We start from the raw sequence: 69,602 nt of genomic DNA on the forward strand, positions 1-69,602 counted from the left end.
CGCGGGCTCGGGGTGCGGGCAGCGGGGGGACAGCGAGGGGACGATCCCCCCGTGTCACCCGCGGTCTGTGCCTTCTCCGCCCGGGCTCTCCCGCGGTTTGCTTTGCTTTGCTTTGGCTCGGAAGTGCCGTTTTAATCCCATTTCCACGGGCGGGATACTTAAAATTGAAGTTTTGGAGAGTGCGGTGCTGCGGAGCGGGAGCGACTTCCAGAGCCCCCCGCACACCCCCAGCCTTGTGTCTGACTAGAATCTCACCATTCTGAGGCTAAAAATTTGTGTGAGCCTACAGGAATGCGAAAGGGGCTGGTCATGGACAGGACACACAAGCACAACACCTCCTTCTCTTGCTCAGATGCCTTTGAGATGTAAAGCTGATGGAGTCCAGGAGAGCGTCCACAGAAGGATGTGGAAGTGTCTCTGCTCTGCTTTTGCCTGTTGTCAGGGACAGGGCACTATGCTGGCCATTACAACTGTGCCTATGGAAATCTCTTCTCCTCTCCTCTGAGCCCATCACACCCTGTCCTGTCACAAAAGCTTCTTCAGTGTTTTGTGTAATACTTTGCTTCCGTCCCCAGGAATTGCCAGTGTGGTTGTGGGCCATCCCCTGGACACGGTCAAGGTAAAACACTTTGAAATGTGCTCTCCTGTCACCACTGACTCTCTCCCTCTCTAGTTGATGCTTCAAAGGACCTTCACTTACCCCAAGGGGGAATTTAGCCAGGGTAGAAATGTTCTCATAGACTTTCCTCCTCTCCAATGCTCATTTTGAATGAGAAACTAGAACTGGCTGATATGAGTGAGTTCTTCTGTGGAGGATCAATGCTGAAAATTAAACCTGGCCTTCCTTAATGTGTGGTTCACTGAACAGTTCTGCCAATGTTTTATTGAACTTTACCACAGACAACTATTCAAAGGGCAATGAGGGAACTGTATTTGTGTTGCTGCAGGCACATTTTTGTGTGTTTTCCTGATGCAGGCAATGCTGGAAGGACAGAGTGCTGAAATTCTTATCCCAGGGCTGTGATATAGTATTTACCATTCCTGCAAGACAATTATTCCTCAGAGGGAAGGGTTTAGAGAAGTAGGAAGATATTTTTCTGCATAGTGCAGACAAGCCCCTGCACACAGCAGTGCATCATGACTCAACCACATCGACCATCCCTACTGATGCAGAGATAGAGAGGAAGATCCTGTTCCTTGCTTGTTTTGTACAGGCATGTCTGGGCAGCTTTCATCACTTCAGCTGCTCTGCCCATGCTCAGCCTAGAGAATAGAAGGCTCCAAAGAGATCTTATTGTGGCCCTCCAGTACTTGAAGGGGGCCTAGAAGAAAGACACTTTTTAGCAGGGCCTGTTGTGATAGGACAAGGAGTAATGCTTTTAAACTGAAAGATAACGGGTTTAGATTACATATAAGGAAGAAGTTTTCTGCAATGAGGGTGGTAAAACACTGGCACAGGTTGCCCAGAAAGGTGAGGGGATGCCCCATCCCTGGAAACATTCAAAGGCAGGTTGGAGAGGGCTCTGAGTAACCTGGTCAGGTTGGAGATGTCCCTGCTCACTGTAGGGAGGTTGGACTAGATGGCCTTAAAGGGTCCCTTCCAACCCCAGCTATCCTATGATTCCCTGATTGTGTATGCCCTGATCCAGTTCCAGCCTGGCTGATGGCACCAGGCAGGGCTGCCAGTTGTGGCAAACCCAAACCCCACTGTTCCTGTTTGCACCTTAAAGCCCTTTGGAGGGTGATGGGGGTGAGGCAGGGTCCAGCACAGCCCACACCACATCCCTTCCCCAGCCATCCCAGCCATCCCCTTGCACACAGCTGGCTCTCCTGGGGTCAGCTGGCCAGCTCTCTCCTTCCTGAGCTTCGGAGGTGACACCAGCCCCAGGAGCACCGTGCACAGATGGGTGCAGACCCCAGCCAGGACGAGCCACAGGGCTGCTCACACACCCCAGCCACTGGCAGGCTCTGCCCAGGGCTGCCAAGGCAATGCCCATCTCAGGCTGGTGGTCAGGGTATCATGGCCAGGTTTGGGGGGGTTTGGCAACCAGGATCTTGCTGGGAAACACTGAGTTTCTGCATGCCAAGAAAGAGCAAGCCCATCCTTCAAGTGTTTATAAAGGCAACTGTCAGGCTGCCCACCCTGTTGCTGTGCCCTGGGAATACCAAGCAGGCAGACTTGCTATCTTTCCAAATTTAGGGGAAGGAAAGTGGAAAGGAGAGTTTTTACACAGCACCAAGCCAGCAGAAGTATTGCTCAGTAACATCTGTAGCCTCCAGGGGATGTGGGGGTTCCTTCTCCATCTGGGAGATGAGGCAGGACTAAATATGAGGCTAGGTGGGGTACTTGGTACCCACACCAGAGTTCCCATCAAGCAGGCTTCTTCCTTCAGCCTCCCCCTCCCAGCTTTGCAGCTTCCATCAAACCCCAGGAGCTCTGGTTTTCCCATAGCCTTGCAAAACTCTGAAAGTTCTGCCTCCACTTACTTTTCATCCTCCCCATTGCATTCATTTCCCCACAACTTTCTTCAGTTTCTGGGTGTCACCCAAGAGCCCTATCAAATCAAAACATAACAAAAAAAGAGAATTTTCCAGAGGAACATCTGTACTGGTAGCAGCTGACTTTATCAGAGATGCCAGCAGGAATTTCAGCATTGGTTGTTAACAGATTAGCTAAGGAGTTTGTGTGCAAGAAACAGACTGTGAGGACATTCAGTTGTCCTCAGTTACTCAAAAAATATATTAACTTGAACCTCTAAATACCTGGTTACTGTGTAAGAGAAAAAAAACAAGCCCATTGAGGTAAAAAGGCAATGTCTGGGCTGAGCATTCGGGTGAAGCGGGGAGGGAGTTCAGGGCTGGGCACTGCAGTCCCTCTGTCCTGGGGTGCAGCCCCTCCCCATTGTTCCCCCCAGCCCCCTTAACCCACAGAGTGCACAGTCTGCACCCCTGGCCCGGGCCTGCCTGTGTTGCACAACGTGTGCTGTGTGAGCTGTGGCAGCATCTTCATGTACCAGCTTGTTCCTGAGGGCTCAGTAAATATCCTGCTGCCTTTCCCGAGGCCTCTGGCCGTGCAGGAGCAGAGCAGTGATGCTGCACGTGTGCAAACAGCTGCATGGAGCCATGCCAGGGTGAGTGGTGAGCCTGGGGTGAGGGGTCACCCCAGACTTTGGCCCCTCCTGCTCGTGCCAGGGTCCCACTGTGGCCCCATCCAGCCTCTGGCAGGGCTCTGGGCCAAATGATTGTGCCATTCAACCTGCTATTTGGCATGCAAAAGGTCTCCCCAGGCGTGAACTCTGAAGGACACACACTTCTTTGGGCTTTAAATTCCCAGATAATTTCCTACTTCACCCTGGTGTCAGTCACTACCCTCACTCTGAGCCAGCAGAGGGGACTGGGCACTGTCCCTCCAGATTTCATCTCAGCATTGCAATTCTGATGGATATGGTCAGAAATGCTGTCCCCATTCCCTAAAACCATCCCTGACAGAGCATGTGTGAGTGTCTTCCTATGAAAAAAATGAGCTCTGGCCTCAACCAAGATGAGTTGCTGAAGCCCCAGGTCCTGTGAAGTGAACAGTGTTTCCATTTCCTTGCACACCTCTAAGGTCAAAAAATGCATCCTTCCATAGGATGTTTTTGGTGCAAATTTGTGAGCTGCTTGAATGAAAGATGATCTAAATATACATGTGTGTGTGAAGATATATAAATAGATATATGTATATGAGAAGGGGGAAGTATGTCAAATCCTACAGGCTTTGGCCATTTCTTACAGCTGTTGGAAGGCACACAACCAAACTGCTTTCCAGAAACAAGATGCCTTTGTTGGAAATTATATGAAAATGTATTTTTGAGTGAAGCATGGAGAATTCCCGAGATGATGCTGAATTATTTTGGCTCCATTTAGCATTTCAATGTCTTAAAATCCCCCTTGGATCAGAAGGGCCCCAGGGGTCTCCCAGGGGAGCTCACCTCTCCACTCTTCAGCAGCACATCCCAGCCTTCCCTGAGAGCCTCCAAACGGAGGAGACCACACCAGTCTCCATTTTCCACATAAATCAGACCCTTGGCAGTGACAGCCCTGCACACCAGCAGCCTGCTGTGCTGGGACAGGGTGGCTGGTCCAGGCTGGAGAGCAATTTGACAGTCATCGATTCCAGATGTTGCCAAGAGCTTCAGACCTTGGAGATCCCTCTTAGCCCAGATTCTGGCAAAGTTCAAGGGGGTTAATGCACATATATCTTATTTTATTGCTCTTTTCTCTTTATGACTAAGGAAGGACATGCTCTCAAAGCAAAGTGCACATTGTTTACGGAGCATGAGCTGTTGTTGGGCTGGAAACGGGGGATTTTAATGGCCTTTTATGAATGTCTTTTGCAGACTCGTTTGCAAGCTGGACAAGGATATGGAAATACACTCAAGTGTTTTCTCACTGTGTACAGAAATGAGTCTGTAAGTGCTTTATCTTACTTTAAATGCTGGTAGAAAGTGCAAGTCAATAAATAGATAAACACATAAAGCAATTACACAAAATCGCTGTTGGCACCAGCAGTTATATGAAGACCAATAAAGTTGGTGCCACTGAGCTGCAAATCCCTGCAGCCTTCTCCTGCTTACCTCTAAGGTAACCCTCTTGGTTACCCCTACAGGGAAAAGACAGATCCTTGGCATGGCATGATCAGGGTCTCCACATGGCTTTAACATCCACAGTGGCTCTTTCGCCTGATCCTGCTGGAAAAGGTCTCCCAAAGGGATCCTGCTGGAAAAGGTCTCCCAGAGGGATTCTGATGGCAAAGGTCTCCCAGAGGGATTCTGATGGCAAAGGTCTCCCAGAGGGATTCTGCTGACTCTGGTGAAGCCGGGACAGAAGCTGCCCATGAGAGGGATTTTTACGTGGGTTCCTATGCTTTCACCACGTCCTGTGTTCTGCACAGTCTTTATAAGTCTTTAGCAGCATGAACTAATTTCCTTTGCTCAGCATGTGCAAACAGTTGGTTCCAGGAGACATCTGCTACTTGGATATGCATTTCAGTCCTGTCTATGGCAGGAGTTGAAACAAGATGACCTTCAGGGTCCCTTCCAACCCAAGCCATTCCAGGATCCCACGATTCCCGGCCCGACAGACGAGTTGGGGCTTACACTGCTCAGTGCCGTTCACTCCCCTAACCCCTGCTCCCTTCCCTGGCTAGGTGACTGGCTTCTTCAAGGGCATGTCCTTCCCCATGGCCACCACAGGCCTGTACAGCTCGGTGGTGTTCGGGGTGTTCAGCAGCACGCAGCGGTTCCTGGGCCAGCTCCGCCACGGGGACGCGGCCGCCGCGCCCTCGCTCGCCGACATGACCGTGGCCAGCTCGGTGGCAGGGTTTGTCTCCGTGGCCATTGGCACTCCCGTGGACCTGGTAAAGATCAGGCTACAGATGCAAACACAGCCCTACAGCAAAGGTAGGAAGCAGGAGTTTCTCCTTCCTTCCTCTGCCAGTCCTTGGTGCTTTAGGACAGCTTTGCCCCAGGGCCTGGCTCCCTGCTGCCCTGTGCTGGCACAGTGGGGCTAAAAATTCACCCTTTCTTCTCCCCATCCTGTTCAGCTCATGGGGAGAGTTTTTATCCATGGCATTTCCAGGCAGTTGGGATCTCTGAAGAACATGGGACAGGTGTGCTCAGGACCAGGAGCTGCAGGAACTGCGAGTCCCTGGGCTGTGGGGTCCCCTGGAGATACCAGCAGCAGCACCACAGCTGCCAGCAGCAATGCCAGCTCCCCATCTCTGCATGCTCTCAGTCCCACATTTGTCTGCCCATAAACCCCTCTCTGGTTCTCCACCTCCTCTGTTCAACAGCAAAATTCTCCCATGTGCATTTGCAGACCACTGACTTATTTGGGGCAGGGTGCCAGGCAGCCCAGGCGTGGGCAGGATGGGTCAGGAGGGGGCACTGGCAGGATGGCAGGGGGTGGCTCTACCCCTGTCCACCAGCTGCAGGCAGAAGGAGCTACTTCTGCTCTAGACAGCAGCTGAATTCCATTGCAGGCTGGAGTGTTCATTTTTAAAACCTCCATGCAGCTTAGCAACCTAGTGCCCTTTACAAAAGCAACTTGGTCTGCATGGGAAGGGCCAGACTCTGAAGACATCAAGGCTTTCAGTGATGCCACTTGGCACCAGATGTGGTTAAAATCCATGAAAATCAGACACATAGCCTTAAAATATTTTAGAAATCTCACTGGGCACACACCTATTGGGAGGTATGCCACACATCTAAGAAAAATCTGACCTGAAGTGTCTAAACACCTTGTGAAAATGGACTTAAGTACTCTTTCCTAAAACTTTTTTCCCATACTACATATTGATCTCATGAGAAAAAAATGGGATGGCAGCAAGTTCTAACCAATGGCAGTGGGCTTTGGGGATGAGTTCTGTGGCAATGTATCTGTTCTAACTGTTGTGTCTTTTTTTTTCTTTGTAGCAGACGTTAAACTAAAGCCCACAGCTCCTGGATCTCCTGTGTACCGAGGCCCAATCCACTGCTTTTGGACAATCCTACAGAAAGAGGGGATAGCAGGAATCTACCGAGGCACAGTGGCAATGCTCCTGAGGGATGTTCCCGGGTACTGCGTCTACTTCATCCCTTATGCAGTTTTCTGTGACTGGGCAACTCCTGAGGGATGCATTTCTCCCAGTCCCTTCTCTGTCTGGCTGGCAGGGGGTGTAGCAGGTAAGCACCTTGACTTCCTCACAACACTGGCACAGCAAGGACAGGAAGGTTCTTGGAGTGATTCCGAGAGTGACTCAAGGGCCACCACATCCTCCTGAACGCCAGGAGGGGACGTGGGACTGAACGACCTTCCTCCCCAGGGCCAGGTCCTCTGGCACCACAGCTGCACTTCAGGGCTTGGCAAATTTTATGGAAGTGTTATCAGACCTTCATCAGGCTCAGTGTCAGTGAGGAGGAAAAAAAACCGGTGCCCTCATCTCCCTGGATGCCTCAGGGCAGCCTGGCTGTAACACTGCCAGTGACACGGCAGCCAAGATGCCACCAGAAGAGGACTTCAACCTGTTGGCTGCCCACCAGGAGGGTGTGCACCTCCCCACACGTAGCAGGAGCCAAGTTGGCTGTTACTGATCTTCTTCTTCTCCTTTTTAACGTGTGTACACCTGCCAGTAAGACTGGCTTGTCTGTCCCCTGCCACGCAGGAGGTCACCCCCACACCCACTCCCCATTTCTTGGCCCTTTCTAAATTGCAGAACCACAAAGGCAAGTCAATCCTTAGCTCAGGTAATGGTAACAAAATGCCTTCTCCATTTCTCCTCAAACAAAGAGGCCCCTGGCCCATCTGGACAGCTTTTCTAGAGTGCCCCAGCACTCATGTAGGTCCAAACAAACTCCTCTCTGTCCAACTGGGCCACAGATTGTGGTCATGTGCTGATCTTTCCAGAGGCAAACCACCCCACTCAGCAGCAGGCTAATCAATGCACACAGATGTTTCTTTAGAGCACTGACAAGGTATCTGAGCTGTGTGGAGCCCAGTCCTGGCAGCCCCAGATGGACCTACCTCTTATTGGCATTCTCAGCTCAAACTTTGCTTTACAATTATCAGAATTATCAGAAGACTCCGTTTTTCCTGAATTTGTCCCAAGTGGCAGCTCAGGCTCTTCCCACTGCGTGTCCATGTTCCACCAGAGGCACAGCAGAAGATGTGTTTTCACCTGGGGGAGCCCCTCCTGGGCTGCCTGTATCAGACTGGCAGCATAACCTCCAAAATTTCAGTGCATCTTCCAGAAACAGGGAACTTTGCTCCCAGAAATGCTGTTTCTGTGCCTGAGCAGGGTGAATGCCCTGAAATGAAAATTGCATGAATATGATGTTGTAGATGAGAGGTGAATTTTTGAGTTCACTGACCTGCAGCCGAGCAAATATAAAGAGGGAATGATTCAAATACTTCTGCATTTTTCTAGGAGCCATTTCCTGGGGATTATGCACTCCAATGGATGTTGTGAAAAGTCGACTTCAGGCAGATGGAGTTTATTTAAATCAGTACAAAGGGACCCTTGACTGCATCTTGCAGAGCTACCAGAACGAGGGCTTAAAAGTAAGTGATATTTGAAGTAAAATCTGGTTATTAGGCATTTAATTGTCAATTGGAAAATACAATGGCTGTTACGAACCTATCTGCAGGGTTGAGAGACAGCTAAAGCCAGTTACTGCTAAATTATTATAATGGCAGGAGGTAATTACAGTGCAGATCCTTTCTAAATCAAAATAGTGAGCAATGAGTGCCAATGAAGAAATGAATGACTGGGGGTCACACACCGCTGGTGTAATGAACCTCAAATAACACTTCATGTCAGCTCACTTAATCATGAATATGATTTGACTTATGAGAAATCAGAGGTAGGAAATCTCACCTCAGTGTTTGCTTCTGCAAAATGCAGAGGTCAAATGTTCCCCAATGACTTCAGTGCCAATGAACTGACTCTGGTGGGACTGTGCTGGCACTCTGGGGTGTGTGCTCACCTTGGGCAATGCTGTGGTGGAACTTTGGCTTTGCACTGCTCACCCTCATTTTGCACCAAGACAGAGCTGATTGAAAACATTCTTAAACCAGAATTGCTTTGGTTTCAAAGAGGAAGAAGGGCTGCATGCCAAAAAACTTATCTCCTTTTTCTGACTTTGTCTATTGGTGTAATAAAAGATATCTGTTCTACCAGCAAACTTTGCTTCAGTTAAATATGAACGGCAGAGAACAAGGATTTGCAAATTTATTGTGTTGCTGAGAGAAACATCTTCTGGCATTGAAATAAATCTGTATTTATCATCGGAACATCATGTGGGCTCTTAGCTCCAAAGTGTTGATTTTCACATTCTGAAAGAAGCTCAACAAGTTACAAAAAGAAAAACAACCTGCAAAATCACAAGTTGGTGTGATTTCAATATTTGCCAACATACCTCTGTGTTATGCCAGCTGTCACAGGAGCCTGTGGTCTGGTTCAGTTTTTGCCACTGGGTGAAGAAAGTCACACTGATGTGAAGCACAAGCACCTGGAGAGATGCTGAGGACTGTGCTTGGACAGCCCACAGAGGGACAGGGTACCCAGGCTCACATTCCATTTGGTGTGCACTTACACTGTAAGCACAGGGTGGCTGAAAAGGGCCTTTCCACGTGTTCTCCCTTCTCTCTCCATCCTCATCACCTCCTTGTCCTGCCTGAATATTAACAGCCACGGTGCTTGGGGGTTTTGGCTGGAGGTCTGAGCTGCTTGCAGATTTTGTGCTGTCACACCTGGCACCCACATCAAAGCCAACAACAGGATTGAGTAATGGCTGATGGCAAGACTGGATCCTGCTCTCGTGAGGAAAATCTTTTGAAATGTTGGGAGCCACACAGCTGACAAACAGCCAGCTCAGGGCTGGATGTTTTCATTCTGGGACAAAGGAACACCACTCACAGTGCTCCAAATAATTGCCTGATGCACACAAAGAAATGTAAATATAACACTTGTCTTTTTCCATAGCCAAATGTGTTCATTCCGAGGAGAGAAATTTATGCCTCTGGGCTTTTCATCCTAAATCTTCACTATTATTTAACTTGGTTCTCTTTTGTCACTTTATGGATAATTCCAAAAAATTGAATTTCCTCCCAGAAAATTCTCTTTCCTAGCAAAATAAAACATCCTAATAAAAAGAATAATATCCTACATATCCCAATACTGCAATTTCACATTGCAAGGTCCATCCTAAACTATGTGAACACATTTTGATCCTGCCTCAAACAAGTCAGCACTGTGCTCTGGACTTATTGGATACAAGATATGATGGTGTTTAGTAGAGCTCAGTAATTTCAGGGGAAAGACTGGCTAGACTCTTAAATCCATGGGCTTCTGGTTTTGGAGCCAAGATCTTCCACAGTTCCTTACAGTAGCTGTGGGAACTTTGCTGTTGTAAAGCCTGGAAAGGGGCTGGATTGCTGATGTTCCTTTTCATGTCCATTCTGTACTTGTGATGTTTAGATCAGTGACCAGGGTGATGAGCCTGGGTGGTGATTGGAGTGATTTGTGAGAAACAGGCCAACAGAGACACTCCCTGCAACCATCATTCTGTGACCAGGCTGTGCACACACCAGGGAATGGTGTTTGTGGTGAGGGGGGTTCAAAGGGAGATGAGTCAAGGCCAGGAGCCAGGAGTGACAAGACCCCTCTCCACTTTCCAAAGGCACTTTACTGTTCAAGATCTTAAAAGCTGCAGGGTCTTTCTCTCTTGTACATGCCAGCACCTTTTAAAAAGTCATATATTGAGCAGAATGAGGAAATCTGGCTGATGGTATTTATTATCCTGATGAGAGAAAGCACTGGGCTGTGTGTGGGTACCAAAGGTTGACCTTAGGAACACTCCTGTGAAAATATCAGCTTCTACTGAACATTTTTCCCAAAGGTGGTGGTGAGAGCTGGTTCTCAGCAAGGTACAGAGTGAGTCTAGTTTTCTGCTGATTGAGAAATTCCTTCTATGCTCAAAGGCGAAACCTGAAAACCAGTCCCTGTGGCTCAATACCCACACCAGCAGGGCTGGCCCACGGCCACACTGCTCCCTGTCTGCCTGCCAAACACCTTCTGTGCCCACAGACCCAGCCCCGGGGGTCAGAGAATTCCCTGCAGGAAAACAACAGCCTTCCTTAACCCTGGGTTTTGCATGACCCCCACATGCAAAGGGAAGGAAGGCCAGGCTGGACAAGGCTTGGAGCAATGAGGTCTAGTGGAAGGTGTCCCTGTCCATGGCAGGGGGTAGGAACAAGATAATCCAAACTAGTCTATGATTCTATCATTCTGTGACTGCACCAAGGTAGGACAACACTGGAAGATGTTTTAGACTTCTTGCTTTCTGTTCTACACCAGTGGCATTTTTTCACCCTTCACCACTTGTAGATCTTGCTGGTATGTACAGATGGGGGTCCGTGGGGAGCACAGAGAACAATGACACCAAACCAGGGACTTTTGCCATTGCGTTTCCACTCTCCAGTGCAGGCTTCAGCCAGGACCAGCAGTGAGAGTGCATCTTCCAAGCAAACCAAGATGTGGTGCTTCAGAATCCCACCGTGACTTCATTCAATGTTTTCTTCCCCTTCTTAAAATAGCCAGTTTGTTCCTATGCTCTAACCTTTCTCCATCCCCAACAGGTGTTTTTTAGGGGCCTCACGGTCAATACAGTGCGAGGATTCCCATCGAGTGCAGCCATGTTTCTTGGCTATGAACTTTCCCTCAAAGCAATGAAAAGAGGCCAAACTGAGACCAATCCCTAACTTCCAGGTCAGCACATAAAGACCCTCTAGCTTTGTTGAAATCACAGAATTAATCTTTGAATCGAACAGAGTTGCAATTGCATTGATCCTCTGACAGTCAGATGACACGTGGGTACCCACACCTGAATAGCCACTTCTCTAACTTGGGTCTGTGGGATTCAGGGCAGACAACAGATGTGCTGATGGATTTTAGTTTCAGTCCAGTTCCCCTGGAACTTCACTGCAATATGTTCTGATTTTTGTGATTGTTTTGATTAATGTCAATCAGAAATGAAAATCTGAAGGGAGATTTTTCTCTAACACTTTATATGTTTTGAAATATTCTCACCACAGTCCCTGAACAGTGTTCTTCCCTCCCTTGTTCCATCCACAAAGACCTGAAATTAAGCCCTTTTAAAGTGTCCTGACTATCAAGTCACTGTGTCACTCTTTCCCTCATTAACCTAGGGTTGCACAAAGGAGCAGCATTAAAAATATCTGATTAAAGAAACTTTTTTTAGCAGATTAAAAGAAAACTGATTAAAGAAACTTTTTTTACTCACAATTATTCTTGGCGGTCTTTGCTGTTTTCTGCAGTACTTCATAAATCTCCTTCTTTCTTATTTCAAAAGTGTTGCCAAGAAGAACCAGAAAGCCCCCTGCTTTCCTGAGCCAAATCAGCAGCGTGGTGTTGGTGTGGGCTCAGCTGCTCTGACTGAAGACTCCCATCCTGCACCTACAGCACCTGCTGGGACTGTGTCCGTGCAGGACTCCGAAAATGGCACCAGCTCAGTCAAACCCAAAGACCATTTTCTTATCAAATCTTTCACTCTGTTGACTAAGAACACCTCAATAATTGGTGGGCTTTTTCATCAGTGACATTTTTCCTGTTGAGCCAGGAAAAAACTCACCTCCCTTTCCCAAGGGATGTGTCTAAACCCAGCCCATCTGACATCACCGAGGGAGCATCTTTCATACAACACTGCAAATAATGCTCATCTTTTGTGTGAACAAGGAGAGGAGGAGGTGTGGTGGGTACACAGGTGCTTTTCCTGTAGGAAGGTCTGGATTCCTATCAAATCCTAGCTTGCTTTCAGGTTTAAAGAACTAGATGATTCCTCCTGTACAAACACACACTCGTGTTTTCCATCACAGTTTGCCACAATGCAACACATTATTATGAAAAAACGTGAAGGGCTTCAACAACTTCAGTCTGTTATCCCAGTTTATATATTAAATTGGAAAACAGGAGGATGTTACATTCAGAGAACTAAGCTCCTTTTTTTATTCAGGAAACAATAAATCAAGTCTGCATTTCATATAGAAGTCTGGCTATTGATTTACACAGCTTGCCTGGTGCAGGCCTCCAGGGACCTGCTGGAGTTATCTCAAAAGACCTTCTGAGCTCCCTGACACGGTGATCCAGCTTGGCAACTGCCAAATCCTGCAGACATCACTTCCCAGCCTTGAAGAGACCATCACCAAAGGAAGTCTCTTTAATACACAGAACACCTTCGGACCTCCAGCTCTTCACTGCACTCCCACCGAGAGCACTGGGGCAGACCCAGGTCTCTCTTTGGTCTACCTCAGCCTTTCAATCATTCCAAGATCTTTTACATCATGATTATTTCTGTTTGTGCTGTTGAATATCTCTGTGATTTATTTCCTAACCATGGAGTTTTTGATGCCAAAACCCAAGAAGAACCAGCTTTGCTGGGAGAAGAGGGCTCTGGTGGCACTGGCAAGAGAGGCTGAGGGGTAGCTGGCTCACATGCAGAGGGACACATGGCATGGGGGAACAATCAAGGACAGCACTGTCCTCCAGGAAATGTTCTAGAACGACAGCTCTTCCTCTGGAGAGGGACTCTGGGGGAAAAGCCCAATGATTGCAGTTTTAGCTGATGCCTTCAATAAGGGTTTCTGAAGACAATGTGGAGCAGCCCTCCAGCTTTCCTCCATGAAAGGAGGAGAAGGAAAGAGAAACTCCTACGTCCTCTTCCCTGGATGAATGGAGGAATTGGTGACCAGACTTGAAGGTTTCAGCAAAAAGTGCCTTAAACTTTGAGTCTGGAGCAGCACTCAGGAATGGAGTCACCTACTTTGGGCTTCTCATCACTGGGGCCCAAATTAAAAACAGTGTTGGTGCCCCCAGAACTGGCCTTAAAAAGTGGAAGAACCAGCAACAGCTGGTGTTGCTTCATCTCAGGGCTCGCAGGCAAGGAGGTTCACAGTGCCTTTGACCTTGGTGAGAACACAGGGAACTGTTTTTGATAAACAATATGGATAAAATTGATGAGCCTTCACACAAGTATTTGTTGCTGGCTGCGTTTAAGGATTCATCCTTTCCATGTTGTCTTTTTATGCACGCATGTAAAACATGTTTTTTAGATGGATAATATCATGTGTCTCCAGGGATAATACTTGGGGAGACTGTTTTTTCGATGCAAATAAATGGTGTTGTTTATGTGCCTGCATTATGTAAAAATGGCCCATGAATTAATTAAACTGATCAGGTTCATGACAAGCTGTGTATCTGCACGATCCTGCCCTGGTGGTGCCCACGTTCAGTCTGTTCAGTGCCCCCTGGGCATAAAGCCCTGATACCCACGTTGGAGTTGCATGGTGATCTTTCCTGTTATTATTCATCCAATTAAACCAGTTTTGAGATGGGTGCCCAGGATTTACTTGGACAAAGCTCTTGTGTAACACACACCTGCCAGAAGGAGCTGCCAGGGAGAGCTGTGGGGAACCTGGTGTGGAAAGGGAGCAGAGGACAGAAAGCTATTTGATATATTATAAATATATATGATATAGTATAAAAAACATGAAGAGCAAGTGGGAATTGAATATAAAGCTTTGGCCACTTGATGGCACCCTCATCCCTCATCAGGGCATGGCATGTGCTGCTCACTGGAGCTGCCAGGCCTCCTCTCTGTGTCTTGCTCTGTTCGACCCCAAGCCCAGGTTTGCTGGCAGACCAGCACACACTCTCTTCCCCATGGGCACACTGGACAGCCTCTGAGTGATTTTGGGGTGACTCTGCCCTGCCAGGTGGCTGCCCTGGTCCAGCAGCATGGGAGACAAGCCTTGGACACACTGGTTAATCAGTGCATCACCCCATCAGTGTTCACAGAGTGAGGCAAAGCAGCACCAGGCTAGAGCACGAGGTTCCAAGGGGGATGGCAGCCCTGGCCACTGTGCAGGAGGTTGAGCTGCCTCTGGGTCCTCTTGGTGACCAAGGACACCTTAGGGTTGGGCCAAGCAGCTTTTGGGGCACAGCACTTTGTGGCACCCATCGCTGTGACCGATCCCATCCCTGGAAATGTCCAAGGCCAGGTTGGACAGGCCCTGCTCTAGTGGGAGGTGTCCCTGCCATGGCAGGGGGGCTGGAAGGAGGGAAGCTTTAAGGTCCCTTCCAACCCAAACCATTCCATGGTTCTATGATCCCTGCCTATGGAGCCCCACAGACAGTTTGGTCTTGCTTTTGCAGTAGGGAGTGTGTGGCTGTGTCACAGTGAAAGAGGTGGTGGGGTGGGGTGATACCACAGGGGACATCACAGCCCCATGTCCCAAAGATGAGGGATGGACATCACAATTTATGCACACAGAGACTTGACAGGTCTGTGTCTTGTGAATGATCTTCTCCATGATTCATGCAAATGCATTAATTTTTAGAGCTTATATCAGTATCCATGGGTAGAAATTAGGATCTCTAAGGAGTTTCTGGGGGACCTGATGCTGTGAGTTTAAAGCAGGCAGGCAGGCAGACATACACACAGCTGATGCAACGGGGCACTGAGTGCATGTGTTGGTGATTTTGTCCCTGAGCTACACAAAAGAAAAATCCCCCATGTCAGGACATGGATCAGCTCCTCTGCCAGTGCTGTGTCTGTAGTGACCTGCCATCAGTGACACATTCCACTCACATGCTGGAGTGGACAGAGCCACCTGCTTGATAGCTTGTTCAAGGTCCTTACAGAGCCGCTCATTTCTAAGATAAAAGCAGTAAATCCTGAAATTGTCAAAAAAATGAGAAGGGAGACCAGAAGGCCCAGGGATACCCACTTCTGGTTTTGTTGCCTGGATTATGAAAGCATACTCAGACCTGTCATCCCTCTAATACATCTGTAATTGCCCAACTTTCATGTCTCTGGTGGCATTCCAGCTCTTACAACAGCTTTATTTAATGAGATGCTGGCTGTGTAGCTGTTTTTAACAGTTTATACACTATTTAGTGCTATGGAAGGAAAAAAAGGTAACAGCAGCTGATTTCCCGTTTGAAATAAACTGACCAACCAGGAACCAAGTGAAAAACCATTTTTCTAGAAAACAGCCCTGACCTGAAGGAAGGTCTCTGGGGCTGGGAGAAGCTTCATGATGCCCAAGGGGCATGGGGTGGGAGAAGGCTGGGGCTGCCCAGCAGTTTTAGCACTGACTGAAGCCCTGCCTGTAAAGGTCTTTTCCAACCTAAATGATTTTCGGATGGCTCTGAGCCAGGCTGAGATTTCCTCATGCCTTGGGAGTCCCTGCCTGGCGTGTCCCCACCACAGGGGAAGGCAAGATCACAGTCCCCATCTCAGTTTCTCTTTTTCTGTTGTACTCTGAGACAGAGGAGTAGTGTGACATCTTCACAGGCATTAAGATATGTCTCCTTGGTTTAATCTGAAGTTCTTGCTTTGTCATAGAGGCTGTTGTAGTAGAGATTCCTCTCCTGCACATGGCAGTCATGTCAGCCAAGAAGGCCAAAGCCTGTCTTGTACCTGTGAAGAAAAAAGGTGAAGTGTGGAGTCGGAAGAAACGGTGAGATCCAAGAAGACAAGTGGGAAGAAGTTCAAGTGCTAAAATGAATGTAAACTGCACAACAGCTCCCTCCCTCTAAAGACATTATCTTCCTACATATGGTCCCTTAGTGATGCATAGACTGATCACTGCCAACCTAGATAAGCAATATACAGAGTATCCTTCCAGACACAGGCTCCAAAAGGAATGAAACCACACAGAGAGGGGAAATTTAAGTAGTCACACTGATTTTTAAGGCACTTCTTTCAAACTGTAGAACCTGTGCAGCTCCAGAGTCAGACCCTAGTAGAACAATCAGCCTGTTAGGAGCCATACATGCAGCAGAAGGAGAGTGTCTTTCTAAGGAGGTCTCAGAGGTCCCAAATGGAGTTTCACTGTAAAATATAAAATGCTGGTTGCATCAAGAAATCTTTTCTTGGTATGGGTGAAATTCTAAGGCTACAGGGCTGTAGAACACATAAACTCTGAAAAGAATATGAAGGTCCTCTTGAATGATGGAGAAAGCAATGGATCCCAAGAGGAAACATTTGGAGAAACCAGAACCTTGCCAGTGTGGAAGGACATGCTGAGACTGCCCTGCCACTGGCACCTGCGTGGCCTCACCTGCTGCAAAAGCACCGGCACTTAAGGAGCTCATCTCCTGTGTTTCAAAACATTTTAGCACTAATGTAGCCTGCTTCACACACAGAACAGAAAATGCTGCCAATTCTCATGGAAAAGGGCCAGCCTGTTCTTACTCATACAGCTAGGTGGGAACCGGCCTCATTATCGAGTGACGACTGCCGTGTTCCTCGTGAGCGCTCCGCAGGTGGGTTGTCAGTGCTCCCAGCAGGAAAAGCGAGCTGTGGAGCAGGGCTGGCTGCTGAGGAGCTCCAGCCCAGCCACAGAGTGAATGCCTGGTGCTGCCTGTGTGTCCTGAGCGTTCAGCCTCTCTCTACGAGCCGTGCTGAGTGGGAAATCCAGCCCGCGGGGTCATCGCACAGCGGGACAAGCAAGGAAGGGTGAGTGGACTTGTGATGTGAGAGAGTTGAGTGTTTCTCTTTCCTCATGAAAGCAGTCAGGACACAAAAGAAGACACTGAAGTGAGAGCAATGGCATCAGGAGAAAACTTAAAATACAAGAGAGCAGGTGACTTTGTGGTCAGTTCCTGCCTTCTTCTGTCTCCTTCTGGAGATGGTTGGTTGTGGGAAGCACTTGCACTGTGCATGACACCCAGAGTGGCTGGAATGTTGCTGCCAGGGCTTTTTTGTTGCAGATGCCTCAGCTCTTGCTAAATATCATCGCAACATGGAGAGCTTGGGACAACCCAGGAAAGCTCCAGTGACTGTCCTATTGCATGAAGCAAGGAGGACTTGCAGCTCTGAAGGTCTCTCTCGTGTGCTCTCCCCTCTCCTGAGCGCCGCTAGTTTTTGTTAGTAAGCTTAAATGGTGTCAAATTAATTAACGCTTCTGAAAAATAATGAGAGCTCAATTATCTACAGTCCTGAGGACATCCCCTGGTCCATCTGCTAGGGCAGAGCACAGGGTGTGGCTCTCAGGGGGTGCCACTACCCTCTTCAAGCTGGCATATGAAATGTTCCTTGAGTTCATCAGGATTTGATGCCTTTCTGTCATAGGCAATATTGGTATTGCTGTACTATGGTTTACCCTTTCACAAAGGAATTAGAATGCCCCTACTTTCCTTCATTTCTACATTAGTATACGTCATCTTTATCTAAAAGAAAGGGGAAAAAAATACTCCAAGCTGCCTTATCTCTAGAAAATGAAACTATGAATTAGCATCTCTTCATTTGTGGTCTTTGCAGCCCTTCTATCTTGATCAGTGCACACAGCAAATGTAAAGCAGGCTGCTTTGTTATCTGGGTATTTTTACTCTACAGGCAGTCTTTTTTTCCACATTAGAAAACCCAAACTGAGCAGAGTTTCCTGGAAACTCTACACTGGGATGCAAATTCTCTCACGAGAACTCATATCTGGAGTTTTAGGCAAATGATGTTAAAATATCGATCTGGAAATCGGATGTTTGTGCAGCATTTTCTGTCATTCGACCTATCATCAAAGTAAGTGCATTGAAAGAAAATATATCCCAAAGTATTTACACATAAACCAAAAATGTATAGGACATTAGATGAGGATTTCCAAAGCAGCCAGAGCAAAGTGCCTGTAAGAGATCATAGAAATATCTTGGAGAGTTTTGTGTGTTCACCTTTTCCAATTATCTGTTCTGGGTTAAAATCCTGTCACTTGAAAATTGTTGGGCTGCCCTGGTGCTGGCAGTACCCCTGGTGATGGAGATCTCTGCCCCTTCCTTATTCTGCTCCTCCACTGCACCCTGTCAGTGGGTAGGGAAGCAGTAGGATATATGGGGATATGCCATCATCTCCTCTCCACATTTTGGTCTGTGTTGCTGAAAGAGAGATTAAAGGAGCAGAACAGAGGATGATCAGCCACCTAGACATGAGGACAGAAAATTAGCCCGCAAATGATACCCTAGTTGTCAAAATACATTGCTGCAGCTTGTCATCAGAATGAAGAGTTTTAAAATATCAAAGCTAAACGTTTGAAGATTCTATTACAAAGTTGGTCTTTCTGCTGGGATGGCATCAGATATTAATTTCTACACTCTTTAGATCAGCCTCTAAATGCCAGAACAGAGCCTAAGCTCTCTAAAGAGAAGCTGCAACTGGTGCCACTCGCTCCTGCACCTCATCCATCTCTGCTCTAACCAAGACAGGGAAAGTTCTTTCGCTGCCAGTTTGACTTCTGGTGATTTCTGTTTCAGTCTAAATTGAATGCAGCTTCTCTGACGACCCATTTGCCCTGCAGCAACAACAGTGTGAGTGGGATGTCACTAAGCAATCAAAGAGCAATGCAGAGATGTGGAGATAGCGCTGGCACTGCTGGCAGGGAGTGACTGCCAGGAGGAACCCGGGGCTGGGAGCAGCTCCAGAGAAGCTCTGGAAGCTCTGCCACTCTGATTTTCAATCAGAAACAAAAACACAGACCTTGCCTTTTGGGCTGTAGGCCTGGGAAGAAGTTATCTAAACTGCTCACTGCCCGTAATTACACTGTCCATAATTACATGTCATATATGGAAAGGTCCTAATTATGCATCTTGCATATGATTTACACCCCCAATAGCTTTATGCCATCAATTGTTTTCACTTATAGAGCATGGCAGCTACACTGAGATATCATTCCTTAGGTGATGAGGTCCTGGAGACCCTGCTAAATATATCAGATTTTGTAACAGCTCTGCCAAGACAGTGTAGCAGTTCCTGGGAAAAACTGGATCTCTAATGAGCATAATTTCCTTAAAAACAGACAGAGTAGAACCTCCTGGCTGTTATGAAGAGCATCTTGCCCCTCTCTGCCATTGTTACCATATTCCTTGCACAACCTTGGTTAAACCAAAGATACTTGTGAATTCTTTCCTTTAAAAGAATGTAAAATCATTTTTTTTTCAACCTTCTGAGAAAAAAAAAAGTGTCTCACAAATGTTACACATAATTTATTTCCTTCAGGGATTTGTACTTTGAACAATTGCTCTCACTCTTGCTGTGGCTTTACTGGCTGGAGAAACAGAGAGCAGCCTGCCCATTGCTTTGAGCCAGGAGCAGTTTCCTTGAAGGATATGTACCTGTAAATGAAGTCTCTCTCATGCTTTTCAGGGAATCCCGGGCTCTGAATTGCTAATCAATGATTTTAGTCCTTCTCTAACAATCCAGTGCCTTGAAAGATGCCCCTGCCCTGCTCATGGATGCCAGCCATCCCCACGGTGTGTTTGTGCATCTGTTGATCATAACACAACCTGCTGCCATCAACTTTAGCTGCCAAGGGAGGGTCTCTGGCTTTTTCTAGGTATTCCCTGGGGCCTGTGTAATGTGAGCTGTACCTGCCTAATGGGATGTGTACACTTTCCACACCAAATCCCCTACGGGCAAATTTAAAAAAAAAAAAAAGGCAGGAAACATCCACTCCAGAGTGGAGCTGGTGCTGGGTGTGCAGCAGGGAGGCAGGGGCAGGAGAAACAGGCAGGTCTTCTTCCATTCCCCTTGCTGGCAAGCAAAGCCATTCTCAGCCAAAAGAATCCCTTGCTGGTACACAAATGCCAGAGAAAAAACAGCTACTTGCAACCCAATGTTTTCTCTTTCCAGGACAGTTTCCAGAGGGATCTCACTAATCCTTCAGCCAGACTGACCAGAAAAAGGCTCAAGCTTTTGGAGAAGACCTTTGAGGCATAATGGGACTTAAGGCAAACAGGAGGGAAGCTTAGAAGTCAACACTGGGGATTTAAAAGGAATCTGAAGGGCTACCGCTTGCTTTGGCAAGGTGTGCAACTTGAAAGAAGGACACCTCTGTGGCCAGGGAGGGCTGTAGCCAACCTTCACCTCATTTGGAGACGCCATCTGAGAGGATTTTCAAGTTAATCACACTTTGGTTACCTAGGACTGGTAACCATAGGGTGGGATGCGACGCTGTTTGCACCCTGAGGGCCCCACCCTGAGCTGCACCCTGGGGCACCTGCTCTCAGCAGAGGTGGGATCACACTCCAGGACCATGGGATCACTCCTCGGATGCAGCAGCTGTAATTCAGTGTGACAGCTTGTCCAGGCACTGCCCCACCACTGTCCATCCATCTGTCTGCCCCACAGACCCCTCCAGTGTCACCTGCTTTCTCTGAACAAGGTCCTGCCCTGAATCCGGGGGGAAACCTGCAGCACATCAGTTGGCTTTCTCAGGGACTCTGGCAATGCTGAACATTATCATCACTTTGCTTTCATGGAACTATAACTTACACGAGTGCAAGGGACAAAACCCACATCTGAAAAAAAAAAAACGCTTTCGTAGATTTTTAACCATTGTTTCCTGCTGGGGTGTGATATCATAATGTTCAAATTAAGCACTTCTGAGGAGCATTTGTGAATTTCCAGAGTGCTGAAGAAAAGTCACTGCAGTAGGTGACTCAATTCCACGTTTGATTTCGTTAAAATGCTGTCCAAGATAGCAGGAAAAAATAGTGGGCACCTGGTATCAGTTTTATAATTGGGTTTTTCCATATTAGAATGGGAATTTTGTGAAGACTCAATTAAAAGGAGCCGTCCTCCCGTTCTTCTGTCACCCATCAGACTGAGCTGACATGAGTGCCAGCATGCTGTCATACATACTCTTCTCTTGCCTGCTGCTCTCGGTGCAAGCAGAGCACTATTGCGGGGGCCGGGAAATTATCCGCTACACAAAGCGGCTGCTTGTAAGTGGCTCTTTAGCACCTTCCTTCTGCCAAGCTGCACCTTTGTGCAGGAGATGGGCATAAATCCTGACTTCTCACTTGCTGTTCTTCCAGGTTGATAGTTCCCTGAGTTGCCCCTGTAGGCAGACAGCTGGCAGCGTGAGTACACGGGTTTTGAGAATATCAGACTTAGACAAATCTGTATTTGTACACTGAACACTGGGTTTTAACCCTCGCTCTTTTCATTTTCAGTCATGTTCGTGTCTTCCCATTCCTGAGGTGAGTATATTTTTTTGTACCTTGTGTAGATGCTAAAGAAGTTTGGTATTAACTGAGTTTGCTAAGTTTGCTCACTTTGCTCCTTACATAACTTTTGCTTTCAGTTATTTTAAATGCACCAATAGCAGCAAAACTGATCTTGATGGACAGTGGTGGGGAGGGAAGCAGAAGCCCTCCCATTACAGTGCAATCAGGAGCAAGCTCAGAGGCAAAAGTCCTCTGTGGGCTTGATTTACATATCAAGAGATACAGGCTCTTGCTTTGAAAATCTCTGCAAGCCTTTGTTTTATGGTTGGGTGCCTAAATGCTAAGAGAACCTGGGCCAGACATGTCACCCTCGGACTTAGCTCTAGGTGTACCCAGTCTCCTCAGACACAGTGAAGCCCCAGCATCAGCTGAAATTATACTTCAAAGAGGTTCCTTTTACAGTTTGAGGTTTTCTGAGAGATGGGACAGGTGTTTCTCATGGCACACATGAGGATTCAGTGTTTCACAATCCCCCCAGAGTTCTTGGAGCAGTTTTCAATACATTGCAAAATCATTGCATTTAACTGTGACGTGCTGCCATATTGAGGCACACGGATTTCTTCTTTCTGTAGATAAATACAAAATGCATTCTAGCTTTTTCTAATTCCTTCTTCATTTACCAGCCTGGCCATGAACTGCCATGCTTTGTGGAAGGAACCAAACACATGCTGAAAACCAACATGTCTTCCAAACTAGTACTTGAAAGGCTTTACCAGACCTTCCAGGTTCAGCTGGACAGAAACCTCTGTGAAGTAAGACTTCCTTACTTTTCTACAGATCTTTATCTATCTTTTACAAAAGAGATATAACACCTGTAATGCCTAATTTCAACATTTGTAGAGAAGTGTTTAATTAATTTCAGATGTGTTTTTAATGCCCATTTTGTGCAGGTATGATAACTGCAACAGTGGAAAGCTGTTACAGTTGGCAGAGGGAGGAGGGAGATGGGCTCTTTCTTCCCTTCTCCAAAGGCTTTTAGCATGAGGACCTTTAAACAAAGATCTCTGGGAGAGGAGCAGTATTTAAATTGCTTTTCTACTCTCCTTTCTCCAAATGTGTTTAGATATTAAGTAAAAACTGCAGAGTGGCTGTGCAGAAGCTGCAGGGCTGGGGCCAGGTGGGCAGAGCATCCTTCCCTCTGCAGCATAAATTCCACCTAAGCTGCAGCTTCTTCAACAGTTCTTGGGCATGAACTACTGCTGTGACTGCAGCATCTCTGAGCTTGTGGTGATGCTCTCTGGGGGCCCCGGGTGCCTTTTCTGAGGCAGTGAAACATCCTTTATTGTTGTGTAATTCTACGAGGCACAGAAGATGCTGACAATGCAGTGTTTCCAGCTCCTTTAAGCTGGCTTCAAACTTGCAAGGAAGGAATATTGTCAGGATGGCCTTGCAATCCCAGGCAGACCAGTCTTACCCAGCTTCTCACACCATCTGCCCTGTTTGCTGGGTTGGAACAGTCTGGTTTAAATGACTTCAGCTACAAGTATATGACAATCCAACTGTCACCTTCTTAGTCACCATGAAAAGCCACTCTTATACTCACTGCTCGAGGAACAAGTCTATAACAATGGCTTTTTGAATTCTTGTGTAGCTCCAAATAACGTATATCTTTACTGTTTCATCTGAATTCTTTATTGTATCATAAAATCTTTGCTAACCCAATCTTTGTTCTTCCCATCCCAGAGCCTGCCACGTGGGGATCAATGCCAGTACAAGACCAAGGGAACTGTGTCAGAATTTCTGAATACAATCCTGACAACCTATCAAGCAATGAATAAATTCAGCCCTTAATTTTAAAAAAAAAAAAAAAAAGCTTTAAAAAAACCCCAAACCCTTTAAAAAAGAAGGGGGAACAGAAAAGTTATTTATTGTATTTATTGTCCACCTGAAATATATAAGGTAGATGTAACAAATGATAAACCAATAAAATTATAATTTACCTGAGCACCAAAAGTATTTAAGAGTCTTCATTTATGTTTTGTACTTGGTGAAAGGTTGGAACATCCTGCTTTCACACCAGTAGGTATCAAAATGCATATAATTCCATTTCTTGTTTTCACTGGTGGGATGAGCATGTTTCTGGGATCAAAGCACGATGGAAATGCTCAACAACTACACTGTTGTTCTGAAGCTTTCCATTCATGGGCTTGGGGGAAAGACAGAACTAGATGATAGAAAATGCATCTGATACAATTATATAAAAGGAGTGAAACTCATGTAACATATCAAAAGCATTTCCTCGTGTGTTTCTGCCACCTGATTAAAATATGATAAGGAAATAATAAATATTAAAATAGAAAAGATTATTTCTGTGGTAACACCTACGAAGATGAAACCAAGAAATAAAGCAGCTATTTCACTTTTCTCGCATTTTTGTGTCTTCCTACATTTTCTATTCCACATTCAGCTCTCCTAAACAACCATTTTTTTTTTGCATTCTAGTGCAAAGAAAAATCAGCCACATTTCTGATCAATCAGCAGAATGCTTACACATGCTCCTGGCCCTGAGCAGAAGAAAAAGGTTCATTAACATCCATCCATCTTACTGAATCTATCACGTCAGATCTCAAATTTCTAAATATCAACTCACCAAATCGATACTCAGTCTTGTTAATATTTTCCAAGTGCAAATCCAAGCTATTTCAGTCTTTCCGTGACGTAGTGCTCATCATACCTTTGTGTGTGCAGCTCACCAGCACTGTGTCCAGCCATAATCTGTAGTAAGTGTAAAATCTGAAAAAAACTGATTAATTTTTATAGATAAGCAAAAGACTTCCCAGATATTTGCCTAATACTTTTATTCCTCAAAATCACTTCATTCATTTTATGAAACAAAGCAATGGTGAATTTGTGACATGAGCAGAAGACACATCATAAATTCAGTTTTGTCCAACAGAAGCTGGCAAGAGTGAAATGTAGTCAGTCAGCTTCCAGTCAAATCACTTCTGCAAGACAGCAACTGGAAACTCTTACAGAGAATTTAAGTAAACAACCAAAGTTAGTAAAGTGCAGAAGATAGGTCTGCAAATATCTCCTCATCTGATGCCTCGATTTGCATCTGCGTGAGAGAAATGATTGTTGTGTGCTCAAACCATCCAGTGCAGGGTTGTGCAGCCTGAAATAAGTGCCTCCACTGCCGACTGCCATCGAGCTCTTGCATCTCTGAGCTCATGCAAAGTGTTTGCTTGCACTGGTGACCTCCCCAGACCCTTGGATGCAGAGTCCAGGAACGTGGCAGTCCTCCACCCTCAGGTATTTTCACTCCCCACCTCTCCACAGGCACATCCAGACCTTCTCCGGGGGACTCTCATGCCCTGCAAGGCTTTGCAAGCCCCAGGGCAGCCTGTGGCAAGGGCTGGATGCCTCTTGGCAAGGCCAGAACATCCCTTCAGCCAGCCCTGGGCCAGTTCCTGAGCAGATGGGGGAGTTTGGTTCACTATAGAACTGGGAAATTGTCAGATGAAAACAAAAGGCAACTAATCCATGGAGTTGCTTAATTACCGTAACAAGCACCTTCTTCTGTTATCTCAATTATCTTTTTCTTCTCAATTATCTCAATTATCTTTTTTTAACAGCTCTCTACCACGATGAGTCATCTCACACTGATAGAGAGGATGTGGCACAGGGCAGGGGGACAGGGGAGGTCAGATGTTCAGTGTACAAGATAACCTGTCTGCATAAGTCAATTGTACCGTGGAATAGCTTTACAGTGACTAATTGATAATTAGCAGTGACTGTAGAAAAAGGCCTGTCTTTCAGTCATTCAAACCCGCCCAGGAGTCCATGGCAAGGTGCATGTTTGTTTTCAAGTACACCCAGTCCCACACTTGCCTTGCTCCTACACCTCATGTCAGGAGGCTTGAACGATCTCTGCTTTATGATTTCAGAAACAGAAACCCTCAATAACTGGGGATGCAGGGCAGGAGTGGCTGCTTTCTGCAAACTGGAAAGTAACACTGTTCTCTCTGCACACAGCAGCTCTTTCTTCAGGAATGCCTGTCTCAGGAGAGTCAAGTGTTGGGAATGTGCACACAATTCCATACCACATACCACCACCACTCTATTATTTTCCTCATTAGCACGAAGCAATGCTAAACTGTATGTTATGAATGACCCAAAGGCACTGAGAAGCTCCTTTACTCCTCAGCAAAGAATTCTCCCTTTCTTTGAAAGCTTTGTTGCTGACAGCAGTCAGCCAGAAACCCATTCAGAAAATCTGTGGTTCCACAGCAGGATTTTCTTAGTTCAGGTATCCACTGTGCAGCGTGAATATCACATAACTTGTAATGTTGTCTTCAGAAACCTGGCTAGGGCAGCTTCATGTGTTGGAGTCTCTGCTATGTCACTCAACAGGGCAGAAGTACAGCAGCAGAGCCAAATCTCTTGTGCTCCAGTCTATCTTCGATTTTACCTCGGACAAACCAAGCCCTAAGCAGTGCCAATGGTCTAATAAGAAGCTGTCTGTGATGACAAATAAGTGCACATTCTTTTTGAGGATATTTTTGAGAGAGAAGAACTGCCCCAGTGCATCCAGTATGTTGTTGTTTTTCCCTTAATCTCTTGCACCCCTGTAAGAACAAGTCTGGTAAATACCAAGCCATGGGAAGGAGAGGCACAGTTCAAATGCTTCCAGACATAAATCACACTTGGTAGATAAACGCAGCTTTATGTGCTCGTTAAAGAAAGCTGATTTTATCTGGCTAATACTCACAACACCCTCCTGAGGCATGTGGACAAGTCTCACTCTCTCAGTTTTACAAAAAGTAAGGAAATAAGAGTTTAAGGAGATGGAGAACTCATTTCTCCCAAAACTCTGGGTTTTACAATTGTCTGAAGACTGATAGCATAAATCAGAGTTTGACCTTGCCAAGGCTGAACTTAATAATGTCACATAAATAATATCATATTAATACTATCAGGTGGTGCTACTGGGAATCCTAAAGCCAAAGTAACTACCATTTCCAGTCCCAGATGAGCTTACACCTGCCCACAGCTGGTTACAGTTCCCTTTCCATCTTCTCTATTGGTCTCACACTTTTGATTCAGTCAACTGAAAAATCTCCAAAAGTTAGAACTAAAGATTCCCAGGACTTGTATGTGCAATCTCTCATGGAAGCAACCATGGTGGTCTATAAATTACAGCATCTTCATGGACACACGTTCTGCAGCATAAGCTGGACATGTTCAAACAGTAAATCTTTTGTTGTCTTACATGAACTTCTGTAAACAATCCTGAATGTTCACACCACTGTTATGAGATAGAAGATAACTCCTGTCTTCCTCCTGTTGAGACACAGAGTGGATTGTGCTCAGCAGCAGCACAACTCAGGCAACAAAGGAGTGAAAGGACTGAAGGAAGAAGGCAAAAAGCCTTCTTCTGCTGTGAGTGCCGTAATTTTTGTTTGTTTTTTTCATGAATCATATATGAAAAATCAAACGAGCAACGTGTCTGAATTGCTTCTGCTATCTTAAATCTAGTAGTGAAGTAATACATGAAACAATCCTAAGTTTATATCAGGTTTTAATTTAGAAAAAGTATCAACAGGTAAGAAATTACATCAAGACATTTTTCCATGTAAAATACCGGTGAGATTTCTTTCTACCCATGTCAGAAACAGCATCATCAAGAGATGTTTGGAACATGACAACAGATACCTTGATTTGTTTATTGCATTCATATTGCTAGTTTTTAGTTTGATAACTTTCAGACTAAATTTTTCTCACTAAGTCAACAAAAAGCCCAGGAGTGAGGGGAGTTTCCCCCAACTTCCCGCAAAATTGGAATTGTAAAAGAGCAAATTAAGAGGGAAATCATGACTTGAGAGATGCAGATAATGATCAGCCTAGTTCTGACTTTACAAGCAGCCTGTGGGAGAGGAGAGAGATGTTCTGTCTGACAACTTCAGGCAGGATATCAATCAGCCATTGAGATATAAGATTGTTCCACAGTGGCAGAAAGTTTCTCACTCTCATTTTGCCATGCTTCCCTACCACTGACATCCTGTGGGTAAGTAAAGTGCAAAAGAAAGGAAAGTACAAAGACTGAAGATCCCTTGCGACCAAAAGGTATTTTCAGCAATATAGTGCAGTTAGAAATAGAGGCTGTGGCATTCACAGGGAAGGAAAAGTGCAAAAATCATTTAATTGTTATCACTTATTTAGAAGAAAGCACCCTAAAGACTAGTTGCTCTAGCACATCTCACAAGGATTTAAGATAACAGGTCAAATGAACCCTTCAGTGGTGGCTGACTGAGGCAGCAAAAGTTGTACAACCATTTGGGGAACAGGGAATGGAGATTTAAGAGTTTTAAAGTACAGTCTTCCTGCTCCTTGCAAACTTTGTGATATTGATGGGCCAGAGAGGGCAAGATGGGCCAGTGAAGGACAGTTTAATGCAGCTTTCACCACTCCAATAATCCTCTTACTGATCTATGTGCAATTAAGAAAAGCTCTGAGTATATAGAATATATTCTGCATATTTCAGTATAATGCCCTCATTTACACAGAACACAAAGATGAGAAAGAAAAGAAGGAACAAAAGAAGTGGCAAGAGTCAAAGAATCATAGAACTGTTTGGGTTGGGACTTCACAGACCATCTTGTTCCACCCCCTGCCATGGGCAGGGACACCTTCCACTAGATCAGGGTGCTCAAGGCCCCATCCAACCTGGCCTTGGACACTTCCAGAGAGGAATCTGTCAGACTCCTTGTGTTAGGTGGGAGGTGCTACTCAGTGCTGCTGCTTGAGCTGTTCTTGCCACCCTGCCCCAGCTCAGCTGTGTCAAACCTTGGGACAGACCAGAAGGCCAGAGGGTCCTGCAAGCTGCTGAAGCCTTTATTCACTGCTCATTGACTCCTGCAGGCAGAAAATGCTTGGGCACTGGGACAACCAGGCTATGGGGAGTTATATCCTCTTGTCCTATCCCTGGTTGCCTGGGAGAAGAAGCTGCCCCTCACCTGGCCACAACTTCCTTTCAGGTAGTTGTAGGGAGCAATAAGGTCACCCCTGAGCCTCCTTTTCTCCAGGCTAAAAAATGGGGTAAGTCTTAACAGCGTGAGACATGTTCTGGACTGTAACACCTGACTTGAGGTCTAACCTCATTAGTTCTAATTTTCTTGGACTAATCCCAGACTTTCAAGACCTTCAGAATTAGGTTGTGCAAACTCTGTTATCCCACAAAGGCACACGAAGAGGGTAATGGTACACAGGTGTGGTGCAGTTAAATGAATAATTAAATTGTTTAATAAATCAGATGTGCAGATTTTAGATGATGATCAGTTATACAATCCTGTTCTGGGGGGCACCAGGCACAGCATCACCAGCCAGGCAAGGGAGGTGATTGTCCTGCCCTGCCCTGCACTGGGATGGCCTCACCTGGAATATTGAGGTAGTTTGGGGCACCAGAATATAAAAAAAGACATTAAGCTATTAGACATTAAGCCATGAGGATGGTGAAGGGTCTGGAGGGGAAGCCTTGTGAGGAGTGGCTGAATACACTTGGTTTGTTCACCCTAGAGAAGAGGAGAGTGAGGGAAGACCTCATTGTGGCCTTCAGCATCCTCACGGGGGAAGTGGAATGAAGCTGAGTGGGGGGAGGTTGAGGTTGGATATCAGGGAAAAGTGTTTCACTCAGAGTGTGGTTGGGCACTGGAAAAGGTTCCTCATGTCACAGCACGGGTATATACATAAGTATAGAATTATATATGCACACTTACATGTCTGGCACACATGCATGTACTAATATGTCTTTATTAGTCTGCAGAGTCCTCAGCGTTTAATATAAAAATAAACCACAGAGACTGATATGTGAGTTCCCTCTTGTGACCAAGGGATGTTATAGCAACACCTGAAAGTACACACAGAATATGTGTTTACAAAAACAGACCTTTAGGGAGCAAAGAAACAATTCAAATGGTAGAGAATCCATCAGTATTGAATTTTTTTTGTTCACCAGCCATTGGTCTAATATTTAAAAAAAAATAAAAATTGCACCAGCTGTGCATAATACAGAAAAGAATTAGCAAGGATGTGTCTGTGAAGAAGATTATCAGAAAAAATGAATCAAAAAGGAAGATGAGGTTGCTAAGGCTAAAAAATTATTTTATCTATACAGGGATCCTAGGCCTCATGGATAAAATCCAAAGAGGGTGGAGGAAACTGGTTGAAATCCCTTGGTGTTAGAAATTTCCTTCCTGGCAGAGGAACTGCAGCAAGTCCACTTTTTTCCCCCTGCCAAGTGGGTGAATAGATTTCCTCAAATCTGTGAAAAAAAAACCCCAGCACTTGGCAGTGACAGAAAAAGGAGACAGGGACATAAAGGGAGCGTGAATGATCGAAATATAGGATTGAAGGGGAACTTAGAGCATTGTTGAATCCCTTGCTCTGATCTGACCATTCTGTATGTCCAGACCATCCTTGCCCAAAATTTTGCTTGCCTGATCTGAAGTCCTCCAAAGAGGATTCTGGAGGCTCCATAGGCAGCCTTTCCAAGCCATAACTCAGCTACAAAACTACAAAGCTTTTTCTGGTATTAAAACACAAAATGCTTGCTCCTACTCCAGGTGCTAACTTGTTATCAGGTATTTCTACTACCAGCTATTTTTTCTGATCAAATCAAATTTTCAGCTGTCTGCTTTGGACAGCCTCACCCCTCTAAGGTTTGTGTTTTCTCAGTGTGGAGGCCACCATTTGCTAAAGCAAGTAGAGCAAACCCAAAAGTATTACAGATGGCATCCTAAAGGTGATTTGTTGTGTGCTCAACTGCAAGACATTTATCAGAACCCAAGTGGCCATGGCCATTTCAGAGGATTTCATTACCCAGGTCAGCCACGCTGGGATCCACATATCAACACCAGTAAACAGAAGCTGGATTAGCTGCCGAGTTATTTTTAACCCTGCTCAGATAATATTGAGTCAGAGGATCAAATAACCTGTATTTTAGGGATTAGTGGGCAGACGTACCTATCGAAAGTGTCAGGGCACTAAGACATTAATAACCTAATAGGCATTAACAGCCCTAAGCAGACTGGGGCCTCCCCCCTACCCTGGCCCCAGGGCCCCAGGTGCCCATTTAAGCTCAGCCCTGCTCTGGCAATCCCTCCCTGAGCAAAGCAGGAGCTGTGCTGGACTGCAGCCACTGCCACCCATGAGCCTGGCTTGGCTTGACCTTGGACCTGCCCCATCCCCATGGACCTGCCCCGTGCCGTGGGCTCGTGGGTGAACCCGGTGCCCCCCCTGGTGACCCCTGCCCAGCCAGGGCAGCACTCCCTGGCTCCCAGCCAGCCCTCAGCGTGCCCCAGCTGAAATCTTATTCAGGAAGTTAGTGATTGAAAAACTGGTCTTTTGCCAGATAGAGATGTGTATATTTAAATTAGAGATGAAAACACGTGGGTCCAGCGGGGTTTGAATAACGTGCCTACAGGAACACAGCATCTCCACACAGTTTATTTTCAGACAAGTTATATACTATTAATACAGCTTTGTGGTGGCCTTTTTCACAGAAAGTACAAAGAGTATGAGTAATTTTTCTTGTACTTATTTTGCAGTTTGATGGGCACTGTTAACTGTACCTATTAACAATTTTGTCTAAAATATACATGTCTAGTATATATACAAACCAACTGGAATATACCTTCTTATAGAATCATAGAACTAAACAAAGGGATTGAATTGCAACATACTTGGAGTTACTTCCTTTAGTGATTCATGCTTATTTCTGGAGAGACAACATTAGACTGTTTTTGCACTTCTGAAAGCTCATCTCATAAAGATTTGTCCATTTAAACCCACATTTTGACTCATTCTTATAAAGGAAAGCATTTGCAAACAGGATGTAAATGAGCCATTGTTTTCCCTTATTGTATTTCAGATTCAATGTGGGCACTAGAAACTTTTACAAAGGAGTCTGGGTGGTGTCTAATGCTAAGACAGGTTGTTCCCTGCTGCCTGCCTGGCAGCAGCTGGTGTCTAACAGAGCAGCACACAAGCCTCCAGCTCACACGACATACTAACCCACTTTCTGGGCATGAGGGTCATTCACTGTTCCAGCCTGCTCAGTTAAGTTTAAATTGTTAAAGCTGCAGAGTTTGATCACAAAGTTTGAGTCTTTGGGGTTTCAATTTAGATTGACAATTAAGCTTTTAAAACGAGAGGCTACATACAACATAGGAGGCCCTTGGCTTAGCACATGGATACAAATGCAACACTAGATTGAGCCTGACCATCCTTCAGCTTGGAAATGATGGTCCCGTGTGAAATTCCAGCTGACGTCCAGCACCGTGGCCTCCACTGGGATCTTGCAGGAGTTCAGGACAGCAAACATACAACCAAGAGTATCCTTTGGTTATGTGGATTTGTCAGAATCACTGGCGTGGTGACAATGAAGCAGAGCTTGCATTAAAATGTGTAAGTCCTGCTATGAAATTCAGCTATGCCAAAGTTGGCATGATAAAAAAAGCTGGCAGTGATTGTTTTTTGAGAAGTCTCTGTATGAACTGGCTTTGAACACTACAATACTGTATAGTTTCTGACTTGATCTGACAATAAACATCCTTGACTTTATCTCCTTAGATTTTTTTTCCGACTCTCTCGTCTCATTTTTGGAGTACTTCTGTTAAAAACTGGTTAAGAAAAGGTCAAGAACCAAGACTTCTCACATATTTTTTGTAAAGCTTTCAAGTGCATGGCATACTGATTCTGAAGCAACACATGTTCATTCTTTGGTTTCAGGGAAATTTTGATTTCCTGAAAGCTTTATTATTCTAATTAACTCGTGGTTTTACTCAAATTGTTTTTCTTGATTACTACTTCAAAGCCCAGTGATAAAAAAAATTGAATATCACACTTGATCAAAGTACAAAAGGAGTATATGTTACGAAAGCTATGTGAAATGTTATGCAAAGTATTCCTGTAATCACCATAAACATGAGAAATGATGTTTATGGTGATTACAGAAAGAATATATCTTTCTGTAAATCTGGTTCCAGGAGAGACAACCACAGGGGGAAGGCTAAGCTTGGCTTTGAGTGGCTGGATGACGTGGGCAGCAATGACTTGGATAAGCAGGAGGTGTATAAAGTATCCTGGCCTGTATCAAGGCCAAGCTGGATGGGGCTCTGAGTGACGTGGTCTAGTGGAAGGTGTCCCTGACCGTGGCAGGGGGTTGGAACAAGGTGACCTTTAAGGTCCTTTCCAACCCAAACCATCCTGTGATTCTATGATCCAGTGCAGCAGTTTGCTTTCACCTCTGCATCTTGTGTGTGAGAGGGAGGGTTTGGAGACACAAGCAGCAGCTCTGTGCCAGGCACCTGGAAGATGAGTAGAAGACAGAACCTCCTGTGTGTGCCCATGTTTGTGCCTTTTTCCTTCCAGCACTGTCAAATCCACAACTGATCTTTCTTTTATTAATATACACCTGAAAGCATTTGAGCAATAATGAGTAGAGCTATAAAATGCAAAGGATCCTTCTATGCTATTTTATGCTTGTCCACTTAGGTGTAAAATATGCCTCTGCTAGACTAGATCAAAACAGGAAACTCTTCTATACAGAGATTAGCCTATATGAATCTTTCTAAAGTACATCTGAACCTGCTCTTGCACAGCAGCCCAAAGGTTATTGGCAATGCACCAAAGAAACCCATGACTGGCGGATTTAGATACTAGCTGCAAATCTGCATTAATCTCTGTTTACAATCTATCTATCCTCTATTACCATCTGCAGAGTGTAACTCCTAAGTTAAAGATGTTTTTTGTAGCAGTATTGACTAAAAAAAAAAAATCAGTCTAAAACCATATACCAGGAACAAAATGCTTGAAAAAAACCCCTGGAATTTAATCTCCTATTTCCTATAAGCTCTGAATAAAGCTGTCGAGAACCACATAGGTAAGAGTGATTTTGGTAGATTTTCTAAATTATATTGATTTTAAATGTGCAGTGTATTTTGTCTCTCTTTCTGAGGAAATCGTGTACTTTGAAGATGTCACAGTCACTGTATGATAATTATTCTTTCCATTAGCCCTTCAACATGCTAATTTTCCAATTTTTTCAGGTGGGTTTGAAGAAACTGTATTTTGACATCACACAAATGCTTAGTCACATTTTGCCAGCTTTGGTTTTATGTAGGGTAGATGTAAATTACCTCAGAAATGCTGCTCATGTTTAGCATTACCTCTTGATAAAAAGATGATATAAAGGCTTGTTGTTGGTTAATAATTGCCACATACCAAGGCCAGGAAATCCGTGGCTGCAAGTGTTTTGTAGCAATTGGTAATAAAAATTCCATTGTTCAGACATAACCAGAGTAATAAAGCAGCACTGACTAGTCACGAGCTGTTGTGCAGTGAGTCTGCATAGATAAAATCTGCAAGTTTTTTAAAAATTACGCTTTTGGTGGTAAATTAAAAGATATAGTTTTGGTATCTGCAGTTTGGACACGATGCAGAGCTCAGCCCTCTCTCCCTGGTGGGCTGCTTTGGGGAGGCAGGCAGTGGGGATACACACAGCAAGAAGGGAAAGCCTTGCTGTTCAGAATTTTTGGCCAACAGATAGCTAAAAATCATAAGAGCTGCTTGTCCCCCATCTTCTTTTGAGGTGTCAGCTGGGGGCTGAGCAGCCTGGGCTGGTTGAGGCTGCCCTTGAAGGGGGTAGGAATGAAAGGGCACTGAGAGGATGCTGCTCCTGCATCAGTTCTGAGCCTCCTGTCTGAAAGGACAGAGCAGGGCCCACAGAGCTGCTTCCCAGAGGCCTTTCTTGTCCTCAGCAGCAGAAGAACATGGACCTGTCAGAGCAGGCCCAGAGAAGGGCATGCAGATGATCCAAGGGCTGAAGCACCTTTGCTCTGGAGACAAGCTAGGAGAGCTGTGGGTGTTCAGCCTGGAGAAGAGAAGGCTCTGGGGAGACCTTGGAGCCCCTTCCAGTGCATAAATGGGATTTATAAAAAGGAGGGAGAGGGACTTTTTATATGGGTAGATAGTGACAGGACAATGGTTTCAAACTAAAAGAGGGTAGGTTTAGATTAGATAGTAAGAAGAGATTCTTTACTCAGAGGGTGTTGAGGCCCTGGCACAGGTTGCCCAGAGAAGCTGTGGCTGCCCCATCCCTGAAAGTGTCCAAGGCCAGGTTGGACGTGGCCCTGAGCAATTTGGTCTAGTGAGTGGCATCCCTGCCCATGGCAGAGGGGTTGGAACTGGATGGTCTTTAAGGTCCCTTCCAACCTAAACCAGTCTATGATTCTATGCCTAGCTCCCGTGGGAGGAGCAGGGGATGGCTGTGCCTGAAGGGAATGGCCTGGAAGAGGCTCATGGGCTGTTTCCAAAGGCCAGGGCTGCCCCAGCTCAAGGATGACAAGGGCTTACAGGCACTTCCTGTCAGGAAATGATGGAAAATACATGAGGCAGGAAATGAGCAGGAGATGAATGTGAGCCAGCAATGTGTCCAGGTGGCCAAGAAGGCAAGTGGCACCTTTGGCTTGTATCAGCAATAGTGTGGCCAGCAGGACTTGGGGCAGGGATTGTCCCTCTGTACTTGGCACTAGTGAAGACACACCTCAAATAATATATCCAGTTCTGGGTCCCTCAATTCGGGAAGAACATTGAGGTGCTGGAGCATATCCAGAGAAAGGCAGTGGAGCTGGGGAAGTGTCTGGAGCACAGGTTTGATGAGGAGCAGCTGAGGGAGCTGGAGGGGCTCAGCCTGGAGAAAATGAGGCTCGGGGGGACCTTCTGGCTCTGCAACTCCCTGACAGGAGGGGGGAGCCAGGGGGGGATCAGCCTCTTTTCCCAGGCAACCAGTGACAAGAGGAGAGGACAGAGTGTTAAGCTACAGGAGGGGAGATTTAGGTTGGACATTAGGAAGAATTTCTTCACAGAGGAAGGTGACCAGACATTGGAATGGAGCATTAGACCTTGGAACTCCACGCAGGCAGGTGGTGGAGTCCCTGTTTCTGGAGGTGTTTAAACAGTGGACGTGGCACTCGGTGCCATGGTCTAGTTGGCAAGGGTGATGGTCAGTCAGAGGTTGGACTCGACCACCTCAGAGGTCTTTCCCACCCGAATCGATCCGGTGACTCCGAGGCCTTCGGGGGGGAAGGGGGGGAACAGCATCCCCTATTGCTCGGGGGGGGGGGACGGACGGACACAGATCCGGTAGGAGCAGGGGCCAGACTGTCCCTGTTAGTTGCCGGAGGGTCACCGCCGGCCCGCACCCCTCACACGCCACCCGCCCCATTTCTCGCGGCCGAGCCCGGCCCGGCGCGATAATGGCGCTCCTGTCACGTCGCCGCCGCCTCGGTGGCTCCTCCCGGCGGCCTGCGCTCGCCCGGCGGGCCGCGGCTCCTCCTCGGGCCGCGGCGAGTGCGGGCGGCCAGCGGCGGCGAGCCTCAGCGCGTCCTGCCCCTTGCTCTCAGCCCTGCTCTGCAGCTTGGGACGGGCTGACTCCTGCAGGGAGCCGCGAGGCGGCGCGTGAGGGGGACCCCGGGGGGAGTGGGGGAGCGCCACGGGGGCGGCCTGGGCGCGGGACCGGCGGGCAACAGGCGGAACACTCCGAGGACAGACCAGACGGACACGCACAGGGACAGCCACCAGCGCCCTCGCGCCCGAGCCGCCAATCCCCCCGCCCCGAGCTCCAAACCTCGGGAGGGGCTCGGCGCTGTTGGGCCCCCCCCCTCACTCCGAGCTGAGGAGCACCCGGAGTGATTTATTAGTGTCAGAGCTCTTAAACGGCTTCGTTGAAGTCGCGGCAGAACGTTTCTAGAGAAAGCTGGGAGAGTAACGATTTTTTAAAAAATTATTTATTTATTTATATTCCCGGTGTGTGGGAGACCCCTCGAGAGAGCTTTTCCGTGCGCAGCAGCTTCAGGTGCGGCCCCGGGTAGGACCGAGGGGTCCCGGGTGTCGGGCACGGTCTGAAGGCTGTTTCCTTCTAAAAATAGTGCGTTGGTAGAGCACCAGTATCTAAATTTCATCGCTGAAAGCGCAGTGCGTTTGTATAAAGTTAAAACTAGCGCAGCCGAGCGTGGTTTATTTTTAGGTCTCTTGAGGATGTGTCATAAACATGCTAAAAATGCGATAAATCCCTTGAGAGGAAGGCTCAGAGGCGCAGTTTTGGGAAAAACGAGGACTGGTTAAAATAAAATAATAATCCACTTCGGAAGCAAAAATGCCGCCCAATAGAAGTCTGCTGTGTCCTAGATGAAGAAAAAGCTTAATCTTGGAGCTCATCGTTCTGCAGGAGGAGATCTTCTGAGATTTAAGCTTAAAATGTGTTTTTTACCTAAATTTTGAGACGTGCTCAGCGATTGGATTTGAGGTGGTAGCAGCTTTCCGGGGCTGCCTGCCTTGTGTGCAGTGTGTCTGCTGCTCCTGTTCCCCAGACAGACAGAATTCCGAATTCCTGAACGTGGCCTCAGTGCTCTCCCTGGACTGGGATTTCTTAAAGACACTGCGACTAATGGGACCGGTATTTCAGCTGTTAAAGGCACGTCCCTAAACGTTCATTTCCAAGTGTTAGAAAGTTAAAGCTTAATTACCAAGATGCCTGCTTTATCCCAAAGGATTTCCAAGCTTGGTTGTTTGAAAGGGCTTTTATATCTCAGGAATTGCGTTTGGTTTTGGTTGTGTTACTTCAGTGGTTTTGTTTTGTTTTGGTTTTTTTTTTTTATTATCTCGAAACCTGGTTTTGTGCTGTTTTATTAATTCCTGCTGACTCCTGCTGTTGAGAAGTGAAAGGGAAATCTAGAAGTCAGAAAAAACAGTTATTTCTTTGGGGCTTGAATCTCTCATATGTTGGGTTATAGTAGTAAAACCTCTTTGTTTTTTTTTTTTTGGAACTGATACTGTAACGTGGGAAGCAGTGAACAGCTGCTTGCTTAACAGAGCCACTGCTGACCAATTCTCACATCCCCCACCGACCCTCCCCCTGCCATGGGAGAGGTTTTTAATGGCTTAATTTTAGCTGAAGTTTATGGTTCTATTACCGGGATAAATTGCAGAGTTATTTAACCTGATTTTTCTCTGAATCCCTGTTGTTGTTTGTAGATTTGAGGTAGTTTGAGTAGGACATTGTGCAGCTGTGCAAAGTACCTGATCACAGGACGTTCAGGTCAAAGAGCTTGTAGAGGAAAAGAGCTGGATGGGTAAAATTTTTGATACTTTGCTTTACACTAATGAGGATATGGACAGATTTGATGAACCTCATCAGTCATTGAAGTGTTTCATTTCAATGACTGTGTTGCTGCTGTTTATCTTCGATAACTACCTTAGATAATAATTCACTGTCATTTGCATAACAAGCTTGTATTTGATTGCATCTCTGATAACTAGGGCTTTTTTATTATAAAAATTACTGCTTACCTAAATTAACATGATTTAAGGTGCTTTGGATGGTTCTTGTGGCCTAGGACACTCAGATGTACATTAGGTATACACCTGATTTTATATATATATATATATTGTTTTTGCTAACAAGAATTTTTTCGGTACCTTTTTTTCTAGTGTAGTATCTAAAATTTGCTACCTTTTATCTGCAATGTAAAAGTACGAACTTCCTTCTGTACTGAGGGGTCTTTAGGACAGGTCTCTGCAAGAGAAGCTCCCTTCCTCTTGGGGGTAGTCTGTGGTTATTCAGCTGTTACAGGTAACCAGTCCAACATTTGTGACATTCAGAAGCCTGCTGAGCATTGTAGGCAGTCTTTTTTGACTATCTATATTTGATACATTTATTACTATAAATAACTATTACTGTCCTTTTCCTAATTTTCAGGTGTGACTTTACTATTAATAATTACTTTTGCTTGCAGCCACACTAGGAAGTGTTGGGAAGAATACTGAGTTTAGGATAGGTGGAACGGTTCCCCCACTCCTGTGATAGGCATGTAAAGTTCATCCCAACAAAGATTTCAGTTATTTGATATGTTTTTATAAAGGAAAATAGCGATACGTTTGAGGGTAAAGCTTGGAGTGATTGCTTATGCTGGAAGACAGCGAGACACAAACTTATTTGCAATGTAGTATTAAAATAATGCAGAGGGACGTGGGGGGTTTTAACGTGAAGCCCTTGCTGCGGTGCCTTGTGATCCTCCTTCCCAGGTGGTTCAGGCTGTTCTGGGAGCTCGTAAACAGGGAGGAGGCTGCGGTGGGTGGGTGGTTGTTGCAGCTCCTGCCATGTGACTGCAGCCGGAGCCGGGGCAGGTGCTGAGCGAAGGCTGCGGCACGTTTGGTGGCAGCAGCCTGTGCCATGTGTGCTCATCATCTCTCACAGTTCCCCTGGCCAAGGAGGAAAAACATTTATTGGTTTGTTGTTGTGTTTTTTTTTAATCTATGTTTTTTATTACTGCTAGATTACATTAGTAGTTACAGTGTCGTTTTCCAAACTTCACCGCTAGTGGTGATGATAATGCAAATACTGAATAATTTACTGTTTGCCTTGTGCTGTTGACCAGTACAATGTAAATGCAGTTGCAACACTTGTTTCCTATCAGTTTTGTGTTTAATCTGATCTCACAGTTCTCTCAGTGCCAGTATTTGCAGTGTGGGATGAGCTGCCTTGTGTTAAGATGGTGCCCTCAAGCTCCTTTACTAAAGCAAGAAAATGTATAAATTGATGCCAATGTACTTTCCTATAATTTTTGCACTGTCTGTAGTATGAGGATTATTTTTTTCAAAACTAATAAAGGTTTTTGTGGCATTTTACCTGGACAGGAGGGGAAAGCAGACAGATGCATGTGAGTGCCCCATGGCTGCAGCTGCCTCAGTTCATTCACTTACTGCCAAGTGTAACTTGGAAGCATTCTTTAGGTAAGGAAGTTGCTTCAAAATACGTATTTTATAAACTTAATACACTTCTGTGTTGGATCTTTAAATTGCATCTCAGTGTTTTGTACTTTCAATCATAAGATTATTTATGTATTCTGTTTATATGTGTCCTGAACCTACCTTCTATTTGTTAGACACTGACAGCACTTGTGAAAATGAGTTCTGTGTCCTGCACAGACTCTGCTCCCTTCCCAGGAGAGAGAACACGTGGCACCTGTAGACTGTGCAGTGCAAGGCCACCATAAGTGACAGATTTCTTCAGGTGCCACCCACGAACAGAGTTGCTAATGAATACCAACTTTCTCATGCTAGACAAGCATGACTGTTCAGCTCTTAAATTCCCTGGTGTGTGAGCTGAGCAGCAGCATTCCTTGCACAGGTTGCAGGGCTTGAGTTGGATTTTGCAGAGGAGGTGGGAGCTGCTTCTCCCCGTTCATAAATAACACATGTACTCCAGCAGTGTTACACTTTACAGCTATAAAGCTGATATTAACTGAGTAGTTTTCCATAAGGTGATGATATGATCTGGGAGAATCTTAAAGCCTTGTGTCCCATCTTTTAAAGAAAAATAAAGAAGTTCAGCATTGGAAGGTTTCTAAAGATGTTATTACTGGTTGAACACAATACTTGGTAAACATCTTGCATTTCTAAATCTACTTTTAAAATCTGTCATGATTTAGTGAGGTGTGTGTTGCTGTTCCTGTAGCTTTCCCTTAAAACATCTTCAAATAATGTAAAATGGGGAACTGAATGTGGAGGTTTTGGGTGTATTTTCTTATAGCAGACCAAGATGCTCTTTCATAGTAAGATACAGGGTAGTTTTTCCATATTAGTACATGGGAGGATATTCATATATATGAATCTTTTTTCCAGAAACAGTTTAACTGACCAAAGTAGTTTTTTCACTTTTAAGATTATCATGATGCAGTAAACATACTTTTGGAGTAAGACTGAGTAAAGTTGAAAGCCAAGAGTCTTTACATTTCAAAGTATTAGAAATCATATCTTTAACTCTTCTGATTCATGTGGTTTTGGTATACAGCAAGCTGAAAAAATAAACACTTCTTACCCAGGTTTGTAATTTCTTTAGGTAATATTCAAGAATCCAGAGGTGTATCTGTGTTGCATAAGAGTGCTCATGTGACTAAAATTGTAGTTCAGAACTAGATTTTTGCCAATAATGACACCTTCCCATTAGTTAAATGATATTTTTCAGAAAGTGTTTGGTAAAACTAATCTGCTTGGCACATATTGTTGTTCTGCTTCCACATCTGCCCTGCAGAGCAGTGTGTCCTACTCATCTCTGTTCCAGAATTGATTTTAGTCCTCCCTGGGGGTTTCCCAGACACTGCAGAACAGTTTTAATTTGGTTGATGGCTTCACAGGTCGGTTCATCTTCTGGAACCCGTCCCTGCCTTCTGGTTAAGGACTCCATGCACACACACAGGATGACTCAACAGTGGGATGGATGTTCAGATACCAGAAAGGTGCTGGTAACTTGACAGGAACCTCCACATTCTTTGGGGTATGTGTGCCTGTAAACCTCTCAGTGAATAGTGCCTGGATTGTATCACATGGAACTATAATTTAGTGAACTTCAGTTGTGTTTTCAAATATATACTGCTTATAGTTTCAGTATTCAGAAGGAAACAAGCATTCATATTTCACAGTAAATACTGGGGCTTCATGTTTGGTAAAAAACTTTGATGCATGACCAACAGAACCTTTTTCTGGCTTTGCATCCCACAGCAAGTAAAATGAACTCATTTTGGTAGATTTAAAGGACTGCAGTATAAAATATAAAAAATTCTGGACATAACCAGTTGCTAAAGGATGTAGCAACAAGAACAAGTTCTGGCCATGTTCCATCAGGTCTTCATCCATCTGGAGTGGATGTGCTGCTTGTGGGCTGTAGCCTGACCTGTGGTTTAGGGGAATTCCCTTTCTGGTTGTTCTCAGATGCCAGAACTTCTTTGTGGGAGCCAAATCAGCACCCAAGTTATTTTTTAATAAGATAGCAAAAATTTCCATTTTTATCAGAAACTTATCTTTAACCAAGATGTTGCAGATCTACACGAGAACAGCAGTAGCAAAGAGAAGCTTCTCAGCCAACAGAATTTGTTAAATTTCATTTTTTAATCTGGACTTCAGGTTTAGCAAACAGCTAAATTTATAGTTCCTCTGGAGGAGGGAGGAGGAAAAACAAACAACAGGTATTTGACTCAAAAGGTGTTTAACCTTTGCTAAATTTAGCAAGGCTATGAGCAACTGCAAGAGTTGTGCAATGGTTAATTACTACATCCACACTTAATGCTTTGGAATGCCCATTCATTGTGTGACTTAAAGCACTCAAAAGTCATAAAAGATGGTTGTGTGGATGATAATTTGTTGGTCTAGTAGCAAAATGTTTATTCATGCTGAGATTGTATCTTCATTCCATTAGTAACACTGTTAATGTAAGCCACGTGTCTATTCAGGAAAGAAAACCTGTTGTTTAATATAATTTAAAGAGTATTGGTAGCTTAGCTTCATATATTGCTGATTCCAGTCATTAATGGAACTCTGAGTAGACTGAGTGAAGATTTATAACAACTGCTGAAATAAATTTCTTGGTGGTTGAGATAATTTGTCAGGAGGTTAAACAGTAGTAAAGCTGGTCATGTGAACAGCTCTTAATTAATTGGGTAGGTTGTTCTTTCCCACTTCCCTAAGAATGCACATGCTTTCTTTTCATGCAGGTGTGGGTTGGGTGTCAGACGCCTCATCAGCCAGACAGGTCAGGTTTTATAAGTTGGGGAAAAGGCCAGGGAAGTTTTTGATAGGATAGTATGTATTTTGGCAGCTGTTTCTGCAATACTGGGGACTGGGAGGGGGTGGATTTTTTTTTTCCCCCATAATGAGGATACTATGGAAAATTTTCAGACCAGAAAAAGCATTCTGTGAGAGTTGCCATGGAAGTTTGTTCAGTAAAAAAACTAGATAACGTACTCTGTTTGTTGAAAAACGCATTGGAAAATCCTTCAGACTGGTTGGGAAGAGAGAAGGTCTGGCTGAACATCTGATTAGTGGGACATTTGAGAAGGGGCCTCAACCTGCTGTGAAATGAAGTGGCATTTGAAACAAAGATTGTTGCTGAGAATTGAGTGAATCACAGAATTCAGTCCAGAATGTCTTGGGTAGGTTGTGCTGCTTCAGCCTGGGAAAGCAGAGCTTTTCCTTAGGCTGCTCTTTACTGAGCTCTGGCTCGTGTGGCAGTTGGCCCTCAGTGAAGCAGATCCATGCAGTTTGCTGAATTCCAAGGTCACTGTCCTTTCTCCTGCTGAAAACCAGCACGTGAACTTCACTTACTTTGCCCTGCTTTGATAAGTGACCTCTGAAGTTTTTTGTTGTTAGTTGTACAAACATTTTCCCCCTGCCTGACATGATTTAAAAGAAAAAAAAAAAGGCAAAGGGAAGGTGGGCAAAACTTTTCAATCTGACTCTGACATGCCTGTCCCAGGTTTATCTGTTTAAATAGAGTTTATGAATTAGGTTCTGTAGTTGATAAACTTTTTAGGAATCATTAGTAGATTCCGTAGTTTGGCTGCTGAGTTTAAATTTAAACTGAAACAGCTTTTTACTGCTAAATTAAATTGCTGTTATACTTCTTTTTCCCTACAAAGTGCTTTATGTACTGTGAAGTACTAACACATGAAACTATACCTAGTAAATTAACAAACCCAAGTTCTCCAGATTCAAATCAGGTTGTACAAAATAAAAGGTACTGAGAGAGAAGGTCCTTGCCAACATCTGTGCACTGGATATGGACATATGGACATGCTTCTTTTCAGAGTAACATGCTATATTTAAACTTTATTGCCTTGTTATCTCTTCCTGTGTTTCCACTGCCCTGTCTCCCTTCCTCCCCTAATATCCTGTATTTTTCTAGAGCCCTGCTGTGCGTGAGCCCTTCCAGGAAACTGCCGTTTGAACACATCGGATCGTTACAGCCCCTGAAACTTCCACGATGAAGAGAGCTGGGCAGAGAGTTGTGGTTGGAACTGAAGCTCCTCACACATCACAGACAAGCAAAAAACAGAAAACTAGTTCATATGGCTCAGTGTTTGGTGAATCTGCCCTATGCACCTCGATGGACTGGGGCAGCCTCCCCCACCACGTGATCCTGCGTGTTTTCCAGTTCCTCACTCTGGTGGATCGAGCCAGGGCGTCTTCTGTTTGCCGAAGGTGGAATGAGGTTTTTCACATCCCAGATCTCTGGAGGAGATTTGAATTTGAACTCAGCCAGCCAGCCACTTCTTACTTAAAGTCTACCCACCCAGACCTCATTCAGCAGATTATCAAGAGGCACGCTGATCACCTGCAGTACGTCAGCTTCAAGGTAAGCCTGGAACTGCATCTGCTCTGTCACCTTACTGTGTGCAGGGCATGCAGCTGCTCTGTGCCAGCTGCATTAAGGGTTGGACCTGGGAAGTCTTGCTCTTGCAGCAATTTATTTCCACATGCACAGGCAGCTTCCTTCAACTTTCCACACTCTGATCTCTACAAAGTAAAGAAAGAGCTGTTGTCATGCAAGGCAGAGGAGAGAAGGTGAGATGAAACAGAGACTTGTCCAAAGTCACTCTTCAGGCTAAGGAATTGAGAACCAGTTCATTATTTAAGATGCAAAGATATTGTCCATGCAGATAAAATGGATTAAATCTAGACTTTGCCAAGTCTTTTTTGGGCTCCAAGAGTTGGCATTTAAAAAAAATATGTATCACTGCCTGTTGTAGCACCAGTACTGTTACAGGACTGTAATAACATGAGGTTATTTGAAGAGAAGGCTCAGATTTAAGGTCTCTGTTCATACTAGAAATGCCCAGCAGTCATACTCAGGAAAATTTTCCTGAACTTTCCTGGACTTGTTCTTATCTTGAAATTTCTGATTAATGCTGCACTTTGTCCCTGTGGTAATTGCAGGCTGGAGCAGCACAGCTGACCAGGTGTGGAACTTGCAGTCTTGGGTATCCATGGTGCTGTTTTTTCAGTAATACTGAAGAATGACTTCATTATTTTAAAATTGCTTTTACAGGTTGATAGTAGTACTGAGTCAGCAGAAGCAGCTTGTGACATCCTTTCTCAGCTGGTGAATTGTTCAATCAAGACACTGGGTTTAATCTCTACAGCAAAGCCAAGCTTCATGAATGTCTCTAAGGTAATGTTCTACAAACTGTAACGAGGTACTTTGGGCTCATCACTGTGTCCACTTATCCTTGTTTTATTACAGGGAAACAATAAATCAGAGTGGATGAGTTAATTACTGAGTGTAAAGTTGACTTCTGTCATGTGCAGCAGCGTGTTTTTAAACAAAGATCCCCTATGTTCATGTTCAAATAAGCCTTTCTTTGTTGCACAAGAAAGGGAATGACTAAGAAGTGATTATTTTTCTACTTTCTGTGTGTGCAGAATGTGAGGTTGGGAAGCTGAAGTTCTGCCCATCTTTTCATAAGACTTTTTTTCCTTCCCTCCATTTCTCCAAACAGGCTCATTTTGCTTCAGCACTGACAGTAGTTTTTGTAAACTCCAAGTCATTATCATCAATCAAGATAGATGACACACCAGTTGATGATCCTTCCCTGAAGGTTCTTGTTGCTAACAACAGTGACACTCTAAAACTGCTAAAAATGAGCAGCTGTCCTCACGTTTCACCTGCTGGTGAGTAGTGAATATATGTGACAAACGGAGTTGTAAAGTATCAAAACAATAATGGGAACACACACACAAAATCCCTGATCCATGAATCAACTACTGCTTGGTGGGATAAAGGAGATTAAAGGAGTGTCAGTAATGGCTTTGCAAGGTGCTCTGAGTGTGTACAAATTGCACAAACTAGTGGTGAAGACTGGGAGTGTTTTCAGTTTCTGTAGGGCCCTCGTGTGTCTGGATCTGGATCTGAACTCACTGGTTGGTGAAGGGCTCACTGCCTTTGGAATACTCCCTTGCTAGAAAGTTCAGAGGGCTTTTGGGTCCCACTTTCTTTTCTCCTGAAACCTTAATGCTAGGGAAAGGGAATCTGGGACTGGTCTATCTCCTGTATTCTTTTCTGGAGTCCACAAAAGGTGATTTAATCTGTGTACTTTGTATTCCAGCAGATGAAGAGCAGTTATGTTGTTTATGTCTTAATTCTCGAAAGGCTCTGTTTTAACTGTTAAACAAGGTTGCTGGTGGTGATTTAAACAGTGTAGATGTAAGTTGAAGGAAGAAGGGAAAAGTGTCGACTTCAGCTGCATCTGACCTAATTTCAGTTGCTGCTTCAAAGCTGCATAGGGAAGGGCAAAGAGGACGATAAGCAGATCCAATATGAGTATGACTAGTTAGACTTGGGTCTTTTACTGATAAATGTTGATGGCCAGAACTCTGTAAAATGCTGTGGATATCTAGAACTTCAGTATTTCAGGGCTTTTGGATATAAGCATGAAAACTCAAGCCAATAGAATCAGTACTTGCTTGAGCTTTACAGTGAACAACTGTGCTCATATTTGCTTTTCATTTTACAGAGTTAATTTTTCTTGTTCCTCAGGCATTCTTTGTGTCGCTGATCAGTGCCACGGACTTAAGGAGCTGGCTTTGAACTACTACATCTTAAGTGATGAGCTTCTGCTGGCTCTGTCGAGCGAGAAGCACGTCGACCTCGAGCACCTTCGCATCGACGTCGTGAGCGAGAACCCCGGGCAGGTGGAATTCCACACCATCAAAAAGCAAAGCTGGGACGCTCTGGTCAAGCACTCCCCCAAAGTGAACATCGTGATGTACTTCTTCCTGTACGAGGACGAGTTCGACGTGTTCTTCCGGGAGGAGACGCCGGTCACACACCTGTACTTCGGGCGCGCCGTCAGCAAAGCGCTGCTGGGCCGCATCGGCATCAACTGCCCGCGGCTCATCGAGCTGGTCGTGTGCGCCAACGGGCTGCAGCCCCTGGATGCTGAGCTCATCCAGATCGCCCAGCGCTGCAAGAACCTCACGGCCATGGGCCTGGGGGAGTGCGAGGTGACCTGCAGGGGCTTCGTGGAGTTTGTGAAGGTGTGTGGGGGCAGGCTCACCCAGCTGTCCATCATGGAGGAGGTGCTGATCCCAGACAGCGATTACAGCTTGGACCGGCTGCATTTGGAGGTCTCCAAGCACCTCGGCAGGATGTGGTTTCCTGATATGATGCCAACGTGGTAAATTCTCTCTCCGTTTGTGGATAAAGGGGTGAAATCAGGGTGTTGCTTTCTATGCAGATAAGGAATTTCAAAAGGAAATGTGAAAACTTACTTCCAGATTTGAGTTTTTCTACCTTGAGAACCTCTGGTAGACTAACAGCAAAACACTCTAGAATATTAATTGTATATTGAAATAGAAGATAGATTAAAGTGTACTTAACAGTTCTGTGGTTTACAGGTGCTTCAAACTTCAGTGAACTTGGGCTTCTCTGAACTTCAGTTTAAATGTTCTGTTCACTTTAAAGTAGTTTTTTTCATGTCTTTGTTTAATCTTTCTGATGTAGTCAGAAGAGGAATAGGGTAACTTTTTTCCTTTAGGAAATCAATCTTTATGGAAAGCTGTATACAACTTGGAGTACAGTATTATTTGTCATGATGTTTTATATAGCTTTTTTTATAAATATTCATGTTTTAATTGTAAAAGCTTGTACATTAAAATACACTAGCCCAGGTTAATCAGATGTAATCTAGTTTAAACTCACGGTATTATATTAAAATTTTAATAAGCTGAAACTGTAAAGTTTTTTTGTAAGCATTAAATTGCACTTTAAATAATTCTGTCACAGTAGTGAAGCTGTTGAGAGTGCATTGTACAGTATGTTGGTTTTGTCCTATGCATTAAAAGGGAGAGAAAGAGACTTTGTTAAAATTAATGAATGTAAAAGTTTGTAGCTGGATTGACTGCTTGAGTGAGTAATAAGGCACTTTGGAAACTGTTGGGATATAAGGAATAGCTTTGGATTTGGTCTTTCAGACTGTCTGAAATGCTGTTCCATGTTTTCATAATTGAGAGATAAGAAGGATTTCATAAATGTGGCTGGTGAGAAGGAAGGAACAAATGGAATAGAGTTGTCTTTGATCCCTCTCTGTGTGGAATCCAGGATTTAGAGCACTTAAATTACTTGTCACTGACAGGCCAGGATGGCCTGTAGTGATCTTGGCTGTGCTGTAAGCCCTGATTTCTAGAGAAAGGATTGCTGGAGGTGATCCTGAAATATTTAATTCAGGACTGTTTAATACTTGTTGCTACTAATTGTTTTTTAAGAAAGAAGATTTTAATATATTTATTTTCTTAAAAGGGGAGAGGCATGGTGAGTTGATGTAAATTAGAGTCTGTATTTTTGTGTTGACATTTTGCTCACTGTAAACTAAAACTCATTGTATATAAATTTTGCTGTAATCACTTTCATGCTGTACCTGGTCTGTCTTCCTGTTGATAATGAGAATTCTACATTAATTAGCTGGTGGTGTTTGTCACTGTCATGGTTTAACCCTGGCTGGCAGCTCAGCCCCACACACCCAGTGGGGTGGGGGAGAGACTGGAAAGGGTAAAAGTGAGAACTTGTGGGTGGATATGAAGACATGAGGGGGTAGCTAGTTTGCATTTTAGCTGATTTTTCAGGCTCTTTTTAGAAAGCTTATAACTAATCATTGCTAATTCCCCAATTCCCTCCAACAAAAACTCAAATCTTTTTCCCTTGTGTGAGCCTCCACTAGAGACACTGCTTGTGTAACTCACAAAGAAATGAATCAGTAATAGCATAGACTTTTTCATGAGGAGAAAAAACAACTGTTGGATGCTGAGATGAATTTATTTAGAATTTGCTGCATTTCCATTTCACTCTCTTCGCCCTTTCCCCCTTTCGAGATTGCTTGTAGGATCCGAGTGATCGCAGTTCTCAATGTGGATGTGAGAGGTGATGCCAGGAAATACTCTTTGCATTGGCAGCATTTTCCCAAGGACTTGTCCCTTGGAAATTGCACCGTTGTATCTTATGGGATGGATGCAGAGTAGTTTTACACAGAACCCTGGTGGAAGAAAGGAGGGAAAATGTCAGGTGAGTGATGAAGCGTTTGTTTTTCTGTACTAACTCTGTTTCAGAAATATTAACAATTTCCGTCTTAGCCTTTCCACTGAGATAGCAATAGTGAAAATACCAAAATAGCAAAGGCATTATGGTCATAAAAAATAAGTAGTGGTTGAAGTCATTGACTTGGTGGAAGAGGGAAGATGGAAGGCAGGGAAAAGGTGGGAATTGCTGCTTTAGTAAAGGGTAGGGCTCAAAGACACTCTAGCGTTGTAGCAGGAGCAAAAAGTTCTGTGAGTAGGTGGATAGAAGAAGACATTTACCTTGCTGAAGTGCTTGGTAGCTGCAAGGTCACACATCCTGTGTGACCTCAGAGACATTAAATGAAGAGTGGCCGTTTACCTGAGCCTTGGATTTGGACTCCGTCATCGATGGCGTTTCCGTTGTGGAAGAATTTGACAGGCCCGGAGAGCTGCCCGGAGAAGGGAGCGTACACGGTGGCCCCGTCAGCACAGATCACATCCACTGCCCTGTGCTTCCCTTTGCCATTGCGCCTGGAAACAGGGATGGGATTAGAGACATCTCTTGTTAGAGAGGGAGAGCAGGCAGCACGGGGTGATCCCTGGAAATGGGTTGTTAGGATGGAAATAGTGTCAGACAGGCTGAAGGATCCGTAAAGGATTTTTGGTGGTTTAATAGGGTGGGTGACCTGTTAGGGCTGGAGAAAAAGCCTTTCTTCCAAGTCTTAAATAGAACTGTGGAGTCACAGAAAGTTTGGTTGTGTGAAGGACATCAAGTCAGGACTGTTCCCAACACCAGGTCAGGCACAGCTTAGTCGGAGCGATAAAAACCTCCAAGCAGAGAAGTGTTATCAACAATGTGTGCGGCCTAAAAGTTTGCTCATGTCCAACCCAAACCTTCAAAGCTGTGATTCTTAAGTGACTTAAACAGCGTTCAACTCTTATTTCAGTGGAGGAACAACACAACCCCACGTGTTCCCATGGCACGGTTACCTCGGAGCTCCGTAGTATCCGCAGCCGTACTTATCACAGCCCCTTATCTCGTTGGTGGGATTCCCAGCACACACCGTGGCCCAGCCGCTGTCTCGTTGTGGCAGTGGTGGGACATCTTTGAAACACAGAAACACAGCACATCAAAGTTAGCTTTCTGATTGTTTTAAGCCTGGCATGTTTGTGACTGCTGTGTTTTAATGCAGTTGGGTAAGAACATGTTGGAATTACATCCCATGTGGGCAGTCAGATTTCCCTCCACAGGATTTGTCATCTTTACAGGAAATGTAAGTAGAATGTACAACTAAGCTGGATAGTAATATCTCAGACATGCTTTAGAGACAAAAATTCAAAGAGAGAATCACAGGTCCTTGAGTGCAACTCTACTCCTGTTCTGGGCTGCTTTTTTCATTTTTGGGGGTTTTTTTACCGGGCGTAAGCAGGTGGGTAGGATCGGAGTGGTCGCAGTTCTCGACGTGGATATGAGAAATAATGCCAGGAAACACTTTCTGCATGGGCAGCATTCTCCCAAGCTGTTGCCCCCTGCGGATTTGGCCATGGTACCGGATGGGGTGAATGCAGACGAGCTTCACGCAGTAACCTGGAGGAGACGGGAGAGGAAGGGAGGTCAGGAAACATCAGCTGCCTCTGCTCCTTGGGAAAGCAAGAAGCATTCCCTGCCAGCCTCTTACTGGAGACTGTAAGGATGAAGCAGAAATGTCATCAAGGTACCAGCAACCGTGAAATCAAAATTACTGGATTTGCTGTGGAAAAGAGGAAAAAAGGGAGCTGGAAAACAGGGACAGGAAAACATCCTCTCAGCAAAGCTGAGGGTGTACTTCCGATGCTTTATTTTTACTGTTTCCTTTTTGTTATTATTATTTGGGGTTGTTGTTTTCCTGCTACATGTTTTCTAACTCCTTTCTTCCCTCCTCTCTGGGAAAAGCATAGGAAAGGACTGCATCCTGCTGATGTGCTGCCTTCCAAAATTTCAGCGTGCTAGAGAGGGTGTGACACTAATCAGCACTGTGCTTGAACTGAAGGAATCTTACTCAAGGAAATGGAGTGATTACTTTGATTACTTGTGTGCAAGCCTCACAGCATACCTGGTGTTCATTACTTGCCTGATCCGCTGATTTGGACTCCATCATCGATGGCATTCCCATTATGGAAGAACCGGATGGGTCCGGAGAGCTGCCCGCTGAACGGAGCGTACACGGTGGCTCCATCCCAACAGATGACATCCACCCCCCCGTGCTTTCCTTTGCCACTGTCCCTGAAAGCACAAATCCATCCTTAGAGTCATCTGTCAGCTATAATGTTGTGTATCAATATCAGATACACATCTGTCAGGGTTAATGCTATGTATCAATATCAGATACACATCTATCAGGGTTAATGCTATGTATCAATATCAGATACACATCTATCAGGGTTAATGCTATGTATCAATATCAGATACACATCTATCAGGGTTAATGCTATGTATCAATATCAGATACACATCTATCAGGGTTAATGCTATGTATCAATATCAGATACACATCTATCAGGGTTAATGCTATGTATCAATATCAGATACACATCTGTCAGGGTTTACCTTGTGTAACCTTATCAGATAACTGAAGCTTGTCTAACAAAATTTTTGTACCTGCAATCAAATTAGAAAACAGCAGCTTTGGTCCATTTTTTTTTTTTTTTAAATTGCAAAATGTTCACGTGCCTCTGGTCTTCTTTAAATATCAAATTTAAGCTTATTTTTAATTTTCCCAAGTTCACGGGGTATTTCAGGGTGTTATAGTGAAGTAGCCTTGTTCTACCCCAAAATACATCTGTGCCCATGTGAAATGGAATCTTATGTTTGGCATTTTCTCATTTAGAAGTTTGGAAGTGACATGATGAGGATGAAAACTTCTTACAGAGCCTGGGGAGAGGAGACAGCAGGAAAATGCAGGGAAAGCAGAAGACTTATAAATACTTATAAAAGCATTTTTCAGGGGCATATAACTTGCTGTGTTGTCAGGTCTCTCTTTAATGACAACGGTGCTGACAGACTTTTAGTTTGTGTGAATGAAACTACTGGGCTGCTGCTGAATGTTAGTTAAATATCTTGTTAAATAACAAGGATGACACAAATCCTTGAAATACTTTCCTTTCCTTTGGCTGTGTGTCATGTAATGGTCTCCCTGCTTCACCCCTGCATCAGTTGCCAGCAGTGGTACCACTGCACTTCTGAGAGATTGCTGAGGAATATCCCAAAAACGGGTAAGAGGTCCTGCCAACAAGAGTCTTCCCTCATTCTAAGTGTCATCTCTATTTAACTGTACTCTCTCCTGCCTGAAAATTTCCTTTAGGAAAGCAGCAGTGAACCCCAGAGTCCCAGTGCCCACCGTGTTACCTGTCAGCGCCGAAATTCCCGCAGCTGTATCTGTCGCAGCCCCGGATTCGGTTGGTGGGATTCCCGCTGCAGATCGGGGCCCAGTGTCTGTGCTGCTGTTGGGGTGGGTGTCCATCCAGCTGCTTGGCAAAAACTTCACGTGGAAAAGAGAAAAAAAAGCAGGGAAAATTCAACCATCTTCTGCCCAGTGCAACAGAAAGTGTTAAGGTGCAAAATAGGGTGTTTAGAGTGGGAGACCTGAACTCACAGGAGTTTGGAATCTCAGAAGCTGTAGGTAAAAGGACATTATACAACCTGCTGTATAGATTTGATCCACTTTTCCTTGAGGTCTTACTTTAAGGTATATATACTAAAAACAAAGCAAAGCTATAGATAAAGATTTTAAAAAATAGGTTGGGAAATAAATCAAACCCGTGGTGCCTGGTTGATGGTTGGACTCAGTGGTCTTTTCCAGCCTTAACAATTCTATGATTCTTCATGGCACCTCTGATCACTTCAATATATGACTCTTAGTGCCCACCTAATTCTATATTTTATAATAGTCATAACTGTGCAAATCACTGTAATGCTTGATACAATTGGATTGAAAAAAATTAGCATTATTTGCAGTGGAGCGAGTTTCAGTAATTCATTAGTGTCTGCCTAAACCCAGTCAAGACAAGCTGTAACAGAGCAATCCCAACTCACCAGTGGACACCAAGCTGACCAGAGCCACCAGACTGAGAGCTGGCATTTTGGGGCTGCTTCACCCGTGTTCTTTGATCCAGTCAAAGACATTGCACAGAAGCCACCCGGGGTATTTATGTGGTTTTGAATGAGTCCGTTGTCTTGGCCAATCAGTCTTGAGCAAAGTGTTACATCTCTGGGCTGGTGGTGTTGCCATATTCAGCACTGGGGGTGTCCACGGGCTCTGCAGGTGTTGGAGCTGGTTGTGAAAGGCAGATAAAACCCTCGGGCTCTTGGCACACAGGAACAGGTGGAAACGGGCAATCCCTCAGTGCAGGAAACTCTGGTTGAACCGTTTCTTATAACACCTTTTCTTCCCCTTCCCGAAGTTAAGGGCACACTCAGGCCAAAAATGGTGGGAACTCAGAGGACTGAGTGGGCAAAGCTCCAGGGTGGATGTAACCCAGTTTGTCCTTCACTGCTCATTCCAGTGCCTCCTCCCGGGTGTTTGTGCCAGCCAGGAGCACATGGAGCTGTAGTGTTGGGCACAGCATGAGCATTCACTTAGGCTAAGAAATACAGATGCTTTTGCATGGAAACATGTCTTTTGTTCTTGTGCAGCTGAAATTGTCAATTATGTCACTTAAATCCATGGAGTCTTTTCACTGAAACCCTAGTTTTTGACAGTAGAATTCTTATTTAAACATCTTCAAGTTCTGAAACAACTGTTGCAAACCCAAGTTCCGTGGGCAACACTGACGTGGAGTTCAGAAACTCTAGGTTTTAAGATGTTTCATTTAGTATCTGCTTGGTTTCAGCTGCTGTGCTGTAAATCAGGCTCCTTAGTGCCTCTTGTAATTCTTTAATTTGATTTTTCTGCACTAGTTACAGAAAAGCAAAACAAACCTGTTTTGGTTAATATGAAATTTAAATAAGTCATGGCACTTTCACATAAACTATCTGATATTCCAAGGTACAGAAACCTCTGAAAGTCCTGCAGATTTTATTCAGAGGAGAAGCAGATGTGTCTCTGCCCCATTTCTAGTTTGCAGGGAGCATCTGTACATCATGTTTTCTGAAAACCTCCATGGAACAACCAGTTGGAGACAAATTTCTCACTCGTGGTTCCAAGCTTTTTATTTTTTTCCCCCCCAGACAATATTTAATCCTCAAACAATTTTTTGGCCCTCCCTGGAGTTATGAAAAGTGGTTTGGCTGGTTTTGTCCCTGCTGCTTTCTCCCTCATCCTGCCAGGAAGAACTGCTGGTTTCCACACTTGCAGCCACCAAACAGATATTTATAAAAGTGTTATGTCCTTGCAGCCTAGTTTTGGTGGGGCTTTTGGTTGTAATTTGCTCAGTATAACAGAGTCCAGGCTGATAAATGATACAATGTGCTGGTGAGAGCTCTCAGTGGATATTCAGGGTTTGGGGATGCTGGTTTCCTCTGGACTTAAATACAGGATGTGTGGCTTTGTGTGACCCTTGCCAGAAAGTGATCCCACCAGAAGTTGGTGGGATCCTGTGTTGGGCAACAAGCTGTTCATGGACAGCTGGGAGGTGCAGTTGTGAAAGTCCTGAATTGGCTGCTTGGCACACGCCAACAGCAGGATATGGAACAACCCCCTGGCATTGCAGTCCCGGGAGCTGCAGTTGCACCATTTCCTTCCCTGCACAGGGGAGAGGGAGAGGACGTGGAGAGGAGCCAGGGTGCAGAGCTGCAGGGAGCTCATGAGAGCAGGGGGGCTGAGCTGGGAACTGCTGGCTCCTTTCTCCTGCAGGACTGGTGTGAGGTCCCCATTCTTTCCCTTTTATGTCAGTAGTAACTTACCTGGCTGTGTAAGGAGACCCTTCAAGGTCTTCTCATGGACTGAGCAACTGCTCAGAGGGGAAATGGGAGTGTTTGGGCTGATAGCATTGAATCCTTGAATCACAGACTGGTTTGGGTTGGAAAGGAACTCAAAGACCATCTCATTCCGACTCCCCCACCATGGGCAGGGACATCAACCACCAAGTTGCTCCAAGCCCTGTCCAACTTGGCCTTGGACACTTCCAGGGATACAGAGGCAGCCACAGCTTCTCTTGATAACCTGTGCCAGGGCCTCCCCACCCTCACAGGGAAGAATTCCTTCCCAGTATCCCATCTAACCTCTGGTAGTGGGAAAACATTCCCCCTTGTCCTCTCACTCCAGTCCCTCTCCAACACTCTGGGAACCCCTTTAGGGGAAGGGGCTCTAAGGTCTCCCCAGAGCCTTCTCTTCTCCAGACTGAACATCTCCAACTCTCTCAGCCTCCAGAGCAGAGCTGCTCCAGCCCTCAGAGCATCTTCATGGCCTCCTCTGCACTTGCTCCAACATGTCCATGTCCTTCTCAGCTGAGAGCCCCACCAGGCAGTGAAGGAGCTGAGCCTGATGCTGTCTGTGTGGGAACAAGTCAGTGCTGAGCTGTGACAACAGGTTACTGAACACCCTAAGAGCTGTTCCCCTGAAAAATGAATAATATTCTTTGAGCTAACCGTTACAAAATGAAATGTGTTTCAAGAACCGACTGCAGAAGAATTTACTTGTGCCACCAGCAGTGCAGGCTTTTGTGGTGAAAATCCAATGTAATCCAAAGTGCACTGGCGAATAATTTCGGGGCCTGATCATTGAAATAAGGGGAATTTTGCCCCAAAGATTAACTAAGCCTCGCGTACAGGGCTGAGATTGTAGTTCCGGTGGGATATCAGCAGGTTGCGCTCGCTGACCACCCAAAAAGCAGGGCTGGGAGAGTCATTTTAAGCAGCTCCCAGGCTGTGGGAGGCGTGAGTATCCTGCCTTTCTTCCTTGCTATGTGTGAGCTGAAGGGGAAGCTGCAGTTGGACTCTTCCTTTCCTGGGGGCAACAACTTTATGACAAAAATTAAAAAAAAAAATTGGTCAAAACTGGAGAATGCTGGGGAATTTTGCTGTGATATTTCTCCTTTCAGTGTAAAAAAAAATGAAAGAAAAGTGGTTTTTTTTTTTTTTTTCTCCAAGAGATTTTCAAACCTCCATGGTATTGAATTGCTTTCAACATCTGGTCATATCTGCCCCTTCAGGTAGGGCTGATTTTTCATTCACAGCAAAACTAAAGTGGTTCCTGGGGCAGGTGAATGGGACACAGCAGGTTAAGCACCTCTCACAGGGGCAGCAAATACATTTCTGGAGTTTCTTAGAAGAAAAAAATCATGCCAAGACAAAAACAGCCCTCACTGAAGCAGCTTCCCTGCTTCTCCAGGGCTGGAGTTGCACTAGGAAATCCATGAGCCTGCAGCACTTCCAAAGCACTTTAGCCCAGGACACTCCCAGTAGCACATTGGCAGCCTTGGCCTGAGAAACCCTGTCCTATTAACAAGAGCTTGTTGTCCCAGGAAAGTCTTCAGCTGATTTACTAATGGAAAGAAATGCCTCACTTGGATGAAGAGAAACCCGGGTGTGCCAAGGCAATCCTGAGGCAGGAGCCTGGGGAAAAGGAATGAGTTACTTCATCACTGTTGTTTTATGGCTTTGCTGATGGGCCCTCGGGAAGATTTGGGTTTCAGCTTTATACAGGTTTTTTTTCTCCCCAGCTGCCTTAAAAAAAGCAGAACCCAGCCCAAACCCTATGACAGCACCAAAGAAATTCAAAGCGATTTGTAGCGAGGCAGCCCTTCATTAATGTGATTTTCCATGTTCAGGCACAAGTGAAATTCCTGGCTTAATGAAGAAATCTTGTGGTTGGCTGCAAGGAGAGCAGGGCAGTCTGAGAGGAGTGAGCTGGGCTGCTGGGCTTGGAGGATCCATCCCCTGTGCCACTCTCCATCCCCAGCTGCTTCAGCCCTCACCCACCAGGGCACGATGTGCAGGGTGTGGGAACAGCTTTAAAGCAGGTGTTACACCTCACACACGCTGCACTCTCCTTTCCCCTTGGCTCAGTGAAAGGTCATCCCACAATGTCACTTGTGATTGTCACACAGAAACAGTGACAGGGCAATGGTGTGGCTTGGACAGAGCCAACCCCTGAATCCAGCTGACACCAGCCTGGAGTGGACTTCAGAGCCTGGTGCAGACCAGGAAAGGGGTTTCAGCTCCAGACAACCCACTGCAGGCCAGCAGGACAAGGAGGGGAATCGTGCTGGTCCTGCTACACAAGGGGTTTTAAGCCCCCCCTGCTCTCACATTTGGATCCCTGTGGGATCTTCTTCTCCAGAAGAAATGCTCTTGGTTTCCTGTTTTCCTGCTCATCGGGTGTCACACGTAGAGAGGGGAAAATCTATTTGAGGGGAAAATTTTGAAACAGTATATTCAGACAGAGTATGTAGGCGAAAAAAATGGCAGCAGCTACCTCTGTGTGATGCTTCTCGTGCCCAGGGCTCAGCTAAAACAAGCCAGATAAAATTGCATCAGCTCAAATTCCTTTTGTTAATTACTGATTTTATTAGAGAGGTCCAAAAGGAGAAGAGAGGAAGCAAAGTAATTTTGTGCATTTCCTCAGAAGCTCAGAAAATGAGCTTTTTATTTTTACCTAATTCTGTTACTAATAAATACCCTGAGGGCCAAATACTCTCTGTTTCAAGTTGCACACTGAGTCTAGAGCAGTGATAAAGATCAGGGTGGTAAAAAGTGATTCATGAAGGGTTTGTGTGAACTGGGCAGGAGCAGTGTGTGCTTTGCTCTCCTTCTTTGCACCCACCAGGCTGCGTTTCATGGGGGTCACAGCCTTATTCTGGGTCTGAACAACATCCCAAGGGCTGAAGCAATGCACAGAACCAACCAACTCTCTCACATTTTGCTTGTGGCTTGCTGGATCCAATTTAATTTGCAGGAAAACCGATTGCAGGAAGGTGGCAGCAATTGGCAATTACTTGATTTTGTATTGATGGTAGGAGTGTGGAAGAGATAAAGCAGGATGTAAAAGCAAGGACAGAGGGTGTCTGATGTTGGCAGTGAAGGGTCCCTCACCGAGGAGGAGATGGGGGAACTGTGTGGGAGGTAAGTGAGGCAGGATGGGTCTTTTCCTCCTCTCACATAGTGCTGGGAGGGACTGAGATAGAGGGAAGGTGTCTGTGAGGGAAAGGTAATTCCTTTTAGCTGTGACTGCAGAGCCTGGATAGTGTGTGTGTCTGGAGGGGGGAAAATAATCACAAAAAATACCCCAAAAATCACAAAAAATACTCCAAACACTTCAGCTCTGGAGGCTTTGCAGGACACCCTGTGCTGTGAGAGTTCTCCCTGCTCTGTATTTGGGGGATCACACCAGGGAAGGTGGGTGTCTTGCTTGCATAAGTAGCAAAACTGCAAACTCTTCATATGCAAGCAAGCACCACAGAACAATCAAATTAAATGTAATTGGAGTAAGATTAAATTTAAAAGACAATGACATTAAGTTCTAGCTCTAAAACTCATAAAGCTGTCTAAAAGCTGTTTCCAAAACTGTAACCATGCTGAGATCTAATAAAGTTTTCATTAAAGAGGAAGTGTTTGACTCAGCCTGTCCCTTAGCAATAGGAGGGTTGTTTGCCCCTGTTATGGAAGGGATACAAATAGCTATAATGGTCTCCTTTCTGTTTTACCAAGTACCAAGGCACTGAGGTGGCTGGCAATGCTCTAAGGGCTGTGAATGCTCAACCTATGCAAAAAAATGTTCTTTTCTCTACCACCCACCCCTTGGATGCTGAGCTTTTGGTGACCCAGGTGTGCTGAAGCTCCCACCCTGCTCTGGGGTTTGCTGCACCAGCACAGCCCCAACAAAAAAAGATCCTTCTTGTCTTCTACCAGTTAGTGCAACCTGATAGACCCCAATATGCTTAAAAGACCCTCGGAGTCAGAGTGAAATCCCTGGGTATGGGTGGATTGCAGTGAAGGAGAGAGGGCGGTTTGATTACCGAAATGTCAGGTTTTGGCAATATCTCGGTTTTGCAAGACTCTGGTTCAAATTCTAGCATGAATTTAAGGGAAGTAAGCCCTGAGTCATGGTACTGCAGATGCCTATTATCAATGTCTGATTTTCCCTCTTTTTTGTTTTTTATCTGATGTTGGTAAATGCCACATGAGCCATACTAGGAGATGATGAGCTGTAATCCCACGTGCTAGCACACTTTCCCTGAGTTGTGTTGTCCATAATTCCTAGAGGCTGCAGAGCAGAGGGCCTGAATTAGAAAAAAAAAAATCTGTCTATGGGGATAACAACTTATTGCTTCTGCTAATTATGCCTATAAAAATAATAATTTGGATGAACTAGAGGGCACTGTGGTGTCCAAAGGCATCTATTCCATGTGCTCCCCCCCCTTCTCTGATAACACTTCGGACCTCCAAACAAATAAGAACTAGTTTAACACCAAAAAGTCATCTTTAAATATTTTTTTTAAAGGAAACGTTGTTGTTGTCATCATATAATGATGAAATGCTGCTGAAATGCAGCATCCAGCTTGTGTGATGTGCTCTGAAGGGAAGGATGGTAATGAAACCCAATTTAACTAATGACTGTAATTACTGCGGAGTTTCACAGGAAATAATTTAGAAACATTCTGCCTGTGGAAAAGAGGAGGGTTGTGGTTCTTCAAAAAACCTTGCCTCGATCTGCAGAAACACACTGTGGGTTTTACCAGTTAATGTGAGCAAGGGAAGGTGCTGTGTGTGATCGTGGCACTGCACTTGTCTCCCCTGCTCTGCCCTGGATGAGGCAGAGCTGCCCCCACCCAGCAGGATGTCCCACAGGATGTCCCTCCAAACCCAGCAAGGGGCCATTTGTGACTCTCTGCACCCCTTTGTTAATTCAGTCTATCATCAACTCAAAATCCTGCAGTTTCCTGTGCAGATCTGGCTGTTGGCTCTTGCAGAAAGAACCTTCTGTCATTGTGGCAGGGACAAATTGCACAGCCACGTGTCCCCTGTCCTGCTGTGGTACATCAGCCCCAAGGTGTCCCTCATGTCCCACCAGGATAAAGGCCACTCCCTGTGTTCTCCATCAGTAGTCTTGTCTCTGCCCTTGTCCTGTTGCTGGGTTTGGGAGTATTTTGGGCTGTTTTTTTGCTTTCAAAATACCTATTGAGCAAGATTTCATTTCGGCACAGCTGAAGCCTATGGAAACCTGGTGCCAGCCAGATCTTAGCCTTGGAGAACCAGGGATGGGCAGCACTTGTGCTCCAGGGCCTGGAGGTGTTAGTGGGATGAACTGGGCTGTGCAGGGACAGTGGGAATGGCTGGAATGCCACTGGCCTCTGATGGAAAGCAGCTGAAGGCAGCCCCACTGAGCAGCCCATCCTGATCTCCCTGGATCCTCTCATCTGTGTATTTAGGGAGAGATAAAACATCTGTGTCTATACATAGATATTTGCCCCCTTTACTGCTCCTTCCCTGATTAAGGGAAGCTCATCAGCATCTGCCCACAGGGATGAACTGGGCTGTGCAGCCACTGGCTGCTCAGATGCCCTGTGACTTTTGTCTTTCCTTGTCTGCTTTGTGTGTTCTGTAGTGCAGAATGAGTCCCTTGCCTCCTCTGAGGACATGCTCTTTTTGTGACATGAAGTGATGACCTGGTGCCTGCTCATAGCAGAGGTTTGGGGGCAAAATAGAAAAGATGCTCTTCTTTCCCTTTCTTTTTCAATGTCTGTTTGTCCCTGTACCTCCTGCCACCCAAGGTTGGGCCCTGGCATCTTTGCTTTCACTTGGAAGAAGGAAGAGACATTTATCTTACCTCAAATAATTTACATCAAAATCCTCAAACTGGTCTTGTGGTGCCCAGGATCCCAAATCTCCCCTGTCCAGGTGCCTCAGCTTCCAGGATCAGTCCACAAACAACTCCTCAGTGCTTTGGCATTAGCAGGGTGGATGACTGCAATAAACTGAATACCTAATGATGAAAACACATAAAGAGGGCTATAAAAAATAAGTGACACAGCTGGAGTGGTGACTGCTACTCTTTTGTGTTCAGCAGATTTTCTTTTACCTTTTAAGAGGAGCTGCTGATGGATTTAAAAAAGCTGCAGACAGAAATGTGGGGCAGGAGTTGAGCTGGTTTTGCTGATAAGCAAAGGCAGATGGCACCTCTCCCCCTCACCTTTGGGCTGGCAGAGCCTTGTCCCCACTAAAACACAGCCTGTGTGGGGATGGCCTCTTGGCAGGTCTCTGAGAGGAAACCATATAATTATAAACCACTGTCTAGCCTGAAGTGCTGTAAGTGTTTAAGTTATCACATTTCCACGGCTCAGTCAAGGGTATTTTTAGTGTTGGTGGAGCAAGCTGCTGACTCTGGGTCAAGTATTCCCTCCTAAAGTTTGTGGTCCTGATTCAGGGAAAATTAACCATTTGTTTAAATGTTTGTTATGGTGAACCTTTTCTCCCTTCCTCTGCCCAAGCTTTTCCATGGATTGGAGGCATGAAGAAAGAAGACCAGTTTGCTTTGACACTCAAAGTAGAAAAGTCTGATACTGCTAAATGTAGACAGCTGTCTAAATATCCCCTCTGAGTGAGGAGACATTAAAACCACAAGCACTGGAGCCACAGAGGATTATTGAAGTCACCCAAACTCTGGTTTAATTAAAAATTAATTCTAGAAAAACCATCCCATTTAATTTTAACCTGCCAATGGGTATTCAGAAGCAACTCTTTCTTCAGGGCAACCAACCTCAGAGCTGAGGACACGAGCAGGGTCTCCCTTGATGCATTTGAGGGGGCACAGCTGCTTTGTGATACCTCAAATGCCCCTTCAGTGGCATCAAGCCCCTGCTGCTGAGCATGTACAGGTTTGATAACTACACTGCACCATTAAGAGAGGGGTTTTAAATAACTCCTCCTTGTGCCATAAAGCTCACTGTTCATTCCCTGTGCTTTTATTACTTTTGTGCTGATAACTTTCCTGTACGGCTTCTCTCCGAAAATGTTCCTTCCTGCTAAAGATTTTCTTTCCACTGGTGCACCAGGATTAACTAAAACATCCCCAGGATTTGGTGCTTTGGTGCAATGAGTGCTAGGGTAGCTTTCTTTTTTTCCTTTTAAGAAATAATCAAGTGTCTGCAGGTATTCTGCATGTTCCTGCAGCTCTGATCAGAGATTCTGACTCGTCTGCGAGGTCCTTCTTGGATGCACGGCTTTGGATTAGTCGGTTGTGTTGTGAAATGGGGGAGACCTGTGGCTCTGGAAAACCTCATGGACTAATGGTTTCTTAGGGAAACTAGGAGTCCTCTGTCTCGGGCTGTGGTTATCCAACTCTGGAGCTGGATGATGCCTCTGTGTTGCTCAGTTGCTCCTCAGAAGTGTGGACCATATCCCACCAAGAGCTGTGAGATGTGTCCAGCTCCCACAGGGCTGAGGATCCCCAAAACCTGCTGCACTGGGGAGGATGCCCTGGGCTGTTTTGGCTGCCTGGTGAGTGCTCCTTGAGCAGCAATGGGTGCTTGGCAGCATTTCTGACCCACACAAACCCAGAGCAGTGGTTTTGGATCCCCCCCATTTGCCCCTGGGTGCTGCTGCAAGGCTGTCCCTGAGTTGCTCTGCATACCCAGGCTAAAAAGATGTTTAGCTTTAATTATGGCTGGAAGCAAACTTGTCTGCTGCCCAGTTCACTTGTAGTCATGGCTGATGCTGGATTTATCATTCCTGGTCCCCAGAGCACTGTTTGCTCCACTGGTCATTTCTAACTTGGCTGAGAACTGCTTTGGGGCTTGTTGTGCTTTCATCTGTGCTGCACGATTGGAAAGACACAGTCAGGAGAAATTAATTTCTCTTGTCCAGGACAACACATAACGTTTGCAGCTTGCCTGAAGTCTGTCTCGAGGGCTCCCCTGGGCAGGCTCCAGCAGAGGGTGCAGTGGCTTTTTGTGTCTGCCCAGCTGGTTTTTAGGAAAGGTTGTCGTCCTCCCTCACTTCTCTTTATTCTATTTTTTTTTTTTAAGGCAAAAAGAGATTGTAAGGCCTTTCTTCTGTCTGAAGACTCGAGTTGTTTAATGCCCATATCAAAAACAATCTCTACTCGATTTTAGGAAGAAGTATAGCAGTGTTATGGTTCATTTAACAAGCTCTCTGATATCCAACTGTTTGAAACCTTTGTCAACAGGCAACAGATGGGAGGCTTACAAGTGTGCTTTTATATTTAATTTTGTATGTTTCTATGAAGCCTTTATGTATTAATTGTGTTGGGGCTGTTAAAATGTTGTGCTGCTTTTTGGGGTGTGCCATTCCCAGTGTTTGTAGCGAGGGAAGGACACTGCTTCCCTCATGTTACCAGTTCCCTGCCTCTCTGTTATCAGCAGAGCATTACTCAGTGGATCTTTTAACCTTTAGACTCCTGCTTTCAAAATGCACAGACTGTGGAAAACTGGCTGTCCTTGAAATCAAGTAGGAAACCTCTTCCAGTGCTCAGTGGCTGCTCCTTCCAGTGTCTGCATAGACTGACATGAGCTTTTTTCCTTGGAATAACAAGTTTTAAATGGTGCCTGTGCAATACTCACAGTTGGACAGGAGGAACTTGACACCACAGTGATGAGGCCCTCCTTTGTGGCCCTGGTTATGATCCTTATCTCAACCAGTTGTGAATGATTCCTCTGCCACCAAGGGTCAGTCAAACCACGCTGGAGAATTGCTGAGTGTCAAGCTTTGGTCAGAAAAGTCTGGTTGGGTGCTTTTTATTTAAAAAAAAATTAAAAAGAAAGAACAATCTCCCCTCAAACACTGGTCCTACAAAGGGCCAGCAGGTATTTTGCCCCTGGCCAGGCAGGACCAGCATGGTGAGAGCTGGGCAGCCTCACCACACGCTTGCCCAGGCTCGGTGCTGCCCCTGAGTGCCAGTGCCTGGTGAGAAGGGGCAGAGGATAACTTCCCCAGATTACAGAGCAGGGTTTGATGCTGCAGGCTGAGCTGATCAGGGCCTTGACATTCTCATAGCAATGAGCTGCTGTGCCAAGTTCCCCCAGTGCCAAGCACCAAGTCCCCAGAAGGTCCCCGACCCCTCTGCAGCGGTGTGGGGGTTCATTTATTTTATAGTGCCAGTTCTGATTGACAGGAGTTGGCATGGGGATAATGAGGACTGCTGCAGAAATGATCTGTGGGTCTGCAAAACCTGCCCTTTGAACACCCAGCATGCAAATTTTACATCTCCAGTGGGATGGGGCTTTCAGGGGCTCTTTAAGACCCAGAACGTTGTGACTCAGTGCAGCCTAATTGGATTCAGCCTCCTAATTCAAGTCTATGTTCTCTCCATAATGAGCTACAGATCTTACAGAGATTATTGGTGGGACATCAGTGAGTTGCTGTGAGCACCAAATTTATTCTTTTTGCAAAGGAAGAGAGAGCCAAGGCCTCGATGATGCTGCTGGTGCACCCCAGCAGAGCCCCCCTCCCTGCCTGGCTGCTCTAACAGCTCTGTGCATTGATCTAATGAGGGCCAAAAAGTGATCTAATTCCTGCAGGAGCCACACTGAGCCATTCAGTTTCCATACTCAGACCTGCTGCTCCCTCTGAAATCTTAGGGCCATGCCAAGGACATCAGCTCAGGCCTGGGTATAGCCTGGGACCACGTGTTCTCCTGCTTGTGGCCATTTGATTCATCTATTTGCCTTGAGCTGTCTCTAGACATCACTAAACATCTTGCTAATGTGTTTGAAAAGCCTGTTGTTTCTTTAAATTCCCTCATTTCAATGTGATATTTTTTTTTATATTTATATGTGCCAATGTGATCCCTGTTGTTACACCAGGTTTGGAAAGTTTCCACTGAACCTGCTCAGATGTGTTGGGCTCAGAGGATTTGGCTACAAGTAAGGGGCACAAATTCAGCAGCTCCTTGACCCTGTTCTCCTGGTAGAAAGAGAAAATGAGTTAATCCCACTTCCTCCTTTCCTTCCTGATGAATGATCTGAGAAATTGGGTGAACTTCCCACATCTCTCAGAGAGGAAAGCAGCCAGATGCTGGTCAGTGTTCCAGCTTCCCCATTACTTGTGCTGTGAGTCAAAGCTGATGCAGGTGAAGGGGTAACATTTTTGTTTCTGGAGGTCCTTTCTCAGAGGAAGGGCTGTGAGCCCCCATTTGCTGTTGAGGATGCCCTAGAATGCAATAGCAGATGATCCCTGGGGGAGAGTGGTGTCAGAGCAGGTTGGGATGAATTGTCATGGAGGGCAAGATGAGATTATTTCACCCATTCCTTAAATTAAATCATAGAATGGTTTGGGTTGGAAGGAACCTTAAAACTCATCTTGTTCCACCCCTCTGCCATGGGCAGGGACACCTTCCACCAGCCCAGGTTGCTCCAAACCCTGTCCAACCTGGCCTTGGACACTTCCAGGGATCCAGGGGCAGCCACAGCTCCTCTGGGCAACCTGTGCCAGGGCCTCCCCACCCTCGAAGGGAAGGATTCCTTCCTGATATCTAATCTACCCTAACCCTGCCTCTGGCAGTTTAAAGCCATTCCCTGGGCCTCCTGTGGCTCTTGGTTCAGCTCCACTCTGAGGGGGGACTCAGTGACTGTTTCAGTAAATGACTGTGAGATGCTCTGTGTGATTTCAGCTTCCACGGTATTCCCATGGAAAAAAGGAACCAAAACCAGCATGAATGCCCCTGAGAAACCTTCCTGTGAACATCATACAGCCTTGAGTAAACTCAAAATCTTAGACATGGAGGGAAGAGGAGGGGAGTTGCCAAGGCTCTTTGCAATGAACAGGAGGTGTGAGCTTGCCCCAGGCAAAGGCTGCCCACTGCTCTGCTCTGCTGATAAACAGTCCTGAAAAGCCCTCAGCCAGCTCTAGCTGGTAATTAATAGGTGATTGATTAGTTGGAGTCCGTAATGGGTGTTTCCATTCGGGTATTTAGTCCATTAGGGTATTTCCCTAATGACCAAAGCAAGCTGAAGCCCTGGTGTGCAAGCTGAGCTGCATCCTGTGCTCTGCATCCCTTCAGGGAAGACAACCTTGTTCCTCCAGCTCCCTGTGCTTCCTAGCAAAAAGTTCCAACCCTAACCTAGCTGTATATATATATCTATATTCTTCAAAAACCATGAGGCAATATTTTCCTACTGAAAAGTTACTCCACCCCTCACTTCCAGCGAGCCTTCATTTTCATTCTCCTTGAAAAAAGTACATCTTGTTTCAGCTCTGTCCTGGTCTCATTTTCTTTTTTGCATTTGCAGTTAATTTCCTACTTTAAAAGAAAAAACCAGAAAAGTCTTTGATTTACTAGATTGGCTAAATTCAATATTTTTCCCAGAAACAGTGGCTCAGTGTTTCCTAACAATGAAGTTCAAACGTTGGAATGATATAATTTCCTCACTTCTGACACTCTTCAAAAATCAGCCTATTGCATCCAGTTTGGGCTCCTTCATATCCCTGTGGCATGCTTAGCATAAATTTTATCCACTTTAAACAATAGCTGTGTTTGCCACACAGTGTCCTAAAGCTGCAAGGTCTGATTCGTGATACGAATAACACACACAGTTGGATACCTACATTAAGTATGGATGATGAGATCACTTCCAGTAAAATCCTGAAATGCAGTAATGTGAAAAACATCTGGTTGTTGTGCATTTGATTTAAAGTTGGAAGCCTGGGACAAAGAGACTATACATTTATTAATGAGTTCTCTGCTTTATGGAGGTTTCCGTGCAATTTACTCGTTAAAGACTTCAAAAGCAGGAAATTATACCACCTCTTGATTGAAATTAGCTTATTGGACATCAAAAGAAGGAAAATATATGATCTCTTGGTGGAAATTAATTACTGCATTACATTGGTTTTTTTTTTTTAAATAATAATCTGAATTTAACATAGTAATTTCCTCCTATGAACTGATGCAATATGTCTGTGTTTGTTTATGTACACATGTGCCAAAAAAAAATTAAAAAAAGGGGGGAGAAATATTTGGAGTTCTGGGAGCTGGCCATCCCCAGCCATGCTGATTCCTTAGCTGGAGTTGCTGGTGCATGCACAAGGGGAAGCCCAGAGCAGGGACTCAGGGGCTGCCATGGTACAATCCTGTGGCCTTTGCCAAATGTTTAAAGCCACGTGAGGTGGCTAAATGATGTCTCCTCTCCAGAACAAAGAGAAGAAGGGATGCAGCACCATCCCTCCATCACTTCTCTCCTGGATTAGTGCCTGACATCCCCTTTGTGCCCTGGGCAAGGCTCTTGAGGGGGTTGTGTCTGTGTCCCCCCAGCAAAAATGTACAAAAAAGTTTGAGCAAGCTGTGGTAACCATGGAAATCCTGCTGTTTAGCGAATTGGAGAGAGGAAAATTCAACAGGGATGGCCAAGGGGATGAATTAGAGCTGCCCCTTGGCAAGCACACCAGAGAAACTAGTGGGGTTTGGTTGTTGGTTTTTTTTAAAAAAAAACACGTACACATATGAAATTTCTAATTTTTCATTCACTGCTGACTCTCTGCTCTGAGAACTGGAAAATATTTGCAGAGGCATTGCAACTTTTGCCACGTTTCACTTGAAGTCCTGTCTCACCTCACCCCGTGGCCCCTCTTTGCTCCCTGGGTGTCCTTCTGCACCCTCTATCTCCCAGGAACGTGCTCTTGATGTCCCCAAGCTCATGTGCCCTGAGGTGGGATCCCCAGGGATGTAGGAAAAGTTGCTGGAAATGCTGCCAAGAACCAAACTGGTACACAGAGAGGCTGCCAGGGTGTGTGACCCGTTCATTTGCCCACCACCTCTCTTTCTATGCATAAATCTTTGTGTTTGACTTCTCTGTTTGTCTCCTGTTGTGCCCAGTTCCTCACAAATGCCCAGTTCTGGTGGCTTTTTGACCATTTTTCAAACGTGGAAGCTCTGATGGCAGATGAACTCTAGATTGGAAAAATCTAAGTCGTGTAGATTGTGAGATATTAATGTTTATGAAATGGTTTTGTGCTGTAGTCTTTCTGATGCTGCCCAAAGGTGCATTTGCTTCTGTATTTGCCACTGCTGAGGATTTTGCTGCATGAATCCTTACTTTCTTACAAATTTTTATATATCTACAGAGAGAATTATGATTTAGTCCCTTTAACCTCTGGAGAGAAACACAGATGGCAAAGTGACACATCTCTGCAGCAGTCACTGTGCTGTCCTTAGGAATGTGGGCAGCCAACCAAGCAGAATTTAAGCAGTTTATTCAGAAAAAAAAAGTGATTTTGCTCTTCCCTCAGCCTGTCTTTTGGGGATACAGACACACAAATCCTTTAGCTTGGGCAGAGTGGGGATAAATAGGACCAGTTTCCACTTGATGTGCAGTTCCCTGTGAGAGAGAAAGATGCGAATGTCAGGAGTTTTTGGAGACCTTTTTCTGCCCAGTCATTTTTAACCCATTCTGTCCTGGCTGTTCATTTTTTGGATCCAGCAGTGTTTCAAACCCTGGTTGGCTGCATCCCTGGTTGGGGAAGTGGTTGAGGAAACCTGTCCCCTGGATGTGCAGACCATTACAAATGACCAGTTACTGGAAAATATTCTTCTCGTGGAACAGTCTGTCCACAGTCTGACTCATCTCAAAGCTGGCTAAGAAGCCAAGTCACCTCTGGTGTTTAAAAAAACTAGGTTAGCCCCATGTATAAATATCCTGTTCCAGTAGCCCATTACTGTATTCATCAGGCATGTTCTGCTGAGCCCACAGTGGGTCAGTTCCCAGGAAAGCACAACCAAGGCACAACAACCCCCCAGCACAGAACATCTGCTCTGGGTTGTCACATGATTTATGGGAACATGTTGCAAACATATATATATGTACACACATCATATATATATATGAAAGAATAATACCTTAGCACTGATCAAAAATCCTGTTTATTGCTCTAATGCCAACAAAAGTATTTCTTACACTTCACAAATCACTCGCTGTCCAAATTCCTACCTGGCATATTTGCATAATGAAATAAGAAGAAAACAGCAAATCCATTGATTTTTCAAAAGCAACTGCACTTCATTTGTTCTGTGTGAAAAGGTCATGGAGAGATTTATGTATGATATTTCTTTATTCCTGCAGTTGCTCAAGACTAAGGTACTTGGTGGTTCAGCTTTGGAATCATTTATCTTCATGTAATACCAATGAAGGTCTCTAATTATTTAAGAGCTTACTGGGTTTATAACATTAGCTCAAATTCCTCTCATTAGGTTCTTCATTTGCTTATTATTGTAAAAAAAAAGGTGGTAGCCTTTGGAAGAAAGGGAAATGTGGTTTTCTTCTAGATAAAGAGAAATCTGAGCTATGACTTGGCAGGAAATTTTCTTGAGGACTTTCTTATGGACTAGATTTCACTACTTTCATGCATTTGAGTTTGCTTGCCCCTCACCATGCCTTTCTTTTTTTTTTTTTTTTTCCTTTTAAATGAGAAAGACTTTTCTCCCTCCTTTTCTGCTTTTTATGGTCTGAACAGAACTCAAGGCAACAGAACCAGGGACTAATGTCAGTGCCAGACTTTTCCCAGCGGGCAGACGAAATGGGAAAAGTCGAATTCTAACTGCAAAAGAATGAAAAATCCTCAGTGAGGATGCCCGAGGGCCTGAGGCAGTGCTTGGGCCAGACAGCCAGCTGCCACCAGTGAGTGTGGATCAGGGAGCATCTCCACTCGTTAGTGCTGGGATTACCCCGGGATTTACAGTCTGGGGAACTCTTGGCAGGGAGCACAGGCTTGGCTGGGGCTTGCAGGTGACAATTTGATGGACTGGGTTAATTCCAGATGTTCCTAGCAAGGAGCAGCTGGGATGTTTTCCCCCCTCCTGCTGACTGGGGTGAGTTCATCCCCCCAGAGCTGCAGCCTCGGGTCCCCTCCACACCTTCTCCGACAGCTGGGAATGCAAAGGAGCCCCTGACAGCAGTGAGGAGCCTCCTGTAGGTAGCAGGGTGGGATGAATCACAGCCTGGGATTGTGTCAGACCCTGCAATATGTTTCTCATTTGCTGAACTAAGGCTTTTATGGGACAATAGTGCACTGTGTGCTGTGTGGAAGGCAGGGGAGCTGAAGGATAGCAGGGAAGTCAGAGCAATGGGAAATAAATAGCTCATGGCAGGTATGGACCCTGCTGCCTTCCCTGATTTATGGTTTAAACTCAGTCACTTCAATGGCATTGGACTCACCCTCCTACTAAAATCAGCATTGCCCCACATCCTGCTTTGTTCCTTT

General features: G+C 45.2%; 4 protein-coding genes across 6 annotated transcripts; 3 read left to right on the top strand and 1 right to left on the bottom strand.

The window, feature by feature from the left end:
* Positions 1 to 579: 579 nt before the first annotated feature.
* On the top strand, positions 580 to 13,680 carry SLC25A48 (solute carrier family 25 member 48). Of its 3 annotated transcripts, none has more exons than XM_029962997.1 (7): positions 580 to 619; positions 4,380 to 4,451; positions 5,189 to 5,441; positions 6,456 to 6,704; positions 7,946 to 8,079; positions 11,158 to 11,287; positions 11,889 to 13,680. In XM_029962997.1, the coding sequence occupies exons 3-6, from the start codon at positions 5,210 to 5,212 to the stop codon at positions 11,278 to 11,280; spliced, it is 738 nt and encodes a 245-aa protein (XP_029818857.1). In that variant the 5' UTR covers positions 580 to 619; positions 4,380 to 4,451; positions 5,189 to 5,209; the 3' UTR covers positions 11,281 to 11,287; positions 11,889 to 13,680. The 3 variants fall into 3 exon arrangements, with proteins under 3 accessions (XP_029818857.1, XP_029818856.1, XP_029818858.1); XM_029962996.1 differs by having other exon boundaries at positions 11,892 to 13,680; XM_029962998.1 differs by having other exon boundaries at positions 6,459 to 6,704; positions 11,892 to 13,680.
* A 7,519-nt stretch (positions 13,681 to 21,199) lies between these two features.
* IL9 (interleukin 9) lies at positions 21,200 to 23,386 on the top strand. The gene is made up of 5 exons (XM_008921580.1): positions 21,200 to 21,310; positions 21,404 to 21,448; positions 21,542 to 21,568; positions 22,219 to 22,347; positions 23,279 to 23,386. The coding sequence occupies exons 1-5, from the start codon at positions 21,200 to 21,202 to the stop codon at positions 23,384 to 23,386; spliced, it is 420 nt and encodes a 139-aa protein (XP_008919828.1).
* A 15,903-nt stretch (positions 23,387 to 39,289) lies between these two features.
* Positions 39,290 to 47,833, top strand: LOC115307777 (F-box/LRR-repeat protein 21-like). The gene is made up of 6 exons (XM_029962993.1): positions 39,290 to 39,385; positions 40,789 to 40,928; positions 43,332 to 43,781; positions 44,475 to 44,597; positions 44,926 to 45,097; positions 45,963 to 47,833. The coding sequence occupies exons 3-6, from the start codon at positions 43,410 to 43,412 to the stop codon at positions 46,604 to 46,606; spliced, it is 1,311 nt and encodes a 436-aa protein (XP_029818853.1). The 5' UTR covers positions 39,290 to 39,385; positions 40,789 to 40,928; positions 43,332 to 43,409; the 3' UTR covers positions 46,607 to 47,833.
* A 401-nt stretch (positions 47,834 to 48,234) lies between these two features.
* LECT2 (leukocyte cell derived chemotaxin 2) lies at positions 48,235 to 52,635 on the bottom strand. Its single transcript, XM_029962973.1, has 7 exons — positions 52,548 to 52,635; positions 51,861 to 51,993; positions 50,587 to 50,738; positions 49,893 to 50,063; positions 49,466 to 49,580; positions 48,855 to 49,006; positions 48,235 to 48,453 (listed from the first exon to the last, which is right to left on the bottom strand). Exons 1-7 carry the CDS (start codon positions 52,591 to 52,593, stop codon positions 48,263 to 48,265), a joined length of 960 nt encoding a protein of 319 aa, XP_029818833.1. The 5' UTR covers positions 52,594 to 52,635; the 3' UTR covers positions 48,235 to 48,262.
* Between the last annotated feature and the right edge of the window lie 16,967 nt (positions 52,636 to 69,602).

The sequence above is a fragment of the Manacus vitellinus genome, unplaced genomic scaffold, assembly GCF_001715985.3.
Source record: "Manacus vitellinus isolate BGI_N305 unplaced genomic scaffold, ASM171598v3 scaffold_51_pilon, whole genome shotgun sequence".
Taxonomy (NCBI): Eukaryota; Metazoa; Chordata; class Aves; order Passeriformes; family Pipridae; genus Manacus; species Manacus vitellinus.

Bases quoted from the DNA above. Each gene is read 5' to 3' on its own strand.
- IL9 (XM_008921580.1), top strand. From the start codon at position 21,200: ATGAGTGCCAGCATGCTGTCATACATACTCTTCTCTTGCCTGCTGCTC. The intron at 21,449-21,541 runs GTGAGTACACGG...TTTCATTTTCAG, and splicing joins GTAGGCAGACAGCTGGCAGC to TCATGTTCGTGTCTTCCCAT. The intron at 22,348-23,278 runs GTAAGACTTCCT...TTCCCATCCCAG, and splicing joins TGGACAGAAACCTCTGTGAA to AGCCTGCCACGTGGGGATCA.
- SLC25A48 (XM_029962997.1), top strand. From the start codon at position 5,210: ATGTCCTTCCCCATGGCCACCACAGGCCTGTACAGCTCGGTGGTGTTC. The intron at 5,442-6,455 runs GTAGGAAGCAGG...TTTTCTTTGTAG, and splicing joins AACACAGCCCTACAGCAAAG to CAGACGTTAAACTAAAGCCC. The intron at 8,080-11,157 runs GTAAGTGATATT...CATCCCCAACAG, and splicing joins ACCAGAACGAGGGCTTAAAA to GTGTTTTTTAGGGGCCTCAC.
- LECT2 (XM_029962973.1), bottom strand. From the start codon at position 52,593: ATGCCAGCTCTCAGTCTGGTGGCTCTGGTCAGCTTGGTGTCCACTG. The intron at 50,064-50,586 runs GCAAGTAATGAA...CGTCTCCTCCAG, and splicing joins AGTCCAAATCAGCGGATCAG to GTTACTGCGTGAAGCTCGTC. The intron at 49,581-49,892 runs GTAAAAAAACCC...TGTGTTTCAAAG, and splicing joins TACCCACCTGCTTACGCCCG to ATGTCCCACCACTGCCACAA.
- LOC115307777 (XM_029962993.1), top strand. From the start codon at position 43,410: ATGAAGAGAGCTGGGCAGAGAGTTGTGGTTGGAACTGAAGCTCCTCAC. The intron at 44,598-44,925 runs GTAATGTTCTAC...TTCTCCAAACAG, and splicing joins GCTTCATGAATGTCTCTAAG to GCTCATTTTGCTTCAGCACT. The intron at 45,098-45,962 runs GTGAGTAGTGAA...CTTGTTCCTCAG, and splicing joins TCCTCACGTTTCACCTGCTG to GCATTCTTTGTGTCGCTGAT.